The 72,089-nt window shown below is 33.4% G+C and overlaps 7 protein-coding genes and 1 pseudogene across 7 annotated transcripts in view; 6 read left to right on the top strand and 2 right to left on the bottom strand.

The window, feature by feature from the left end:
* Positions 1–7,555, top strand: part of LOC109802633 (uncharacterized) — an 8,172-nt gene extending 617 nt beyond the window's left edge. The window contains exons 1-2 of the mRNA XM_083070209.1: positions 1–1,198; positions 5,428–7,555. The exon at positions 1–1,198 is cut by the window's left edge and continues 617 nt beyond it. Coding sequence (XP_082926335.1) covers positions 582–1,198; positions 5,428–5,893 — 1,083 coding nt within the window. The 5' untranslated portion in view covers positions 1–581 and the 3' untranslated portion in view covers positions 5,894–7,555. The remainder of the gene's footprint in view (positions 1,199–5,427) is intronic.
* Positions 7,556–7,657: 102 nt separating this feature from the next.
* On the top strand, positions 7,658–8,566 carry LOC114916851 (FBD-associated F-box protein At2g26860). Its single transcript, XM_029274390.1, has one exon. It carries the CDS (start codon positions 7,658–7,660, stop codon positions 8,564–8,566), a length of 909 nt encoding a protein of 302 aa, XP_029130223.1.
* Positions 8,567–10,611: 2,045 nt separating this feature from the next.
* Positions 10,612–16,679, bottom strand: LOC109802549 (kiwellin-1). The gene is made up of 2 exons (XM_083070208.1): positions 16,187–16,679; positions 10,612–11,165 (listed from the first exon to the last, which is right to left on the bottom strand). Exons 1-2 carry the CDS (start codon positions 16,268–16,270, stop codon positions 10,683–10,685), a joined length of 567 nt encoding a protein of 188 aa, XP_082926334.1. The 5' UTR covers positions 16,271–16,679; the 3' UTR covers positions 10,612–10,682.
* Positions 16,680–19,037: 2,358 nt separating this feature from the next.
* On the bottom strand, positions 19,038–20,626 carry LOC145956495 (F-box/LRR-repeat protein At1g06630-like). The gene has a single exon (XM_083072099.1). It carries the CDS (start codon positions 20,547–20,549, stop codon positions 19,452–19,454), a length of 1,098 nt encoding a protein of 365 aa, XP_082928225.1. The 5' UTR covers positions 20,550–20,626; the 3' UTR covers positions 19,038–19,451.
* A 16,188-nt stretch (positions 20,627–36,814) lies between these two features.
* On the top strand, positions 36,815–43,653 carry LOC145955454 (kiwellin-1-like; annotated as a pseudogene).
* A 3,612-nt stretch (positions 43,654–47,265) lies between these two features.
* On the top strand, positions 47,266–48,912 carry LOC109813388 (uncharacterized). The gene is made up of 2 exons (XM_020377565.2): positions 47,266–47,982; positions 48,112–48,912. The coding sequence occupies exons 1-2, from the start codon at positions 47,266–47,268 to the stop codon at positions 48,910–48,912; spliced, it is 1,518 nt and encodes a 505-aa protein (XP_020233154.2).
* Positions 48,913–49,907: 995 nt separating this feature from the next.
* On the top strand, positions 49,908–51,750 carry LOC145955968 (uncharacterized). Its single transcript, XM_083071519.1, has 2 exons — positions 49,908–50,202; positions 50,303–51,750. Exons 1-2 carry the CDS (start codon positions 49,908–49,910, stop codon positions 51,748–51,750), a joined length of 1,743 nt encoding a protein of 580 aa, XP_082927645.1.
* Positions 51,751–62,991: 11,241 nt separating this feature from the next.
* On the top strand, positions 62,992–64,231 carry LOC145955967 (uncharacterized). Its single transcript, XM_083071518.1, has 4 exons — positions 62,992–63,438; positions 63,592–63,731; positions 63,816–64,101; positions 64,184–64,231. The coding sequence occupies exons 1-4, from the start codon at positions 62,992–62,994 to the stop codon at positions 64,229–64,231; spliced, it is 921 nt and encodes a 306-aa protein (XP_082927644.1).
* Positions 64,232–72,089: the final 7,858 nt, after the last annotated feature.

The raw sequence follows: 72,089 nt of genomic DNA, 5'->3' as shown, positions 1-72,089 counted from the left end.
GTTGAACTAGAACGTACTATACTGAATTTTCATGTAACAGCATATAGTCATTATTATTCCTTAATAGCCAAAATTAAATTAGATAATTAAGTATCAATTAAAAACTTAAAACCAATTATCTCATAAAAGTAGTTTGTGTTCAAAATCAAACATAAACTTTTCATTTTGTAATTGGAATATCTGTTTCCATTTAAGGGCATTGACCATGGTGTCGATCGTCCCTATTGTTTGACTAGTACCCTGTACATGAATTATTTATAATAAAAATAATGTAATCTAAAACAAAAGGAACTGATAAGTATGATGTAGTTGTCATAATATAATATTGAAATCTGCAATTCACGAAACCAATTCATACTCTGTCCTCAACAGTTCAACAACGTACCTTAGAAAAATCAATTACTATATTTTGTACATGTCATTTTTGGTTTTACATGCACGCTGGTGTGTTAAACTTATTCTTTGACCACCAAATAGTCCTGTAGTATAGGAGAACAACTACAATATGCATGTTAATTATCTCAGCTGAATGATTTACTTGATGAGGAAATTTCTATATATACCCTTTAAAATCCTCATTCATGCATCAACAAAGCGCTCAAAATTGTAGAAGGCACAAACCTAGGAGTATTGACAAAATGAAGAGTATGTGCACAAAAGCATTCTCTTTTGTAGTACTTTTTTTCCTATTAACAAATTGTATGCATTCTGAAGCACAACAATGTCGTCCAAGTGGAAGAATCAGAGGAAAGAAGGCCCCTCCAGGACAATGCAACAAAGAGAATGATTCTGATTGTTGTGAAACAGGCAAAATGTACCCAATATACAAATGTTCTCCAAAAGTGAGTAGTCACACAAAGGCATATTTGACCCTTAACAGCTTTGAAAAGGGTGGAGATGGAGGTGGGCCTTCAGCATGTGACAACCAGTATCATTCTGATGACAAACCAATAGTTGCACTCTCTACTGGATGGTTCAACCACAAGAGTAGGTGCCACAAGAAGATCACCATAAACGGCAATGGTAGGAGTGTGGAGGCCATGGTGGTTGATGAGTGTGACTCAACAATGGGTTGTGATGCAGACCATGACTATCAACCTCCTTGTGCTAACAATATTGTTGATGCATCCAAGGCTGTGTGGGAAGCCTTGGGTGTGCCTCAAGACCAGTGGGGTGGATTACAAATTACTTGGTCTGAATCCTCTGATGCTTAATACAACTATTACTATTTACTACTCTATCTATGTATGTATATCTTCCTCTTGTTTTATGTATCTTGTGTGTATGGAAAATTATAATTCAGAGTAATATTATATTTTTACAAGTAAATACATGTTTTTGTAACTCAATCTTTGGATATTTTATTGGGAAAGATAACAAATAATAGTAATTAAATGGAAGCAAAGTTGGATCTCCTTTTCTCTTATATAATAACAATAGACTTTAGAAAGCAACAAGATAATTTCAACCATATAACAAGATGTATAAAACAAAAAAATAAAAATCAATAGACACTAAATTTTAACATGAAAAAATCCTCGATGTAAGATAAAAACTCAAAATCTTGTTTAATAAAAACTTTACAAATAATAATTAATGGTTACACAAAAAATCTTTTTAAAACTACCCGCCATCACTAGAAATAGTTCTTCATCAATATGATAGATAATAATATAAGAAAACCTCTAAATGTGTATCGAAACAAACAATAGAAAGAGTCAAAATACATTAAAATTAGTACTAAACACTTTTTCATGCATTAGCATAACAATTAGTCCCTTCCCTCCTTCTTATAATAATTGTAATTTAAAGTTTTTATATATAAATTAAGAATAATAATTAATATACTAAGATTAAGAAAAGATAGTTTTAATGATTAATTAAGGTCAATTAATTTGTCTTAATTTTTCTTTATTTTCTAAAACTACCCCTAAATTTATAATACACCTAATATATGTTTTCAAAATTTGTGTTTAAGAAACACGACTTATCCATTTTTCAATTTTTTTTTTAAATTATCCATTATGAGAATTTTGAAATAAAATTACACCATCAATATAAAAAAGTTTATATTAGCACTATTTATCATAAATATATAATAAAATATATGTTAATTGTAGCATTATAATTCTTTAGATCTATAACTGGCTAGTATGTGTACGGTACATCTCACGGGACACACAAAATTTATTAATAATAATAAAGTTGATATACCATGTATAATTCATTTCTTAAATAATTTTTATTTTATTTTGTTGTGATTCTTTTAAAGATTACACCTAGTTAAAAACTTTCTTCTTGACTGAACTCCAATTGTATATAATCAATAGATTTAACTATATAATGAAAAAAATGAAATATATTATAATAAAAAAATCAAATAAACCTAATTTTATCTTATATACACTAAAATAAAATTTAGTATTACCGACAATTATTTAATGACAATAAATTAATTGCCTCTATTTTATTATTTAATAAAAATATTAATAACTATTATATAATGGCCACTAAAAATGTATTTACATCACATCAAAATTTACTATTAGCGACAATTATTTGTTAGAAAAAACTTAAGTCCCACATCGACTAGAAATAAAATAATTAAAGAGTATATAAGTGAATGATAACTCTTACCTTACAAGTATGTTTTATAAGGTTGAGTTAGGCCTATAACTTACTATTCTAAGTTGGTATTTAGGAGATAAGGTAATTAAAAAATTAAAAAATATATACTTAGAAGATAACCTTCATCTTCTAAGTCCCACATCAATTAGAAATAAGGTAACGAAAGAGTATTTGTACTCATCTTACAAGTCCTACATCGACTAGATAATTAAAGAGTATTATAAATCTTTTCTTAAACTTTTAGCGACAATTTTAAATGCCAATAACAAATGACACAAAAGTTATACACTTTTCCCGACCATTATGAGGGTCTTTACCAGCATTTAGAATAATTGCCGGTAAATATTTTAGCAACACCGCATACAATGACTAATGTGTGAAATGCCGGTAAAAGAATTTGTAACAATTTTTATTGCCACTAAAAGTCATATTAAATGCCATTAAAAATTCATTTTATTGTAGTGATAGTATATATCATGTCTTACCTAAGTTACATTTAAGTTTAAATGAACGGTCTTACAAAATTTTCGATATGATTAAGACACGTAATTAAACTTGTCGCACAAACACCCCCGCCTTATTTAATTACGTGCAGAATGAACATATTAGCTCTTCTAACATTGCTCAACATAACCCTTTCAAAAAAGAAAAAAAAAAAAAAGCCAAACCATGGCGATTTTCATGTTTCGTTCGTTTATAAAGTTAACTAAGATGTACAATACTACAATACCATTAGTAGCATGACATTTAATATAAAAATAAATATCACCTTAAATTTGAATCATATTAGACTTGATTTTTTAAAATATGGTGTCGATTCTAATCTTATAAATGAAAATAAAAATGTAGTTGAAACATAATGAGAATGAAATAAAAGTGATATTAATAAAATTCGGAGATTATATATCAACAAAGCCATCACATGTTTTATATCAACAATATCATTATTAAAAGAAAATTGATCTCAATGCAAACTTTGATTTGAAAATTAAATTAAATTGTTCATGTTGAAGCTTAATCCGATAATAAACATTACCTAGCTACGGGTTTGCCTTGTATTGTTCGCACAGCTATAGTGCTAAATCCTGTTTCGTTAACTTCCACTGATGATGCCATTAACACATTCTTTCACACCATACGAGAGAAAGAATTATTGTTATTGGTTTCGAGGAGGATCTCTCAACTAATGTTTGGAATTTCTGATTGGATGCCTGTTTAATAAAAGAATCATTGACCGGAATATACATATTTGTCTTCCAGCAAATAAAGCAATTATCAGCTTTGGAATTCTACGGAATGGAAACAACCATTGGCATGCATTTACACAAATCATTTATATATATAAGATTCTCTTATACAAAATCGGCTAAGAGAAGAGACAAATTCTGTCTAAGGAATCATCTTTTATAGACAAAATCGACTAAGATTCTCTTATAAATAAAATCAACTTGTAAGATGAGGATTACTCTTCATTTATTATGATTTTGCCCAATACACCTCCCTTACATTCAGTAAATTGTTTGATTCCTATATTATAGGCATATAATTGGTTAACATATTAGAGTTAACCTAATGATTAACGGGAAAGAGGTTAGGGGACCAAAATTCGATCTTTATACATATATACATAGAAGAGATTTATTTATTCTAAGAATAAGTCTATTTAAACTTATTATGTTTAATAACTTCTGTTCTATATTAAATTTTAATAATTCAACCGTTAAATTTAAAGTTCTTAATGCATAAATCAAGTTTGTAATTTTTAAAAAAAATTAAAAATCATTTAATACTTCGTTTCATTAATTCAAATTAACATATAAAATGATTTTATGATTATTCAAGTAAATCCCTCCTCAATTGGTCAACATGTTTCTATTATCACAACACTTTTTTCTTTAACCATTAGGCTAATCCTAATTTTTTTTAAGGCTTTCAAGCCAATAAAAGTGGTGAATTTTATGTTGCTGACTACCATGTCGACAAAATGCCAATTACAACATTCCAACCGTATTCCGAATCTTAAGTACCTGTATGTAATTCTGCATTTAATTTGTAGAAGAAAAACATCTTAAAATATTTTGTATTATGAACATCGGTGGCATGTGTTATTAACGTTGAGAACAAAAAAAAAAAATCGACTTATGTGATACTAATTATAATCTGAACACAATAATATTTGTTCTCATTATGGGAATCAATAAATAGATCATGACTCATGGTTCCATTATATTTGTCAGTGATTGTCAGTAGATAACTAACACTATCGATGTTTACTAATACATGAAAACAGGAATAACATGTTCTAGCAAGTTGATCACACAATCTTGGAACTTATTTGCTGCAACTCCAATTATAATTTATATTAAAGTTGATGAGAATAATTTACCCGAACATGTGTCAAGGTCAAGATAATTAACGTACGCTTAATTAATTTATAAACTTTCATTTAATATTAAAAGAAATCGTTGCATTTTACTAAGGTTAGCAGCGGGCGATAAAAACAAGATTGTAACATATATGCTAAGTAAAACTATGTTTTATTTTATTGTTGGCGACATAATCATAAGCAATAAATACGTGGTGACAGTTTAACAATGTTCAATGGATTGTAAAAAGAGAAATGAACTAATTAGGAATGTCTTATTTGAGCTTGGTATCTCTATAAATACCCCCCTGCTAATTATACTTTAACTACACAACATCCAGAGATAGAGGAAGAAAGGGAACTGATGAAGTTCAAAATGTGTAGAACTTTGTTCTTATTGTTGTAGCAAGCTTAGGGTTGAGCATTGAAGGTGGTAGTTGCAGGGCTAGTGGAAGGATAAGTGGGAAAAAGGCACCAGCAGGAAAATGCAATAGAGAGAATGAGTCGGAATGTTGCAAAAAGGGAAAGATTTATCCCACATTCAAGTGTTCCCCACCTGTGTCTCACCACACAAAGGCAGTCCTAACCCTAAATAGCTTTGAGAAAGGTGGGGATGGAGGTGGCCCTTCAGAATGTGACCAAAAGTTTCACTCAGACAACACTCCAGTTGCGGCATTATCAACTGGATGGTTCAACAATAAAAAGAGGTGTCATCATAACATCACCATCTTTTCAAATGGAAGAAGGGTCCATGCCTTGGTTGTTGATGAGTGTGATTCTACAACAGGCTGTGATGCTCAACATGATTTCCAGCCTCCATGCCCTAACAATGTTGTTGATGCCTCTAAAGCTGTTTGGAAGGCTTTGGGTATTCCAAAATGTGTGACTGGGGTCAATTAAACATTCACTGGTCTGATGCATGATACCCACAAAATAAATTAAAAGAGAAAAATGAAATAAATTTCTCTATAACTAAAAGTAACTCATGTATAAGTTTTAAAAAATAAGTTTTTGCATAAATTATATAAAAAAAACTTATACAAATTAGAGAAATTTATTTTATAGATGGTTTCTTTCTTTACTTTTCTTGTACCTTAATAAGGATGGGATTACGAGTCACGTATGAGATGATTACTATGTAAAAGGTAGAATGCAAATCCTTGTCGGAGAAGTATTGAATCTTATTTAGATTCGATCAACTGGTTGTGTTAACTTGCCTTGGCTCTCCTTTGTATTGCACATATGCTTCATGTCTAAATAAATAAACAGTTTATATGAAATAAAGCAAAAACTTATTTTATAGCTAGTCGATTAGGAATTAATACATAGTGCAATTATATGAGTTAAAATACTAATTATAGATAAAAATTGAATAAGATAAGAAATTAAAATAATTCATAAAAAAAAACTATTTTATCAAAGAAAAAAAATCCTAAAAACAATCTTGTTAAAGGAAAACTTTTATAAACCTTTCTAGCAAAGTTGTTTGTGTTCAGAAGACTAGATTTATTTAAAGTTATTAAATTTAATTTAAAAATACATACGATAAATCTAAATTAAAATAGATAAGAAGTTAAAAAAATCTATAAAATCCTTCCTATTAAAGAAAAATGTCTATAAAGGCTCTCCTTATTGAGAAACCCTTAAACATTATGTAAGATAATCATTCATGTATAATATATAGAGGTGGATTTTAATTTAAAAAGAAATATCAATAATTAAAAATATCCTTATATATTACAATATATAAATTATTTATTATAAATCTATAATATAATTTTTATGTTCAAAAAATATTTATTTATGATGAATATTAATTATAATAAAATTTATATTAAAAATACTTATCAACGTGGAGTACAAGTGGTTAAGAATCTGGATCAAACTTTCATTTTCTCCATGGGTTTGGATTCAAATTCTCCTAAATTATAACTATATAAAATAAGTATTTGTATAATATATACAAACAATTAATATATGTTTACTTATTTAATACCTGTTAAACTCGTAAGAAAGATTAATACTTTTTAGTAAATAAAAAAAGCTAAAATATTAATTTGTATTATCAATTAATTTGAATAAGAATATATTTGTATAATCAATTTCAATGTTCAAATTATATATTAAAATCAGATTGATTATAATTACCTTAATTATGTATTCTTTATGATAATTAAATAGTTAAGATAAAATATTGTTACATATACATGATTTTTTAATCTAAAGCAGAATAATCATATCTTGTCTCAAAAAGTAATTATATCATTATGGATTAAAAAAATCAATTATATCTTTAATTTTAAAATCAAATTTAAACATGAATAAAATCAGGTATCATAATTTTAAATTTTGAAGTTATGTCAATACATGTATATATAGCATTGTAAATTCATGATCATTCTGCTCGATCAGTAGGGATATACAATATTCAAATTAATTTTACCTCAACACTGCGTTCTATTATTATTCAGGTATTAGCAATTGATTTTCCCTAAGCCCTACTGTTAGTTGTGAGAGTGATGAGGAAAAAGAGAAAAACTGTAAAGGAGGGATAGACTTAGCGAGTTATCAGATGATGTTCTATGTCACATCCTTTCCTTCCTTCCAACCAAGGAAGCCATTGCCACATCTTTGTTGTCCACAAGATGGAGATTTGTGTGGACCATGGTTCCATCTCTTCACATTGAGTGCCCCTTACCAATCATGAATCACTACAAGACACTCAATGCGTTCTTGGCTCTACGCAGAACACAAAAGATCACAAGCTTTCATCTCAAATGCAATAGTTATGATGATTGTTGCCCACGTTACGTGGAACAATGGATTTCTGAAGTAGTAGCTAAAAAAGTTGAACAAGTGAATATCTCCATGAGCCTTAGAAGTGCGTTGGACGTGACTGCTGCCTTGTTCACTTGCGCCACAATTGTCAACATGAAGCTCGAGGGTTCCTTTAGTATCATTATTCCTTCTTCTGTTCATCTCCCTAATCTCAAGACTTTGCACCTAAATATACTCGCATGTTTCGGCATCCTAAATGTTAACAAGCTTTTCTCTGGATCTCCAACTCTTCAACGGTTTTACCTGAAACGACTCAAGTATTTCTTTTATTTCAAAGAACTGATGATTGTGCGTAACTCTCGCTATATCCAACTCCTCTATTGCAACTCGCTTTACGACATTCTCATACAATATGATAGGGATTATGATTTTATCCCAGACTCCATGCAGATTCATCGTTGGCCAAACATTGACAAAGCCAAGGTTTATTTGACATTGTCTTGTGATATGGAAGAGACAGCTTGCAACATTCTTCGTGGACTATGTAATGTTGAGTTTCTGTCTTTGAAATGTTTTAGAGATCACATTAATCCTTCTACTCTTGATCTTCCACTATTTAAGAATCTAGTTGAGTTACGACTTTTTCTTAAAAAAGATGACTCCTTGATTAAGGAACTTCCGGCCAAGTGTCCTAAGCTTCAAGTTACTCAACTCAATATCTTGGATGATCGTCCGAGGCGTTCACATAATATCAGTGGAAGAACAATGGTGCACGATCTATCAATTTTGATCTAAAACAACCATAGTTAGAAATAGCCTTAGTACTTCGGTTAACAATCGGTCAAGAGACGAAGCCATTATCTTGTTGTCCATTAATGCATTCGTATGCATATATCTAGTATCTACATACATTTTTACTGCACTCTGTTCATGTTGTTTGAATTCAATTTAATCTAGTATTCCGATGAAAAGAAAAACCTGATATTAACCGACAGTTCTCGGCTATTCTAGTTTCATATATTGCTAACCAGAAATATCTACATATTATCACCGGCCTTCCTTGTTCTTAGATATTAGAAATAGGAACTTTCTAAATTAAATATTTAACTTTGTTCGAGTTAATCGATATATATTACAATATATATAACTATTATTAATTTGAAGCATTATACACTAGAAAAAAGAACACAACACGAACAGGTTGATATAGTAGAAGACATGAACTATAACATTATATTAAGCATCAGACCAAGTAATTTGTAATCCACCCCATTGACTGTGAGGCACACCTAAGGCTTTCCAGACAGCCTTGGAGGCATCAACAATGTTGTTGGAACAAGGAGGTTGATAATCATGGTCTTGATCACATCCCATGGTGGAGTCACACTCGTCCACCACCATGGCCAGCACACTCTTAAGTGTTTATTTCGATACTAGTATCAACCATCAACATCACTGGTGGTCACAACTCAAAAGTTGTTAAAATTTAATTATGATTCTGAAAACTTGCAATTTTTGAGGTTAAGTTAATGACCATTTGGCTCGTGTTGTTTTACTCGCAATTTAATTTTGTCACAATGTGGTTGTTTTGTTCGTAGATTTCCACAAGCTGAGGTCATGCTCAATAATGCAGTCTTTACAAGTGTTCTAGAATATTGGATTTTCACAGATCGAAATCAACCTCAAAGATAATACTCTAAGTGTTTCATGAGAGTCGAAGTAGATGTTGATTTCAAGTGTCTATGAATCCATCTTTCAAATGAAGTGAACTTAATGAAACTTACTTGTAGGGTTCCTTGTTGGAAGAGCAGTAGTAGTCCCCTTTATGTTGCTTCGATAATATGCATGTCTCAGTGTAGGCATAACATTTGAGTAATTTATAATATTGAAATAAGAAAAAAAAATCACATCTTAAGAGAAACTTGACATATATTTACTCTTATGTGTAAACATTTATATTGAAAACATGGTTTTTTAAAATTATTCAAAAATCATTGGAATCTTCTAAATTATTTTATCACGATCTTAAATTTAAAGATTTTTTTTTGGGTGAAATTCTAAATTTTAATATTGATATAATATTTACTACGGTTGATATAATATTTAAGCATGATAACTAAATTGTACATGTCCGACTCAATTTGATGGGAAAAATACAAATTCTCATTGCTGTACCTGTACTGCTAATTTTTTTTATATGTTTTTAACAACAATATATATCCTTCCAACCGAAGAAGTCATTGCTACATCTTTGTCTTCTAAAAGGTGGAGAATTATGTAGACTATTGTTCCATCTCTTCACATTGAGTGCTTCAAATCAATCATGAAGCAATACAACAGACTTAATGTATTCTTGGCCTTATGCAGAACACAAAATATAATAGGATTATGATTTTATTTCAGATTCTATGCAGATTTATCGTTGGCCAAACGTTGACAAAGCCAAGGTTTATTTGACACTATTTTGATATGAAAGAAACAACTTCCAACATTCTTCATGGATATACGTAATGTTGAATTTCTGTCTTGAAATATTTTAGTGATCACATTAGTTCTTATACTCTTAATCTTCCATTATTTAATAATTTTGTTGAGTTACAAATTTTTCTTAAAGAATATGACTCCTTAATTATGGAATTTCCCGGCAAGTGTCCTAATAAGCTTAAGTTACTGAAATTAATATAACATCAGTGGACGAACAATGATGCAAGACCTATCATTTTTACCTAAACCAACCATAGTTAGAAATAGCCTTAACTAGTACTTCGGTTAACAATTGGTAGATATAGAAAAAAAGAACACTAGAAAAAAATATAACTACTTTAAATTTGAATGCATGATACACTAGAAAAAAGAACACAAGCAGAACAGGTAGAGAGTAGAAGGCATGTACTAGTATTGTAGCATTACATTAAGCATCAGACCAAGTAATTTGTAATCCACCCCATTGACTTTGAGGCACACCTAAGGCTTTCCAGACAGCTTTGGAGGCATCAACGATGTTGTTGGAACAAGGAGGTTGATAATCATGGTCTTGATCACATCCCATGGTGGAGTCACACTCATCCACCACCATGGCCAGCACACTCTTCCCATTTGCAGTGATGGTGATGTTGTGGAGACACCTACTCATGTTGTTGAACCATCCAGTGGAGAGTGCAACTACTGGTGTGTCATCAGAATGGTACTGGTTGTCACATGCTGAAGGGCCACCTCCATCTCCACCCTTTTCAAAACTATTGAGTGTGAGTTGAGCCTTGGTGTGGCTTGACACTGCTGGAGAACATTTGTATGTTGTGTACATCTTGCCTTGTACACAACAATCTGAATCATTCTCTTGGTTGCATTCTCCTGGAGGAGGCTTCTTTCCTATGATTCTGCCACTTGGACGACACTGTTGTGTTAGGTCCAGAGTAGGCTTAATAGTTACTCACAGCTAAAATAAGAGATGAGTAAAAAAGAGACAAGGGAGAAAATAACCACAGTAAAAATATTATTTACTGAAAGGGAGGAAATTACAACACTTCTCTCTCTATAACTTACTCCTTTCTATTAGGAGACTACTACTACCGAGAACAGATCTCAAGGTGTATAAGAGAGGAAGAGAGAAGAGAAGAAGATTTGGGATGAAAATTATGATTTTCAGCTTCCCTATTTATAGGAAAGTCCCAATGGCATTTTCGTAATTTCTCCTAAACTTTTAATATTATTTTATTATCATGTGGGACCCGCCGCTAATTAAAAATTCAAAAAATCACCGAAAGTATTTCGGTGCTGGCCGCCTGCCACAGCTGCCCACAGCTGTCTAACATTTCTCCCACTTGAAGATTATGATTAAGTTCATCATATCTTCACACCATTGATACTTCATGTTGCTTATGTCTTCAATAGGCCAAATAAGGATCGACACCATGTAAACTTGTCAGTGTTGACAGGCTTTGTCATTACGTCTGCTATGTTGTCTTTTGTATGGATCTTCTGCATATCCACTTTTCCTTCTTCTACTACTTCACGAACAAAGTGATATTGAACTCCTATGTGCTTTGTCCTGGAATGAAAGGCTGGATTCCTTGCAATGTGCAAGGCACTCTGACTGTCACAATACACAGTAATTTTCTCCTGCTTGTGCCCGAGTTCTTCCAATAACCTTTGAATCCAAATTGCTTCCTTGCATGCTTGCGTAGCTGCCATGTATTCAGCTTCTGTAGTAGATAGAGCTACAACAGTCTGTAACTTAGACAACCAGCTCACTGCTCCTCCAGCAAGTGTAAACACATAACCAGTAGTAGATTTTCTTTTATCCAGATCTCCTGCAAAATCTGAATCAACATAGCCTTTGACAAAAAAACTCCGATCCTTCAAAACATAATGCAACATCTGAGGTTCCTTTGATATATCTAAGGATCCTCTTTACAATATTCCAATGCTCTCTACCAGGATCTGCCATAAACCTACTGACCGCTCCCACTGCTTGTGCAATGTCTGGTCTCGTACAAATCATGGCATACATAAGGCTTCCCACCGCTGATGCATATGGCACTCGAGACATTTCCATCCTCTCTGCTTCATTGCTAGGACTCATACTTGAGGATAATTTGTAATTGACAGGAAGTGGGGTAGAAATTGGCTTACAGTCTTGCATGTTGAAGCGCCGCAAGACTTTCAGTAAATAATTCCTCTGAGAAAGCCAAATCTTCCTATCCTTTTTATCTCGGTGAATTTGCATCCCTAAAATCTTGTTTGCCGGTCCCAAGTCCTTCATATCAAACTCCCTAGCCAATTGTGCCTTTAATTCTTGGATCTGATCTTTGTTGGGGCCTACCACCAACATGTCATCCACATACAACAGCAAGATGATGAAATCATTGTCATCAAACCTATTGTAGTACGTACAATGGTCTGAACTCAGTCTGTTGTAACCAAGGCTAATAATGAAGGAATCAAATCTCTTATACCAACACCTTGGCGCCTGCTTTAAACCGTACAGAGATTTGGTCAACCTACAAACCAAGTTTTCTTTTCCTTGTTCTTTAAAGCCTTCTGGTTGGAGCATATATATTTCTTCTTGGAGTTCCCCATGAAGAAAAGCAGTCTTTACATCAAGTTGCTCAAGATGTAAATTAAATGCAGCACACATAGCCAGAACAACTCTGATTGTGGTTAATCGAACAACTGGCGAGAATATCTCGTTAAAATCAATGCCCTCTTTCTGAGCATATCCCTTAACCACCAATCTTGCACGATATCTCTCCACTTGATCATTGCCATCACGTTTGATCTTATAGACCCATTTGCAACCAATGGCTTTTCGACCTTTTGGAAGATCAACAAGTTCCCATGTTTTATTTCTATGTAAGGCCTCTATTTCTTCATGCATTGCTGCCATCCACTGAGAAACATCAGAACTCCTCAACGCCTCTTGAAAAGTTGATGGTTCTCCTTCTTCAGTTAAGAGACAGTACGCATCATGACTTGCCATAACATAGTCTGAATGCCAAGATGGTCTCCTTCTCTCACGTCTTATTTGTTGAACTTCTTCATCATTGGCTTCATCTGGTTCTTGTTCCTCATGCTCTTGTTCTGCTTCAGAGGTGTCATCCTTTTTAGACTTTCCTCCTATCTCCACTATACTGGTGTCTTTGATAGTGCTGTCATTCTCCTGCTCCTTTTGCAGTTCAGTTTCTGCAAAGACTACATCCCTGCTAACAACAACCTTGCGGGCAGTGGGATCCCACAAGCGATACCCCTTAACATTGTCAGCATAACCCAAGAATATACATTTCCTGGATTTTGGGTCCAGCTTTGTTCTTTCTTGGGAGTTGTACATCACGTACACAGGACATCCAAACACATGTAATGAAGAATAATTAGATGGTTTTCCACTCCACATCTCCATTGGTGTCTTTAAACCAATTGCTGTTGATGGTGAGCGATTGATCAAATAACAAGCAGTTTTGACTGCTTCTGCCCAGAAAGACTTGGCTAATCCTGCAGTTCTCAACATAGCTCTTGTCCTTTCTAGAAGAGTTCGATTCATCCGCTCTGCTACCCCATTCTGCTGAGGTGTATGAGCAACTGTAAATTGCCTTTTAATACCCTCTTGCTTGCAGAATGCCAGAAAATCACCATCTATATATTCTCCTCCATTATCTGTCCTTAAACACTTAATCCTTTTTCCAGTATCAAGTTCTACTTGTGCTTTAAATTCCTTGAATACTGGGAACATATCTGACTTCTTCTTGATTGGGTACACCCACAATCTCCGGGAATAATCATCAATAAATGATACAAAATATTTTGCTCCTCCCATGGAAATTTCTGGTGATTCCCAAACATCAGAATGGATCAAGTCAAGTATGTGTTTGCTCCTTGTAGTTACTTTGGCAAATTGTAATCTATGTTGCTTGCTTGTCACACAGTGCTCACAAAATGGTAAGGTTACCATTTTAAGCCCTGACAAGAGATTACGTTCCGCAAGAATTTTCAGGCCTCGCTCTGACATATGTCCTAGTCTACGATGCCACATCATCGTTGCCTCTTCTTGACTTATTGCTGCAACTGATGCATCTGCTTCTTGCAACGTTTCTCCCAAAAGCAAGTATAGATTTGATGTGATCTTCTCAGCTTTCATCACCACCAAATTGCCTTTAACTACCTTCAAGATTCCACCTTCAACGTGGATCTTGCACTTGAGATCATCTAGTTGCCCAATGGACAATAGATTCTTTTTCAAGCCCTTCACATGTCGTACCCCTTGAATTGTACGAATAGTACCATCATACATTTTTAATTTGATAGTACCAACTCCAGCAATTTCCAAAGCATGATCATTTCCCATAAATACGGATCCTCCTGAGATTGATTCATAAGTGCAAAACCAATCTCTATTTGGAGTCATGTGCCAGGTTGCACCTGAATCCAATATCCAACATTCATGGAGTTGTTTTTCGCCTCTGGAACTTATTGCTTCACTGTACAAGATTTCTCCATCTTCTTGGGTACTAGCAACACAACCTTGAGAGGTTGACGCTTCAGAATTCTTCCCTCCTCCACTCTTCTTGTGCCAACAATCTTTCTTCATGTGCCCTCTCATGCCACAATTATAGCATTTGAGGTTCTTCCTTCCTCGAGATTTTGATCTACCATGATTTTGACTCCCACTGGAGCCACGTTCCATTGATCTTCCTCTCATCATCGTCAAAGCTTCTGCTTGCTTTGAACTTTCCAGTCTGTCTTCCTTATTCTTTCGCCTGGACTCTTCTTCAAGAATAGCTCCGGCAACATCCTCAAAGGATAGACGACCAACAACATTATTGTTTGTTATGTTGATGATGAGTTGATCATATGAATCTGGTAAACTCTGAAGTAGAAGCTCCGCACGTTCATTTTCCACTATGTTGAAATCAGCTGTTGAAAGCTGAGCAAATAGCGTATTCAGATTGTTGATGTGGTCCGTCACTGCTGTGGACTCACTCATTCGAAGAGTGTAGAGTTTCCTCTTTAAGAATATTCTGGTGTGAAGTGACTTGACCTCGTATAATTTTACGAGCGTGTCCCAAATCTCCTTTGCAGTTGTCTTCTCTGCTATGCTCGACAAAACTGAATCAGCCATTGCTAAGTGCAAATTGGCAACAACATTGTCATCCATTTCTCTCCACTTTTCATCAGTAATATCTGATGGCCTGCCTTCAATTGCTTTAAGACAGTTGTCTTTTCTCAAAATTGCTCTTATCTTCAATTTCCACAGGGAAAAATTGTTCCCGTTGAACTTCTCTATCTCAAACTTTGCTGCCATAATTTCTTCTATTAAACCGACTTAAGTAACTTCCACTAGAATAGTACCGCTTACTGGAACAATGATAAAATCCAGTAACAGGAATAATTCTTTTCTGATGTGACTGATCAGACAATACTGCAGCCACAGAGCATACTAAGAATTTTCTCCGATACTATACCAATGTACACCACAGCGGAATAATAAACAACCTAGTGGCTCTGATACCACTGTTAGGTCCAGAGTAGGCTTAATAGTTACTCACAGCTAAAATAAGAGATGAGTAAAAAAGAGACAAGGGAGAAAATAACCACAGTAAAAATATTATTTACTGAAAGGGAGGAAATTACAACACTTCTCTCTCTATAACTTACTCCTTTCTATTAGGAGACTACTACTACCGAGAACAGATCTCAAGGTGTATAAGAGAGGAAGAGAGAAGAGAAGAAGATTTGGGATGAAAATTATGATTTTCAGCTTCCCTATTTATAGGAAAGTCCCAATGGCATTTTCGTAATTTCTCCTAAACTTTTAATATTATTTTATTATCATGTGGGACCCGCCGCTAATTAAAAATTCAAAAAATCACCGAAAGTATTTCGGTGCTGGCCGCCTGCCACAGCTGCCCACAGCTGTCTAACATGTTGTGCTTCAGAACACAAACAATTTGTTGAAAGCACAATCAGCACCAGAACAAGGGATGCTATTGAAGTAGAAACCTTCATTTTGTATATGTTCTCTTTTTCTATGTTGTTTTGCTAGGAATACTTGATGAAAAGGTGGCGTTTAGATGGAAATTTATAGGTGTAAGATGTAACGTTCTTTCTCCATCTTGTCTTTTAATTGTTTTATATATTATTTTAAAAAGAGGAGTTTTATTGCTACTACCACTGCTAGCATCCAATGCTAGCTTCCATGCCTCAATACTAAAATGAATTGAGGCAACAAAAAACATATATTATATTTATTTATTTTCATTATTGGATATCCCTGTACGTGCCGTAAAGTAAATTTCCAATCGAGTTTTAGGCTTCTACTATGGCATGAAATATCCTTTGTAATTGTTGTCAGTAGTAATATTTGAAAGTTGAAGCTAAAGGCCTCTGTTTTGTCTATTGTCTTTCCATTATAATATGATATTTTGGTTACATTTCCGCTACCTTATGTTCTTAATAATTTAGTTTAAATTTTTTCATACTTAATTATTAAAGTTGATTATGTGCTAGTGAACTTACGTGCGGGTTGGAGGGCCGTGACTTTAATTTAAATAAAAATTTAAGGTAAAATAATTGGAATAAATTATGCAATTTTAATAATATTACACGTGTAACAAAGTTTCTTAACCCAGTGGATATATTATAAGACGTACCTGGATATATATGAAGTCAATTTAATTAGTGTTAAGGCATGCACCGCTAATAAATATTAGTTTCTAGTTGTCAATTTAGAAAAATTATACATATTAAATAATTATATTTTTCTTTAATTTTATAATAGTATGATTGATTACTAAATAGTTATGTTGTACCAACTATTTTTAATTTAATATAATTATTTATTGAATTGTAATATTTTTCATGTCATTCTCTTGTAATCAATGACAACAACATGCACATCATTTTCCATTTTTTTATCTCACACTTTAAATGCCTATCCACTTTGATTATATTAAAAAGAAGTTTTAAATACTTTTTTTCCCTAATAATTTTATTTACTTTTAATTTTAGTCTCTCTGGTTTATAATAATTTTTTTGTCCTTAATTATATATATTATTTAAATATCTTTTTTTTGATAAATTTTGAGATGATTTTGTTGAGGCATGTCAAGCGTTGTAATTATTACTCAAGTCTTTTTGCCTTCTAGGCTTAGGACTGGAGGACAAGTTTATCATCCAGATAAATTTTGAGATGGTTTTGTCAAGAGACCTTGTTCGAGATCTTTGGGAAAACACGCTGAAAGTTGAGCTGAGAGGAGATACCAAAAGATCGGGAGTAGGCCGACTGCTTCCTAATGCAAACTACCTCTCTAAAGGATATCAAAATAAATCCGTTATAGAAGATCGTATTTGAAATAAAATCTTATCATTAATAACAAAAAATTATAATATTAAAATTACCTTAAAAAATCCAATATTTTTGGGCCTAATTATCAAATCTATTTTTTGTCGAACACCAAAACTATTTTCATGAAGGTTTGAATTTAACTAATTTTTATACTAATTAAAAAATTAGTTAGCATTATTTAATTTTGCAAATCTCAACTAAAAAAAAAATACTTTTCTTATATTATCAATTATTGAAACTTGATATCAAGAATAAAAAAATAAAATTACAATTATATTAAGGATATTTCATAGATACTAACATTACATAGAATAAAAATAATTATCATTTATTATATTTAAGTCATATTTAGCTGTTATACAAAAAAAAGTCTAATAAACTTAAGTAAACTTAAGTATTCATATGTACATTTATATTAATAATTCTTTTATACTAATTTACCAAATTTATCTAATTAATTAATAAACTTCTTATTCTTAAGTATTTATAATTACTAATATTATCTAACAATAAATCGTAATTAAGTTTTCTAATTTTCAATCTATTTAATTTAATTAATTTCTCATTTTAATATTTTCTTCTATAGAGATTTCTGTTTAACTAGTATTTTAGTATATGCAATATATATCTATGTTTATTATATATAATTAAATTTTATAATAAATTATAGATAAATAAATATAATTTTTGTATATATATAAATTATATTTAAATAAATAAATATATAAATAGATATTTTAAACATTTAAATTATATTTAAAATTTATTTTAAATAATTTATATTGTAGCAAAAATTTATTTTTATTTATTGATAATTTATTTTAAAATATTAATATTTAATTTATGAATAATTATGATAAATAAATATTGAATTTGATAAGAAGTTAAAAGAATGTCTACAAACTCTCTCATTAAAGAAAATTTTCTAAAAATATTTTTGCACAAGATAACAATTCGTATTTAATATATAAGAATTGATATATATTTTAAATATTTAAATTTATGATAAAAAATTTATATTGTAACATAAAATCATTTATCAATAAGATATTTTATAATATTAATATTTAATCCATAAATAATAATAATAAATAAAAATGGAATTAAATTAAAAAAATTAAAAATTCTTCATAAACTCTTTCTTCGAAAAAAAAACCTAAAAAAACTCTAATAAAATAAGATTTTGTATTTAATATATTGGGATTCATTCCTTTTGAAATATAATTTTCCTCAAAAATTTAATCCCTAGCTCGTTTGAGTGGGAGTTTTTTTTTTTTTTTTTTTTTTTTTTTAATGGACGAATTCCTTTCCATCTAAAACTTTCAGCCACCTTAATTCCTTTCTTCTAGTTTAAAATTTTCTATTAATTCCCCCCCATTTAACTTTTGACTGAATTATAAAAAATTTAAAATATTTTTATTTTTTTCTGTGTCCCCCTCCATCCCCATTCTTAAGTCTCACTTATTCATCCCGTTTCACCCATTCCTAGAAGGAAAGACATAATCTATGAATTCAAAAATTGGGAACCAAATTGATTGTGAATTAGGATTGAAAGACAGGTTTCATGTATGATCCAAATTCGTGATTTTTAAAATTATTATTATTATTATTATTATTTTACCGAAAACAGGACGAAACGCTTTGTACTGCATTGCGTTGCAAAAAAACATGTGATTTTTAGGTATCAAGAACTCAAAAATCTAACTAGCTATACTTAGCCTAGCAATAGAACTGAGTGGAAACAATAGAAGAAAAAACCATATATATAGTTGTTATATATATATATAATGACAGAAATAATATGAAAACGAAACGTGGGTTGGCATAAAATAGATGGACAAATTAGTTAAATGGTAACAATTGATCCCTTAATCTACCATTAGTCTGATACTCATGACGTATGAAATTAAATTCGAGAACTTGAAGCTTGGGGCACTTGGCGAGAAGAACTTGAAGCTGGGGAGACCTTTGAGGAAGTTCCACATATAAAGACCGAGTCTTTTTAAGAAAAATTCGAAGTTCAACTAAATTTTTAAACAGTGGAAGTTCGAAAACAGTGAAGTCCATATTTACTCTCAAATATCTGAAAGACAGAAATTCAACATTACTTAATCCTTGCAAAGTTTTGATAACAGTTTTTTTCACATAAGAGTGTTTATTTCCCTTATACACTTTGATATAAACCTTGGCTTTGACAATGTTTAGCCATCGATCTTCCATATAGTCTGATATAAAGTTATGATGAGGATGACTTTGTATTTCCAAGTCATAAATTCGACGACCATAAAACCAGCTTCTTTTAAAGAGTCGGCAATGTCTCGAGTTTTGAGTGATGTTAAACTCCACGTTATGATGCTTATGCCGTTGCTGCTTGAGGTGAAATAGTTGAAGAGAAGGAGAGCCAGAGATAAGATTTTTGATACGAGAAAAAGGGATGCATTCGCTTACGGTTAGGTCCAAAATCTTGATACTAGGAAGATGGATTGATGAAGGAATCCCGAGATCAAATTTGCCATGAATTTTCAATGTGACAATTGTGGTGCATGTGGACAACGTGGAAGAAGAGAACCAAAGCTCGCTTCTATGGCACGTGCACAAGCAGATATAGAGTTGTTCAACTTTTCTGGCAACCACTGCACGAACACATTCTTCCAAGTAACGTGAGCAACATGCATGGCGGTTACATTTGAGGTGAAACCTTGTTATTTTTTCTGTTCTGCGTAGATCCAAGAATGTGTTGATTCTGTCGTAAAATTTCATGATTGGTTTCAAGCACTGAATTTGAAGAGATGGAACGAGAGTCCACACAAATCTCCACCTTGTGGACAACAATGATGTAGCGATGGCTTCCTTGGTTGGAAGGAAGGAAAGTATGTGACACAGAACATCATCGGATAACATGCTTATTCTATCTTCTCCTGGTTTTCTCCTGTTCATCATTAAATTCCCTGATGTGATGAGAGCGCCAAATTGAGAGGAGCCTCCAATTCTATTCGATTACAACAAACTGTTTTTAAAACCTACGACATTATGATCATTTATCTTATCATTTTACTATCAGTTGTTTTTGGTGCATAACGGTAAAAAATTTTTTTAAATCAGAAATGAAATTAGCAATACCAAGAATGTAGGAAATGAACACGTCTGCTAAAAGAACTTAATGACCTCCGGGGAAATGATGTACTTCTGGAAACTTAAACAAAATATTTGTCATTATAACTAGTATTTTAAGTGTAATGTATATGTTTAATGTTTATTATATATAATTAAAATTTATAATAAGTTATATATATATATAAATAATTATTATATTTAAATATATAAATTATATTAAAAATTTATATAAATAATTTTTAATATATATATTTATAATAAATAATTTATATTATAATACAATAAATTTTTTATTAAATAATTTATTTTTAAAATATCAAAATCTAATTTATAAATAATTATGATAAATAAAAATCAAATTAAAAGAATCTTTCAAAATATTTTCGCGTTAGATAATTTTTCGTGTTTAATATATAAGAGTTGAAGTATTATTTTCTTTTAATAATTTTTAAAAAAACAACTACTGCATAAATAAAAATAATATTGTAAAATTATAACTCTTTATAATTCGGGGGAATTTAATCAATTAAGTTAAAAGTTAAACGACAATTTTTTTTTTTTAGCATATAGTTTATATCATATTTTATTGGTTTATGTTAAATATAAGATATAAAATATAAAAAAAATTATTCAGTTTGTTATCTTAGTGAGCAATAAACATTAGATTAGATATGAGGTTAAAGTTTATCATATCTTAAATACTCTTATGTATCGTATTCTCATATTTTATCTTATCATATTATATAATATTATGAGAACTTATTGGTAAATTTTAATTGATAAACTAAGTGTAAATAATTTATATATAGATAAAAAGAAAAATTATCTAATATGTGTATAATAAATACATGTAGACTTTAATAAGAGTATTGTTATTTCAAAATAAACCTTTTTCCTTGAATTTCATAAAGTAATACTCTCCCTGGTCCATGCTTATCGAATAAATGAGAAAAAAAAGAAGAAGAAAAGAAATACATGGGAACTACTCTCAAATATAAAATAAAAAGTAACTGATTTATTTAATGTTATCATCTTAAAATATTTTTATTTAATTGATGTTTTATTTTTGACTAGTATTTTAATTTATATCTTGTATATTAAAAACGAATACATATTTCATAGGAGAACGTTTTTTAAATATTTTTTTAACGAGAGTGTTTCCAAAAAAAATTATTTTAAGACTTAAATTTTTAGTTTCTGTCAAATGAATCAATTTTAATTTTAATCTTTGTAATTTTATTTATTTATTTTTAATTTTTTTATTATTTAAAAATTTATAAACAAGTTTTTTGGTTATTGTGAAATGAGTAAGTTATTTATTTGATCCATGTAAAATATATTTTTTTTAAATTTTTATTTATCTAAAATTTAAAGTTATTTTTTTTCCTCTAATAGTCACCTTAAAATAGATAAATAATAATTATTTTAAAGATCCATATAAAGTTTTAGAAATATCAAACACATTTGATAAGCTATTGCTACAGTGCCCTTTATATGAGGGGGTTTTGGATTCTCATGTTAACAAATTGGGAGTTGCTACGGTACCCTCAAAGATTGAGGGGTTTCAATACATTTTTCTATATAAAAACTCATAAAAATTTAAAAAAGATTAATTTAATTATAAAATGAAGAATCTAAATTATACTTATAAAATAAAAAATAAGATAAAATTATAGAGATTAAAATTATAAGATTTCAATAATATTATAAAATATTAAAAAAAAGAAAAAATTAATAAATAGTAGAAATAAAAAATTATTAAAATTACAATATAGAAATTCAAAAATTTAAGACAAAAAGACAAAAAATATACTTAAAAAATTATTAAAATTAAAATATAAAAATTAAAAAATTTTAAATGAAAAGATAAAAATATACTTAAAAAATTATTAAAATTAAACTATTTAAATATATAATAATATTATTACAAATAAATTAGAATATATAAAATAAAAATAAAATGACTAAATAATTTAAAAATTAAAAAAATAAAATATCATAAATATTATTTAAATAAATTATTAAAAATATAAAATATAAAAAACTGTACCGGTACCCTCTCAAATAAGATGGGTACCGTAGAATTTCTCTAACAAATTATAAATTGACACAGGACTTTAATAAGTTGAGTCATAGTCAACCAAGGGGCAATTGAGAAATTTTACAAAGAGGAAGAACATCATCACAATGCAGCACGATAATTTGTGAAAATGGAGTGCGAATACGGAGTGTTGTTTCCGAAACCAAAACCTTAATCTTCTCCCACGATGAATCCATCATCTTCTCCGATGAAGCAAGGTTATTGTGAACCGTAAATCGTTATCTTCTCCAACGACGAATCCCTCATCTTCGACATCCTGTTCAGTAACTCGGGCATCGACGGCCCTTATGAACCTTCCATCATGGCCCTTGTATCAGAAGTAGGTCTGATATCATATTTTGAAACCTACATTTCAAAACACCTCTACGATCCTTTTTTTATTTTTTATTTTTTTTCCTTTCTCTCCTTTCTTGTATGAGAAAACATGATAGATCCTATAAACCCACCATCATCCATTATTGTCCATCAAGACAATTCTGCATTTCCAAAAGTATTACATTAGATGAGACCCATTATTCTTTACGTTCTCAACTCATGGAGATGCATATCAGTGGAGATGTAAAATTCTTGTACATGGAGATCCCAGTCTTGGAACATGGATTACTGAATATAACAGAGTCAAAAGTTGACTTATTGACTCAATGAATCCATCACGATGCAACGGTTTATTTGGCTTCCCATTGCATATGAAATTCGGGAGGCTGTATCAAAAACCTTTTATGATTGATCAGATGAAACTTGCCTCTTTGAATTGAATCAACGGTCTTTTTCAACCAAACAACATGGTTGACCATTGTCTACGTATTATAATGAACTTGTTTCCATTTTCCAAGAAATTGATCACAGAATTGTTTCTCAAGAAGTGACTCTTGAAGGGGTGGTCCAACTGCACTCTGCAATGGCTAGGCTTCGAATTCACATATTTTTGAGTGGCCTTGACTATGAATTTGATCAGGTTCGTGGGAAAATCTTGCGAAAAGACCCAAAACTTGATTCAGAAAGCACATATGCGTATGTGAGACGAGAATATCAGCATAAACAAATAATGGGAGGCTCTCATCGTCTCTGAGAACTCTTATGTAAGCCAATCAAACACGACAATTTGGCTCATCAAAGAATTGAAACATCAATCAACCAAAAAGTCCAATGGCCTAACCTGTGCTCACTGTGGTGAAACAGTTCACTCAAAGCAGCGATGTTAAGAAATTATTGGTTATCCTAAGTGGTGGGATTTCACAAAGAAACCAAGAAAGAAGATTGCAAGCAATGCTATAGTGACCTCTACATCAAAAAACCAATCACACCCACAACAAATGTTACCCATTCAGGTATATTATTGGTAAGGCATTTGTATTATCAACAACCTCTAAAAATTGATACAGGTGCATCAGATCATAGCTAGGGACACTTATGAGTTACAAACAATTCCCTATTCTTCCATTATCACTACCGCTAATCACTACACCAAAATTAAGTTTTTGTGGCAATTAATTTATTCTTTAGCGGTTATATAAATGATGATTATTTTTTTACCAGCATTTAAATAATGACTGGTGTATCCAGTGTTGCTAATACTATTACTGACATTTATATAAAATGCTGATAAAGACTTACTAAATTGTCGGAAAAACTTATTTTTTTAGTGGCAATTCTAGTAGGCATTGTAAAGGCTATTAAAAGTTATTTTTTCAATTGTCTCCTTTCCATCTATTTAGTGACTTTTATCTTTTGCTAGTAAAACTTTAAATAATTTATTCCTATAATTTTCTTTTCTAGATTCATAACTTATATATTTTTTTATCTCTAGTTGATGTGGAATTTGTAAGATGAGGGTTGTCTTCTATTTATATATATATTAATTTATTTTTTTAATTATTTTGTCTCTTAAGAGATGTGAGATTTATAAGGTGAAAATTGTTCTCTAATTATTTTATAGCACTATTGAACTTAGTAATAGTGGGTGATTTGATACCAATTTATTATAGTGAATTAGAAGTCAAACTCAACCCTATAAAATCAACTTATAAGGTGATAGTTATTACTCATTTATATACTATTTAATCATCTTATCTCTAATCGATGTGAGACTAGTTTTTTCTAATAAATAATTATCGCTAATAGTAAATTTTAGTGTAATATAAATATATTTTTAGTGGCTATTATATATTATCCATTAATATTTTTATTATATAATTAAATAGCGATAATTAAATTATTATCATTAAATAATTGTCGTTAATAACAAATTCTATTGTAGTGAATGATAATATATACCTCTCCCATTACTGGTACTAGGTCTGTGATTTTGTCTGAAAATCTCACATTAGATAATGTTCTTAATTAATATTGTCCCATCCCTCGAATATAATTTATTATTTGTTAGCCAAATTACCTCTACTCTTGCTTGCACTGTAACCTTTTGGTCATCATAGTGTTTTTTAAGACATTCTAACTTGGAAGATTCTTTGGTTATCGTGTTAGGCGGGGCAAACTCTACTACTTGGAGTTAACAAAAAAAATATAGGACAAGAATTTGGTCATGCGAACCAAGTTAGTAGCGAAGACAAAGCAAGAGCTAATATATGGTTATGGCATCAAATATTAGGACACCTTTCATTTGGTTATTTAAAAAAATTGCAGCCACATTTTTTTCAGTTTTGAATATTTCGTATTTTCATTGTGACATTTGTGAATTGGCTAAGAGCCATCGTGTTCTTTATTTACCAAGTTTGACTAAAAGTTTACAATAATTCGTTCGGACGTTTGGGGTCCTACAAAGATTTCCTCTCTTTCACAAGCTTGATATTTTGTTACATTCATTGATGAACTAGAATGACGGGTGTCTTTACTTCACCAAAAGAGTGATGTGTATGCTACATTTCAAAACTTTTATAATATGCTCAGAACTTAATACAAACAACAGATTCTGAATTTGTTAATACAACTTTCTCTAAGTTTCTAAGTCAACATGGGATTCATCATCAAACCTCTTGTAACTGTACTCCACTACAAAATGGGTTGACAGAGAGGAAAAATAGATAACTTTTATAAATTGTTTGTGCCTCTCATTTTGGCACAAATATGCTTCATTTCTATTAGGGAGAAGCTGTAAAATATGTTGCTTATCTTGTGAATCGAACTTCTTAAGTGTTAAACTTTGAGACTCCTCTACATAAGATGCAATCTTTATTATCGATTCCTCGTTTCCCAAATCTGGAGCCATGAGTCTTTGGTTGTATTCTTTATGTCCACATCCCTAAGACTCAGCGAAGTAAACTTGATCCATGTGCAAAACGATGTATTTTTTTTTTTTGGCTACTTTGACTTTCAAAAAGGATATAGGTGTGATGACCGTGTAACTCAAAAGTTACATGTGTGACACCCTCTACCCCAACGTTAATACACAATAAATGTAAACAATAATTTCTTTTTCTTTTTGAGTAAATAAAATCTTTCATAGTTTAATAACATCTTTCATGTATAAAACAACTGCTTCAAATCTCATAAGGTAGAAGATTCACATTCGTAACTCATCAATCATAAAAAAAGAGTCAAAGATAAGTATTAAACTCAAGAAATCATATAAAGGAGAATATATATTAATTCCAGTAAAGGTGGCAGTGCCTCCTAGTTAGGAATTAATATATCACTTTCAAATCATGTAATAAAATAGTATGACAAAGATATATATATTTTGGTCTTTTCTCAAGAACGTTCAAAATTACAAAGGAAGAGAAAATTAAAGCTTTTAAAATAATAACATCCCAAAAACAAGCCTAGCTATGCCCGATGTCACATCCTATCAGAGCATGCCCACTGAAGCCTTAAGCCTCATCACCAACATCCTCATGATGTTGTTCACCTGCAACATAATTTAACATATACAAAAATAACAAGGGAGTGAGAAATATCTCACTCAGTTTTAGGTGAAGAAATAAAGGTTAGATAACACCCACACACACACAATAAATATAAGTCACATATAAACAATACACATACATCATCAATATCACATATATACTCATTTATCATGCAATGATGTCATGAACTCGACTCATAAATGCATGCATGTGGCACCATAAGGAAGTTTCACATATCATTACTGGTGACCCAAAGGTACACCTGGTTACATCACTGGTGACCCTAAGGTACACCTTGTTAGCAAGTTACATCACCGGTGACCCTAAGGTACACCTTGTTAGCAAGTTACATCACCGGTGACCCTAAGGTACACCTCGTTAGCAAGTTACATCACCGGTGACCCTAAGGTACACCTCGTTAGCATCGTTGGTATGTGGCCTCAGCGGCACACCTGGAGTAATATATACATATGATGCATGACATATATTCATTATTTCATGAACTCAACATTTAACTTAGTACAAGGTTTCATCAAGTATATCATGTCATTATTTTTCATATTCTTATTATCACAGCTTGTCTCAATAGTCCATTTTTAGGTCTCATAGTCCATTCTTAGGTCTCATGTCATTTGTCCATATTTCCATGGTCATGTCATAAATACTCCTCATAAGGTACGCATAGGTATTCACAGAGATTCAGAGAGCATTCTTATTCATATTAAAACTCATTTATTATTAACATTAATTTCATATTCATTTATTACTTTCAACAAAGAACAAAGTAGAATAAATAGAAAATCGAACAGAATAACGACACCTTCAACAAAAAAAAAGTAGAGTAAATAGAAAATCAAACAGAACAACGGCAAGGGATTGAGATTACATAATCATTTATTATTTCCAACAAGAAATAAAGTAGAACAAACAGAAAATAAGACAGCACAACGGCAAGGGATTGGGGGCCAATCCGACAAACAATCCAACAATTATCCCCACACCCCTGAGCGAGGTTTCTCACTCCCCCCTTACCTGGATAAGCGGAGTTGAAACTTGGGCAGAGCCTCATCTTCTGGATTCTCTCTTTCTTTCCCTCTCTTTCTTTCTTTCTCTCTCTCTTTCTTTCTCTCTTTCTTTCTTTCTTTCTTTCTTTCTTTCTCTCTCTCTCTCTCTCTCTCTCTTCTCTTTCTCTTTGTAAAATTTTCACTTCTCACTTCAGTATAAAATTTTCACCCCCTGCCTCCTATTTATAGGCAACCTGGAGTACCCGGAACGACCCGTATTGAATTCGGAACGGCCCGTTCCGGATCCTTCGAACATGGGAAAATTTTTGAACTGGAACGGCCCGTACTAAATTCGGAACGGCCCGTTCCCAAAAAGCAAAACGACCCGTTCTAAAACCAGAACGGCCCGTTCTCAATCTCAGTAGAACAACCCGTTCTCCTTCCGGAACGGCCCGTTCCCAACCTAAAATTTTAGCTTATTTTTAATGCTCAGAACGGCCCGTTCCACTTTCGGAACAGCCCGTTCCGAGTTACTCAAATACCCCTAATACCTTTTATAAAATTACAAAAATGTCCTCAATAATTACAGAAATGCCATTACTAATAAAAATATCCTTTTAAAGAAATTGGGGTGTTACAACATGTAACTCTCACTATAATAAATGTTACATATAGTGACATACAAAAATGTCACTATAAGTATAATATATGTTGGTATATATCTATTTGGTATATAGCTACACATAATTTTAGTGTTGATTTTGAATGAGATTTAATAACATATTTTGTGTGTTACTATAGCTTATATCCACACTTTTTAACAATATACTAACATATATTATATTTATTGTGTAGGTAAAAGTAGTTTTTAATGACACATATTGTGTCACTATAAGATGTGTGTCACTATATGACAATTTTCTTGTAGTGTCTAGATGCATCTTTCTATGAATCTTAACCTAATTCAGAGGGAATTTCTAGACCTTCTCTTCAGGGGGAGAGTCCTAATGAAGAGGATGTACTACAGGAAAGAGGGGGAGATGAACTTAAAGAATTATAAGAAGAATGAATGTCTTGATCAAAGAATTGAAAGAGGTTATGATAGTGTGGCTGAAATTGAGAGTGACTCATTGATCCCTCTTAAAAATGAGTCAAGTGCACCTACCATATCAGAGCCTATGTCCTCGGAGTTGCCCATGCCCATGCCATTAACTATAGAATCAACCCTAAATAGTCTTCCACAAGTAATCTTAAATCTGTTTTTGGACAATTCCCATCAAACACATGTTCAGAAAACATAACTCCTAGGTATCCACAAAGGTCAAATAACAGAATCCCTAATAAATAGTATGAACTTGATCCTAAGGTCGAGATTAAATACCATACCACATTAGTAACCATGAGTTATCCCATAGGTTATCAAAATAATATGCACTTATTGTTAATCATTTATATTAGTAACTATGAGTTATCCCATAGGTTATCAGAATCATATGCACTTATTATTAATCATTTATCCATATATCTAATCCTAGTAATGTGCAGGATGCATTGACCAATCCAAAGTGAAAAAAAAAAGCAATGAATGAAGAAATGGAAGCCCTACAAAGGAATGCCACTTGGGAACTTGTTCCATTACCTGAAAAAAAAAAAAAAAGATAGTTGGGTGTAAATGGGTATTCACAATGAAACTAAAATTGATGGTAATATTGATAGATATAAAACAAGGCTAGTCGCTAAAAGATATATACAAAGGTACAGAGTGGATTACCAAGAGACTTTTGCACTGATTGCCAAGATCAATACAATTCGCAAGATTGACTTTTGCAACAATTTGATATTAAAAATGGATTCCTCAATGGAGACTTAGAGGAAGAGGTATATATGGACTTACCACTTGGAGTTAACTGTAGTACCTCATATAGAAGAGAAGTTTGTAAGTTGAAAAAGTCGTTGTATGAACTACAACAATCCTCGAGGGCTTGGTTTGGGAGATTCTCTTCAACAATGAGGATTTTTGGATAAAAGCAAAGTAATTTGGACCACACTTTGTTTATAAGATACAAAGAAGGGAAGGTAACAATTTTAATTATATATGTTGATGATATGATTTTAACCAAAGATGATCCTTGCGAAATGAAAGCATTGAAAGAATATTTAGCTGCTGAATTTGAGATGAAAGATTTGGGATAAGTTAAATATTTTTTTTATAAAATACAAAGAAGGGAAGGTAACGATTTTAATTATATATGTTGATGATATGATTTTAACCGACGATGATCCTTGCAAAATGAAAGCATTGAAAGAATATTTAGCTGCTAAATTTGAGACGAAGGACTTGGGATAAGTTAAATATTTTTTGGGAATTAAGGTGGCAAGATCAAGACAGGGGATTGTACTTTCGCAGCGAAAATGTGTTAAACTTTTTTAATGAAATTGGCATGCTTGCTTGTAAACTAGTAGAAACACCATAGAAATGAATTATAACCTTGGAATTTTTCCAAACCAAGTCTCCACAGACAAGTATCATTATCAACGGTTGTTTGGGAGACTAATCTATTTGTCCCACTCACAACCGGATATAGCTTATGTTGTAAGTGTTTTAAGTCAATTGATGCATTCACCAAGTGAAGAACATATGAATGTTGTTAATCAAATTTTATGGTACTTAAAGAATGTTCCAAGCAAAGGATTATTGTTCTCAAAAAATGATGTGTTTAACATTAAAGGATATACAGATTTTGATTGGGCAGGTGATCAAACAACCAGAAAATCTACATCCAAATATTTTGTAAGAGGTTACTTGGTCACTTGCAGGAGTAAGACACAAAAGGTTGTCGCAAGACCCAGTGCAGAAGCGAAACTTTGAGGAATGGCTCATAGTGTATGCGAATTATTGTGGATTAGAAGTGTTATAAAAGACTTGGGGATCGAATATGCAAAACCTATGAATCTTCATTGTGATAATGAGGCAGCCATTGAAATCACACAAAACCCAATACAACACGATCCCACCAAGCACGTTGATGTTGATCGTCATTTCATTAAGAAGAACACTGGCCAAAAGATTATACAATTTCCTTTTGTCAAATCAGAATGTCAACTAGATGAAATGTTCACAAAGGCTATTTTAGCAAAGGTGTTTCATGGTGCAATCAACAAGTTAAGCATGATAGATATCTATGCTCCAACTTTAGGGGAGTATTAGCATGTGCTGAATATACTATAATTATTAGGATATATTTGATTTAATTACTAGAATGATGTTGTAGTTAATTTGATTAGTTGACGGATTTTTTTTACATTTATGGTAGGAATTAATATTTGGTTTCCCTCACTATAGGACATTTCCTATTTTACAGAATGTAATCGTATTTATATAAAGCATGTGCAGATAAATGAAAATAAGACAATATATTTTTTAGATATTTCTATTTTACATTGTTTAATATATGCTAGGATGTTCATTTTTTTTTTCATTAGTAAGGAGTATCCTCCATCAATAATCTTCCTTGAATGTTTGACAAACACTAAATAGATAAATATTTACTCTCAATTTTTGACCTTTTAATAAATAAAAAGTAATTAAAAATGATCGCATATAAATAAAGATTAACAACAATTGTGTTAATTTTAGAAGGATGAAAAACAAAGAAAAAATTTGTACAAAAAGACCAAAATCAAAACTTGTTAATTTTGTAGAGATTGAAAACATATTTAAACAATATTTTAACTTCTTATCTATTTTAATTTAATTTTATCATATTTTAAAATAAATTATAAATAATTGTGCCACAATATAAATTATTTATCATAAAACTAAATGATAATTTTATATTTTTAAATATATATATATATATATATATATAAATATAATATATTTTATATATTCAAATATAGTATTGTATATATATATATATATATATATAATTTATTATAAATTTTATTTATATATAATAAATATTTAATTAGTTGGTGCAATTCTAGTGTTTAATGTGTATCATTAAAAAATAGTTTTTAAAAATATTTTTGTTCAAAATAATTATTCTAATTTATATATAAGGAGTGAGTTTTTTAATTTAAAATAAATGAATTTATATATAAAAGAAGGCTTATAGAGTACTTGCTCCAGGGTGTCGTACAATAGGGTTGATAACTGATAAGTACTTGCTAAGTATTGGCTTTAAAAGAAGTCAAATGAGTCAACTTTATATGTCAAATGCTTGAATTATGATATTTTAATTGTTTCTCTATACGTGGTTGATCTTTTGGTAACAAGAAGCAATATTGTATTTGTTGAAGAGTTTAATAGTGTGTTTGGATGAGAAATTTTACAAATTCAAGGAATTTAAAATTCTTGGTATTTGAATTACTTTGATTTCAATTTCTATCATTCTTAAAATATTTTGTTTGGATAAGTCAATTCAATTTTTTTAAACTTTTAAATTGTTAATTTGGATATGATAATTTGATTCTATCATGATAAAATTAATTTTAAAAATATATTTATATGTTAAGATTTTTAAATAAAATTTTATAAAAATAAATATTAACCAATTTTTAAATATTTAATAATTTTAAAATTTAATATTAAATAATATTTAATATTTTTTTAAAATATTTTTGAATATTCAATAATTAAAATATGAAGATATAAGATAAAATATATAAGTGAAATAAGGGGAAAAAATATGAAGAATTTCAAATTCTTACCTTTTTGGGAGAATTTGAAATTCTATTATTTCAAAGAATTTTACAAATGCTTGGATTTCAAATTCTTTGTAAATTCTCTATCCAAACAAAGTATTTCACCTCAAAGAATTTGAAATTCTTCAAACAAATGAATTACTCCATTAAAATTCTCCATCCAAACATACTCTAAGAAAGATTTGAAGAAGGTATTTGAAATGAGAGATTGTGGAGAAATGACTTTCTTTTTCCAAAATGGAAGTTGTTAGATTTATGAGATTTTTTGTATTTAAATTTTAAATTTTGAATAAATTTTAGATAGATTATTTGTTATTGTTATAGTTATATTTTTTATATTTTGTTTTTAGTTATTTAATATAATCTCAATAAGTAGAGTTGTTAGTAGATGAGATTTATTAGAATTTTTAAACTGATTGTAAGCTTATACATAAACATTTTCTTCTATGATTTTTTTATGATAATTTTAATGATAATTTTTCATCTTTAATTTTAATTTTAATTTGCTACAAGATTCAATTTTTTTTTTTTTTACATTTTTCACAAAATATTTTCAATAATGATATTAGAGCTTGCTTCCTACAGGCTGTGAGAAAAATTTTTATTTAGCGCTAAACATAGTGAGGTTGAGTATTAAATTGAGTGATTTATTGTTCAAACAATTTTTGGTGCAAGGATGTCTACTTCCACCAATTCACCTAAAATTCTAATGTTTAAAGGTGGAAATTATCATATTTGGACCGTTAAGATGAAATTTGTTTTAAGATCTCAAGGTTTATGAAATGTTATAATTTTTGAAGTTAATCCATCATCATTGAGAGAAAATTCAACCATTGTACAAATCAAAGCTTATGAGGAGGAGAAGCTGCAGGAAGATAAAGTCAACATGTAGGACTTGCAGATCATATTTTTACTAAAATCATGAACTTGAAAACACCTAAATCGGTGTGGGACAAGATTCAAGATGAATTTGAAGGCAATAGCAGATTCAAATCTGTTAGGCTTCTCACATTGAAGAGAGAATTTGAACTGATGAAGATGAAGGATAATGAATCTGTCAAAAATTATTCTAGTAAGTTAATGGATGTTGTGAATCAAATGTAACTTCTTGGTGAAACATCATTTACAAATTAAAAGGTTATAAAAAAATCATGGTTTTGGTGCCTGAAAGATTTGAAGCCAAGATTTTTGTAATTGAATAGTCTTGTGATTTGCAAACTCTCATAATTACTGAATAGACTAGCAAGCATCACACACAAGAGCAAAAAGTCTCCGTTAGAAGTGATGAAGTTGTTGAAGGCGCCTTTTGAGCAAAGCAAAGTAGAAAGAATTTTGGAAATTCACAAACTTTCAATAAGAACAAAGGAAAAGTTAAAGGTTCTTAGAGAAAAGGAATTTTTTTTTGTCTTGTTCTCATTGCCAAAGAACCAACCATGCTAAAAAAGATTATGGGTTTAAAGATAAACCTTTTTTTCACCATAATTTTAATAATAAAAATGGTCACAATGAAAAGTATTGCAGATTAAAGAAGAATAAGCTTGAACAACAACTAAAAGAATAGACAAATGTGACTGAAGAAAAAATGATGACAAAGATGAGTATTTATTTATGGCATCTCAAGAATTCATTTTACATGAATTGAATACTTGGCTCATTGATAGTGGTTGCACTAGTCACTTGACTAAATGATTATCACTTTTTTACCTCTATTGACAAATCAATTGATTCAAAAGTCAAGATGAAAAATGGTGAAATTGTGCAACCAAATGAAAAAGGAACAATTTCTATTTCAACTAACAAATGTATGATAATTGTCAAAGATGTTCTTTACATTATAGAATTGGATCAAAATCTTCTTAGTGCTTAGGGATGACAATGGGGCCCCATGGCGGGTAATAGTAAACCCGTCCCCACCCTACTAGATGAAAATTGGTCCCATATTCACCCCATACCCGCGCGGGTATCCGTTAAGCGGGTATCCATGAATTTCTTGAATATCCATGGATATTCATGGATATTTATAAATTTTTTAAGAAATTAATATTTATATTTAATGTTATTGAAATATTAAAAATAAAAATTTAATGTTAATTTTAAACATGTAATTAACGTTAATTTTGTTGAAATAATAATAAAAAAGAAAGATAATCAATAACTTAAAATACATCAATCTCACAAGTAAGTAAAAGTCTCATATCACAAAGTTACAATAATTCAATCTTATAATGTGTGATGACTAATGTGTGGGTTGTGCGGCTATGAAAAAAAAAAAGATGAGAGAGTGTACTTTTAGGATTATGTAATACAAGGATAATTATGATATTTAAGAAATGTTATTAAATGGGTACCCGCGGGTATGGATACCATCATACTTGCCCCCGCCCCGTTTATATACGGGTAAAAAATTATCCATTCCCATTATTCGCGGTTACTCTATTAGCTTATCCATTTATTACCCGTAGCGGATTTTATCCATTGATACTCGCGGGTGCGGGTATTTTTTCCATCCCTATTAGTACTTCGCAAATGCTAAGGAATGAATATGCAGTCTCTTTTAAAAAGAATTATTGTTTTATCATGGATGAACATGGTTCAGAGATTGCAAAGATTGAGATAACCAAAAATAGTTTTTATTTGACATTTGATTTAGTTTAAGATCATGATTTTATTGCTAAAATTGATGAAAGTAATGTTTGGCATGGAAGATTTGGTCACACTTTTATACAAAATATATTTGATATGACAAATCCCAACAAATGGTATTTAAAGACATAAGGAAGAGTTAAAGTAGATGACTAAGAAGACAATGATTTGGGTCAAGATATTGATGTGCAACAACTTGATGACATGACACTTCATAAATCAGGTTTTGGAGTTTCATGAAACTAAAATTTATGATGTTCATGACAAATCTCAAAGAAGAGTGTTAGATTTATGAGATATTTTTATTTTTATTTTGAATTTTGAATAAATTTTAGATAGATTATTTGTTATTGTTACAGTTTTATCTTTTATATTTTATTTTTAGTTATTCAATATAATATCAATAAGTAGAGTTGTTTGTAGATAATATTTGTTAATATTTTTAAATTAATTGTAAGTCTGTAATTAGAATTCTCTTCTATGAAATTTTTATGATATAATTTTAAAGATGATTTTCCATCTTCAATTTTAATTTCAATTTGCTGCAAGATCCAATTTTTCTACATTTTTCACAAAATATTTCCAACAGAAGTAAAAAAAAAACTAAACAAGGGAATTTTATCAACCAACAAAAATATGCAAAAGAGATTTTGAATTCCCGACAAAGAACAATAAAGTTGTAAGTACTCTCATGTTTCATAAGTTGAAGCTATGCAAGGAAGATGATGTAGAAAAAATTAATTAGATTGATTTCAAAATTCCTGTTGGTTGTCTCATTTATCTCACAGAAACAAGACCTACTTGATATTTTGCATGTTGTAAGTGTTCTCTCAAGGTTCTTACAATGTGCAAGTGAACTGCATCTTCAAGCCGTTAAACGTGTGCTTATATATATATATATATATATATATATATATATATATATATATATATATATATATATATCAAAGGAACTCTTTATTATGGAGTTTGATCAATAATTTAATCTCCATGGCTTCTCTGAGAATGATTGAGGAGGATTATTGGATGATATGAAAAAAACCTTCCTCTATTGTTTTACATTTGGTTATGGAGTATTTCTTGGAGTTCAAAGAAGCAAGATATTGTGGCACAATCAACTGCTGAAGTAAGGCTCATTAATGCTACTACGATTGTTAATCAAACATTATCAATGAGAAAAATTCTTGTGTTCACTTACAAATAGTTCAAACAGATTCAACCAAAGTGTTCATAGATAATCAAGCAGCAGTAATTACAATCTCAAATAATTCAATATTTCATGAAAAGACTAAGCATTTTAATGTTAAACTACACTTTCTTAAAGAAGTCTAAGAGCAAGAGGAAGTTGAGTTACAATAATGTAAGAGAGAAGACCAGTTGGTAGATATCATTACAAAGCCATTTTTGAAAGCAAGGTTTGAGAACTTGAAAAGAAACTTGGAGTTCATAGATGTCGAAGAAGGAGAGTGTTAAAAACATGAATTAATATCTATGCAAAATTTCAATTGCCATGACTATTATAAGTTATTATGAGAATTTGTGAGTTGTTACAAATTTATAGGTATTTTATTTGTCATTATTTTATTATTTGTTTCTTGAATTTAAAGATTGGCCTTTAATTTTATTGTGCCTTTTCTAAATCTCTAAAATCGTTTGCATTTAGATTAATTATTCTAATTTATATAAAGAAATATTTTTAAAATTTAAAAGAAATAAATTAATATATAAAATCCAAAGAGTATCAAAATAATTTCAAATATCAACTTTAATAAATACGTAAAATCTTAAACTTCCAACATATATAAATGTAGCATATATATATATATATCATATAAAAAGTTAAGTGACAAAATAGAGGCCCTTAGCTTCAACTTTCAAGCTTCTCTCAAAAAGAAAAAAAAGTTTCACTTTCAAGCTTCTTAACGCTAGCTAATTAATCCTTTAAATATTAGACTGGGCTAGGGATATTTCATGTCACAGCTAGAAAGCCTAGAACTCAGTAAGTGAGACTTTCATTTCGTGTTTCCAAACTTGGATCAAATAAATTTTCGCAAGAAAGCTAGAAAATGTACTTTCAACGGCACGCACAGGGATAGCCATTAATTAATGCAATACCACACTTTAATATAATATTGAGGCATGGAAGCTTGCATTGGATGCTAGCAGTGGCAGTAGCAATAAAACTCCTCTTTTTAAAATAATATATAAAACTATTAAAAGACAAGATATAGAGAAAGAACGTTACATCTTACACCTATAAATTTCCATCTAAACGCCACCTTTTTCAGCAAACACCCACCAAAACAACATATACAAAATGAAGGTTTCTACTTCAATAGGATCCCTTGTTCTGGTGCTCATTCTGCTTTCAACAAATTGTTTGTGTTCTGAAGCACAACAGTGTCGTCCAAGTGGCAGAATCATAGGAAAGAAGCCTCCTCCAGGAGAATTAATGCAACCAAGAGAATGATTCAGATTGTTGTGTAGAAGGCAAGATGTACACAACATACAACTGTTCTCCAGCAGTGTCAAGTCACACCAAGGCTCAACTCACACTCAATAGTTTTGAAAAGCGTGGAGATGGAGGTGGCCCTTCAGCATGTGACAACCAGTACCATTCTGATGACACACCAGTAGTTGCACTCTCCACTGGATGGTTCAACAACATGTGGCACAGAATGCAAAGGAAGAACTCTCTAAGAGAGAAAATACTCAATTGAGTAATAGAAATGATATTGATTGATCAGTGCCTTGAGAGCTTACATTGATAGCTATTTATAGGAATCAGAAACAAAGAAAATACAAATCATAGAAGCTGGCAATTTAGAAAAACAGAGGGGGTGGTGGTTGCTTTGTGGAAAAAGAAATTCGGTGGTTGTCATTGTTGACAATGGTGACTGGCATGTGCTGGCATGTGGCTCATGTGCTGGCATGTGGCTGGCATAGCTTTCCAGATCATTCTCCCGGGGTTGGAAAAGACTCGTCCTCGAGTCTAAGCGTCTTCCTCATCGAAGTAGGGTGAAAGGTCTGCGACATTAAATGTAGCAGAAACACCGTAAGAACCTGGTAGCTCGATCTTGTAGGCATTGTCATTAATCTTCTGGACTACGCGGAATGGACCATCAGCTCGTGGCGACAGCTTGGCATTGGACTGTTTTGGAAACCTTTCTTTCCGCAAATGAATCCACACTAGATCGCCTTCCTTGAATACCTGTTGCTTCCGGTGCTTGTCTCGTTGAGCTTTGTACTTTGCATTTTGCTTTTCAATCCTAATTCTGGCTTGCTCATGAAGCTGTTTAATTTCTTTAGCTCTCTGGTCAGCATCAGCGCTGAATTGACTCTTGTCTGAAGACGGAACCAAGTCTAAAGGGGTAAGAGGTCGTGCACCGTAGACGATTTCAAAAGGACATTTACCAGTAGCTTGATTAGTGGAATTGTTGTAGGCAAATTCCACTTGAGCTAGAATCTGATCCCAATGGCGAAGATTTTTACCTACAAAGCTGCGTAGTAAGTTACCTAGTAGCCTGTTGATAGCCTCTGTTTGACCATCTGTCTGTGGATGGCTAGCACTACTGAACTGCAACTTCGTACCCATCTTTTTCCATAGAGTTCTCCAAAAGTGACTCAGAAATTTAACATCTCTATCTGAAGTGATGGTTTTAGGAATTCCGTGTAGGCGAACAACTTCCCTGAAATATAAATCAGCAATATTAACGGCATCGTTAGTCTTTTGGCATGGAACGAAATGTGCCATCTTCGAAAATCTGTCCACAACCACCATAACAGAATCTTTTTGTCTTTGGGTTCGTGGAAGTCCTAGGACAAAATCCATGCTGATGTCTTCCCAGGGTGCAGCTGGTACCGGTAATGGTAAGTAAAGGCCAGTGTTTTGGCTTTTGGATTTAGCTAGGTGACAGATTCTGCAACGTTGAATGTGGCGAATGACATCTCTCTCCAGCTTAGGCCAGTGAAAATTCTCCTTGATGATAGATACAGTCTTATCTCTACCAAAATGTCCTGATAATCCTCCATCGTGTGCTTCCCAGATAATGGCTTCTCTTAAAGAGCAACGAGGAATGCATAAAACGTTGTCTTTAAATAGAAAACCTTCATGACGATGGTAATGTTGGAATGGCTGATCTTCGGTAGACTTCCAAACAATGTTGAAATCTGGATCGTCTTGGTATAATTCCTTGACGGTCTCGAAGCCAATGACTTTTGTTTGCAGAGTAGTGAGCAAGAAATGACGTCGGCTTAGGGCATCAGCAACAGAGTTCTGCTTTCCTGACTTGTGTTTGATCAGGAATGGATAGGCTTGAAGGAACTCAACCCATGAAGCATGCCTGCGGTTGATCTTTTGTTGTGAACTCAAATGCTTGAGAGCCTCGTGATCAGAGTAAAGAATGAATTCTTTGGGAAGCAGGTAATGACTCCAGTGCTGAAGTGCTCGTACAATGGCATAGAACTCCTTGTCGTAGGTCGAGTACTTTAGCTTTGCATCATTTAGCTTTTCACTGAAGAAAGCTATTGGTTGGCCTTCCTGGCTAAGAACTGCACCAACACCAATGTTAGAAGCATCACAATTTACTTCAAACACTTGATCAAAATTAGGAAGGGCCAATACTGGAGCATTGGTCAGGTGGTGCTTTAATTCATTGAAGCTTTCCTGAGCTTGTTCTGACCATTGGAATTTATCACCTTTGATACAGTTGGTGAGTGGAGCTGCAATTGTGCTGAAGTTCTTGATGAACCTGCGATAAAAAGAAGCCAATCCATGAAAACTTCGGACATCGTGAATGGATTGAGGAATTGGCCAACTGTTAATCGCCTCGACTTTGCTGGGGTCCACCTTGATACCGTCACTAGAAACAATATAACCAAGGAATATAATTTCATTGGTTAAAAATGAGCATTTCTCAAGGTTGGCATAGAGTTTCTGCTCCCGTAGAACTTCTAACACCTTCTGTAAGTGCTTCAAGTGCTCCTCCTTGCTTTTGCTATAAATCAGGATATCGTCGAAGTAAACGACTAAAAATTTTCCATTGAAAGGCCTTAGTACCTGATTCATCAGTCGCATGAAAGTACTGGGAGCATTGGACAATCCAAACGGCATGACTGTCCATTCGTATAGACCATCTCGGGTTTTGAAAGCAGTCTTCCATTCGTCACCTGGTCTAATTCTGATTTGATTGTAGCCACTGCGAAGATCAATCTTTGAAAAGATAGTGGCGCCATGAAGTTGATCCAACATGTCATCGAGCCGTGGTATTGGAAAGCGATATTTGATGGTGATCTTGTTCACAGCTCTACTGTCCATGCACATCCTCCAAGTTCCACCTTTCTTTGGAACTAGAATAACAGGGACAGCACAAGGACTGACACTCTCTTGAATCAAACCATTTTTCAATAATCCTTCAACCTGCTTTTGTACCTCTGCATGTTCCTGAGGGCTCATTCTGTATGCAGGCTTGTTAGGGATCACGGCTCCTGGTACAAAGTCTATGGCGTGTTGTATGTCACGCATAGGCGGTAGTCCTGGAGGAATTTCTTTGGGAACAACATCTGGAAATTTTGATAAGAGTTGAACAATCTCTGCAGAAGGTTTAGTTCCACAATTCTGTTCAAGTACTAATATAAATTCCAGATTACATACCTCATCTTTAGGCACCTTGGTGACTAAAGAAACTAAGGGAACTGTTTTCTTTTTATCCTGACTGGTTTCTTCGGGAGGCAGTGGAGCTAATTTGATCTTTTCTCCATCCTTGGTGAAGGAATATGTGTTGGCGTAGCCATCAAATTGAGCTCGTCTATCATATTGCCATGGCCTTCCTAAGAGGAGGTGACAAGCATCCATGGGGATGACGTCACACCAAACTTTGTCTTTGTATTTTGAACCAATGGAAAATGAAACAAGACATTGTTTGGAAACCTTGACTTCGCTTCCCTTATTGAGCCATTGAAGTTTATATGGGTGTGGATGGACTTGAGTTGGCAGCTTGAGTTTCTCCACCATGTAGTTGGATACTACATTTTCACAACTTCCACTGTCTATGATGACGTCACAGATTTTACCATTACTGGTGCAACGAGTGTGGAAGATGTTGTGCCTGAGCCAGTGATCGTCTTTTGTTGGCGCTGTGTGCAGACTTCGCCTTACCACTAATAGCTCTCCATGATCGGCAGGCGTACAGTCTTCGTCATACACAGGTTCAATGTCTGCTTCTGATTCTTCCTCTGATAATTCATGTGGTTCTTCTTCAATGATGGTGAAAGCCTTTCGATTGGGACAGTCGGAAGAAATATGTCCAAAGCCTTGACATTTGAAACATTTTATAGTTGATTTGGATTGTGGGGCAGGTTTGGAGTTGTTGTTTTTGGTATTTTGGGCTGGTAGTTTGGAGGTGTTGGACCGGGTGTTTTGGGCTTTACTGTTATAAAAAGGATTTTTGGATGAGGATGGTTGATAAGGGTTTTTAGAGTAGGAAGGGCGGAACGGGTATTTGGATGTGGAGGGTTGGTCTCGAAGAGTGGTGGAGAGTTGTTTTTCAATTTTGATGGCAAGTTGTACTACATCATCTAAGTCCTGGTACTGTTGTAATTGGACTTGGTTGGCTATTTCAATGTTTAGTCCACCAATAAAACGAACTATTTTTTGTTCCTCGTCATCTTTAAGGTCACATTTCATTACTAACAACTCAAATTCCTGGGAATATTTTTCTACTGTGCGTGACTGTTGAGACAGTTTGTGAAGCATCATATAGTTTTCTTGCTTATAGTGGAAAGGTAAGAACTTACTTGTGAGTTTCTTCTTCATCTTCTCCCAAGATTTGATCTTTTCCTTCCCTGCTCTTTCACGCTTCTTGTTGAGATTCTCCCACCAGATGGATGCATGCTTCTTCAATCGGATAGCCACCATTTTGACCTTGAGTTTATCTTGAACATCATGCAGGTCAAAAATTCTTTCCACCGTTCGGAGCCAATCCATAAATTCGTCAGGTTGTAATCTCCCTTCGAATTCAGGTATATCTACCTTGAAATTATGAAAACGATTGGTTTGTTGTGTCCTTGACACTTGGTGACTTCTAGAGGAATAAGAAGATGAGGAATCACTGTTGTCTGACTCATGATTTGGTTTATTCCTCAGCTGTTCAAGTTCAACTCGTTGACTTGCAACTGTTTCTTGAAGCTCTCGCAGTTGCCTTTTCATTTCCTCAAATTCGATATCTCGAATGGTCACATCGTTTTGCTTTCCACGAACCATGGTGAAGGTGGATAGGAATAAAGGGGTAATTTAAGAGGTTAAAGGGGTAATATGGGAATTTAGGTTAGGGTAAAATGGTTTTTGTAGAAAAGGGCAATTTTGGAATTTTGAAAATATAAGGGCTAAATTGTAATTTTAGAAAGTTTAGGGGCAAAAATATAAATTCAGAAAGTACAGGGGTAAAAGTGAAATTTCAAAACTTACAGGGGCTTTTTTGCAAATTATGAAACTTTGGTCAAAGTCAACACTGAAGACACGTGGCAGAATATGGTTGGTCAGAGGTGGCAAATGAGGGTTCTCAGTCAACGTTGACCACTTATACGTGGCGTCTCCTGAGTGGCTGATTAAAGATGACGTGGCGCTTATGTGGCGATGACGTCAGCTTGTCTTCAACCTCCAGAAATTCCGGTGACCGTCAAATTTTCCGGCGAACTTTTCCGACGAATTTTCCGGTGACTTTCCGGGTGGTTTCCGGCGATACAAACTATGTCCCAAGGTTTTGGGACCTTCCGGACGCTTCTACGGGGTCGGTTTTTCGAGAAAAGGCCTCTAAGGGTGGGTTTTCGGGGCTGGCCGAATTTCCAATGGATTTTTCGGCGACCGGAAAGTTCCAAATCTCTTTTCTAATAAACCCAAAGGCGTAGGAAGCTTCGGAACCTTGCTCTGGTACCAAAAATGGCACAGAATGCAAAGGAAGAACTCTCTAAGAGAGAAAATACTCAATTGAGTAATAGAAATGATATTGATTGATCAGTGCCTTGAGAGCTTACATTGATAGCTATTTATAGGAATCAGAAACAAAGAAAATACAAATCATAGAAGCTGGCAATTTAGAAAAACAGAGGGGGTGGTGGTTGCTTTGTGGAAAAAGAAATTCGGTGGTTGTCATTGTTGACAATGGTGACTGGCATGTGCTGGCATGTGGCTCATGTGCTGGCATGTGGCTGGCATAGCTTTCCAGATCAACATGAGTAGGTGTCTCCACAACATCACCATCACTGCAAATGGGAAGAGTGTGCAGGCCATGGTGGTGGACGAGTGTGACTCCACCATGGGATGTGATCAAGACCATGATTATCAACCTCCTTGTTCCAACAACATTGTCGATGCCTCCAAGGCTGTCTGGAAAGCCTTAGGTGTGCCTCACAGTCAATGGGGTGGATTACAAATTACTTGGTCTGATGCTTAATATAATGCTATAGTACATGCCTTCTACTATCTACCTGTTCTGTGTTGTGTTCTTTTTTCTAGTGTATCATGCATTCAAATTTAAAGTAGTTATATGTATTGTCACATATATATATACCTTTATATTGTATTGTTATACATTTTTCAATTATTTTTAAAATTCAAGCCAAATTGAAAGAGCCACACTGACAATAGAACTAGGAAAAAAAAAACTGAGGGCAAACAAAAGCTTTAAGAACTTAAGTTTTATAATATATGATTGTTATATGCAAGGAATAAAGAAGATTAATAAGACGGAACGATAAATTGGAAGGCAAAAATAAAAATACAAGTGCAATGTATTTAACAATCACCTCATCAATTTTAAGTTGGTTGTTGCTCTTTGTATATTTGAAAACTCACTGATATAGATATTTCTTAGAGATTTGGCCAGGTGACTCTGTTTAGGTAAATTATGATTCAACAATGTCTAATTAAAGTAGCAATTCCATCTACGAATTTATAGGAACAATTTATATAAGTGGATCTGCCATGCCCCACTAACATGACATCCTGATATTAACTTCAAACTTAGTACACTTAGCAGAAAGTTTGATAAATAAGGAGTCGCCTTTTTTAGCAAAATCTTAACTCAACTAAATTGTTAAATAGGTCAAGAGAATGGTTAATCTATATCATAAAATAACGTAAAGAAAGAAATTCTACTTTTCCTAGTTCTTAAAGAATCTTAAGAACATTTTTGTTTCTGATAAAAACACATATACACTGTTATATAAACTTTGGTTTTCAAATAAAACGATTTGTTACAAGACGTAAATACTCGGGGAGTTTACATGTAGGTGCAAACTCGTGACTTAAGGGAGGGAATGGACGAAGGATTAAAGAGATCAAAGCAGTTCTCAAGTTTGAAGCATTTATGGCCAATATTATTTGTCCAACAAAGTTAAGGGTTTCCAAATCTGTGAACATTGTCGGGAGACAGAAAAAACAAGCTTAAAGCAACCAGAACAGAGTCATGAGTTCCATAAACATCATTAATTTTAACTTCTCTATGAATAGAATAGAATTCTTAAGCCAAGTCATTCTCCCAAAATAACAAGAAAATATTTGTAACTAATCAATCATGGTATCTACATACAGTATTGTCATTTGATTAAGTGTATGCCTTACGCAAGAACTATACACATCTATATCTGAAAGTAAATGTACAGGAATATCATTTCTTCCCTTTCTCCGGTGTTATCAATGTTGTCCATAGATGTTGGGAATTCAAACTGATGTGAACTTCTGAGTATTAATACAACAAGATCTTCTCCGACATACGAGATATAATAAAATATTTCTAGTATTAAAGAAAAGAGAGAATAGAGAAGAGTAGTGTTCATTATATATATTTGACTTTTACTAATTTCCAGTATTTATAAAAGGGATATTGATAGTTAGTTATAATTAATTATGATAATTAAAATTAATTAATTTTAAAATATTTGATCATTAAAATTAATTAAAACTATACCGGTCAAATTATATATTATTAAAATTAATATTAATTAAGTTTTAATACTAATGATTAATATAATTATTTTAAATTTAAATTCAAAATTATTTCACGATTTAATTAAACTTTTGTAATATCTCAAAATATACAATAATCTCTCACATATTTCAAAAGATTTAGAAAGAAATTTTGGATTCTTATATAGGATGTAATGCATCGGATATGGTATAGCAAACTATTAAACCAAATCTAGATTGAGAAAACGTAACAAAGTATAGTGAGTATAACAAGTTACTGAACCCAAAACACTTTATATATATTAGAGGTTAATCAATCACAATATATCCCCACAATTCTTGACGTTATCATTGTATTGTACTTTTAGGCCATGCGTATGTCCGATATTTATGAGTGTTTTAGAGATCTTGCCAAAATTTTACGCAAATGACTCTAATTGAAACTAGGTTATTTTGTCAAGTATATGTTGTAAACTATACACCACCTAAGAGATATGAAAATCATTAAAATTTATATAAGAGGTCAAACTTTCTCATAATCACATAAAACTCAACTATAAAGATTATCCTCTAATTAATGTAGCTTTAGTACTTTCTCACACCATATGAAGAAATTAAAAAATTAAAATTTCTTCAAATCAATTTTATTTCTAATAGAACTAATGAGTGACTTAATTTTCCCATTGAACCTTCATCAAATTTTCAATCACAAAGGTTAATATACTTATTATATATTATTATATTTTTATAACAGTTCGGACACACCAGAATGAGAGGGATCCATAGATTGTACAAGTATGAGATTATATAATTGAGGATGACTTAAATGAATTAATTTGTACAATCTATATTGACAACATGCATATACTTTTTGGTAGCTTATCTCATTAGAATTCTACAGTTAAGTGTGATTGATTTGAAGTAAATAGGGATGAGTGACTTTCTAAGAAGTTTCTTAGAAATTATGCAAGTAAGGATAAAATACGTTGAAATATGAGAATTGTTATATTAATAAATTTATTAAAATTAAACAGAAATTTTTTAACGGATTTATCCATTAAAATCACATAAAGATTTTCAAATAATTTCTCACGGATATATCCATCGGTAATTTTCGACGGATATATATGTCAAAAATTTTAACGTCCATCAAAATTTTTTGACAAATTAAATTGTTTTTGACGGATTTTTTTCTAACGTCCTTTTTTGCAACGAATTTGTATCCGATGAATATTCCTTTTTACCAACAAATTATATTCGTAAAAGATTTACATTTTTCCCGTAATAATATTAATAATTAATAAAATAATTATTTTAAATTTAAATTTAAATTTAATTTAAATTTAAAATAATTTTATGAATTAATTAATCTTTTAAAATATCTCAAAAATATAAACATCATATTAGTTGTGAAACTCTGAATTTTCTTTCACTTTTTCTGCAATTAAAAATTTAAGATTGGTGATGCCCACTTAGAGTTTCCTAAATCCAATTTATTGGAATCTCCTCACGAGACTCTCATCAATGGTTTGCAGAGTTAGAAGAGGATAAAAAAAGAGATACAACACTAAGATAAATCTCTCCTATATTCGTCGTACTGCCTGGACATGATATTTGAATACTTATTAATTAATGAGTTATTATGCTTCCATGAACATGGATTGCATTTACTTCCAGCAACAACTTATTGCACACACTATTACACAAAACATATTTTATATTAATTTTTAAAAATATTTTTGTACCGTCTCGGCTTATTTCCGACTGAGTCTCTCGGCCGAGCTCCGATGAGTATACTGTCTCGGCTATTTTCCGAATTCTTTCCCTCAACGGGTTGTGATCCTGATCGGGATCCGACCTTACCCTCTCCATAGTGATAGGCCGACCACGACCTCGGCCAACCCCCTCTCTCTAGATCACTCGGTCTACCCATTCGGCCAAAGCCCGATCAGTCCCTCGGAATGGAGAATCTTGACCAAGATCTTATCTATAATCCTCGCGTCCACCAAATATTTTCAAAATGATAACGGTTAAGGAAATCCCTACATTCACGGGGCCCATGAGGCCCGTAAACGAGAAACTATAAGACTAAAAACCCTAGAGTTGAGAGGGCAGATTACACTTTTGAATGCTCTGGCTTTGAGGCTTGACCTAGGAAAAAAACCTAGTGCACTCCTTGGCCGGAACATTTTGGCGCCCACCGTGGGGCTACGGTGAAACTTTTCCTACGCCCCAAGTCATACAGAAGAACTAGCACTTTATCATGGCGCAAGGCGGCAATAACAACAACGACTCACATCACCCTACCATGGAGGAGATGATGGCCATGATCAATGGCCTACGAGAGGAGAATGCACGCTCCAGGGAGAGAGAGGAGGTCATTCAACGCGAAAAAGAGGAGATCAGGAGACGAGCGGATGAGATGCAGGCCAGAATAGAAGCCACTACCAGGACGGTGGAGGAGGATTTCATGTTAGAAGTCCCTAGGGATTTTCGGCCTTTCTTGGAAGCCATAGAGGCCGAGGCCATCCCCAGGGATCATCGGATACCCCAAGTCGAGCCCTTTGATGGAACGCAAGATCCCAGTCAGCATTTGACGGATTTCCGAGCCCAAATGTTGATCTGTGGTGGAGGCATGGAAGTCCGCTGCAAACTTTTCATGGGAACACTCAAAAAGGCAGCACTTGATTGGTTTAGTGGTCTCCCTGACCGATCAATCACCGACTTCGACGTCTTCAGTAGGCTTTTCATGGCGCAATTCGCCGCCAACAAGAAGAAGCCACCGATTACATCGGACTTATTCGATCTCAAGCAGCAGCGGGAGGAGTCGTTGAAGGACTTTATGCAAAGGTTCAATGAGGTCGCGTTGAGGATAGCATCTTTGGACGAAAGGATGGCTGTCATCGCATTCCAGAAGGGCCTGAGGTCTGGAGCTTTCGACATTGCTCTGGAAAGAGCAAATTGCCAGACGATGTCGGAGGTGAGAGACTTCGCACTGAGTCATATTAAGACGGAGGAAGGACAAATTAGCAAAAGAGCCGCGGAAAGCCGAGAGGCGGGGGGCAGCAATAAGGAGGGAAATAAGCATCTTTGACCGCGATCAGACTAGAGTAAACGACGTGACCGTTACAGCTTGAAGGAGGGCAATTACAGGCAGGCCGATCATGGTGGTCGGGCAAGGGGCGAGTGGGCACGCAATAATGACGAAGAGAAGTTTACGCCACTCAATGTTCCCAGGCGACAGATACTTCACGATGTCAACAACGCATCGTTGTTCGAGTTTCTGGTGGCGACGGAACGCCAATTAGGACCCTTTAAAACTGATTGGTGTGAGTTCCATAGAGCCCATGGACACTCCACTGAAAATTGCTTCGTCCTAGGGAGGCAGATCGAGCGTTTGATCAAGGAGGGGCGACTGAAAGAGTTTGTGGCAAGGAAACAGGAAGGAAGTTCATCGAATAGGCGACACAGGCGCGCACAGGATGACACCAGGAGGGATAGGCGTAGAGAGAGAACTCCTCCCAGAGACACGCCAACGAAGGCGTCAGAAACCCACCAGCAACCCATCCACGGGGACTTCAACACCATCGCAGGGGGCTTCACCGGCGGAGGAGCTACCTCAGCCGCCCGAAAGAGGTACACTCGGTCGGTGCTGACAGTATCGAAATTCAGGCGACCATCTCAGCCTGAGATTTCGTTCTCAGACTCGGATTTTGATGGAGTAGCCCCTCAAGAGGACGACCCCGTCGTCATATCAGCGATTGTTATGGGGTACAATGTGATGCGTGTGTTGATTGATCAGGGAAGTTTCGCGGACATCTTATTCTGGGAAGCTTTTAAGGGGATGAAAATACCTAACGATCGACTTATTCCTTATGCAGGGACTTTAGTGGGTTTTGCAGGAGACTAGGTCATCGCGAGGGGATATGCCGATATGGAGACGACCTTTGGCCAAGGAAAACGGTGGTCGTTCGGTATTTGGTAGTCAACGCCTAGTCATCCTACAACATCCTGATCGGAAGGCCGACCCTGAACAAGCTAGGAGCTGTGGTGTCCACTTCCCATCTGAAGGAAAAATATCTGTTGCCAAACGGCACAGTGGGAGTCCTTAGAGTAGACCAGGAGGTTTCCCGGAAGTGCTACGGGGATAGCTTAAAGGCGCGAAGGCGACTGTACTCTGCACAGGTGGAGCAGGGGGTCCACTCCGTCGAGTTAGACCCCAGAATAAGCCATTTCGATCGCCGACCAGCCCCTACCGAGGACGTTAAAGAAGTGACCGTAATGGAAGGGAAGAAGGTAAAGATTGGTACATCCTTAAGCCCGGAGGACGTAGAGAAACTGATAGAGGTATTGAAGGTGAACATATCGGCATTCGCGTGGCACGCCAAAGACATTCCAGGAGTCGACCCCGACTTCATGTGCCACAGGCTAGCCATAGACCCAGGCGCGAAACCGGTGATCCAGAAAAGGAGGAAATTCGGGGAGGAAAAACGAAAAGCCATCGCTGAAGAAACAAACAAGTTATTAATGGCAGGACACGTACGAGAGATACAATACCCAACCTGGCTTGCAAACGTAGTGATGGTACGTAAAAGCAGTGGAAAGTGGAGAATGTGCACAAATTTTACTGATTTAAATAAATCCTGCCCAAAGGATTCGTACCCTTTTCCGAATATAGATTGCCTAGTCGATGGCGCTTCGGGGTATGAACTGTTAAGTTTCATGGATGCGTACTCGGGTTACAATCAGATCCGAATGCATCCGGCAGACGAGGACAAAACCGCGTTCATCGCAGATCAAGCTAATTATTGCTACAAGAAGAATGCGGGCGCAACGTATCAGTGTTTGATGGACAAAGTGTTGGTGAACTAGCTAGGTAGGAACGTGGAAGCCTATGTGGATGACATGGTGGTGAAGTCAATGAGCCTAAATCGGCATTTAGATGATCTGCAGGAACTATTTGAGACCATAGGCAAGTTTCAGCTCAAGTTGAACCCCGAAAAGTGTTCCTTCGGGGTCCAAGCAGGAAAGTTCCTTGGTTTCCTCCTAACTCATCGTGGAATTGAAGCAAATCCCGATAAGTGCTCGGCGATCATTAATATGAGAAGTCCAGCAACGGTGAAGGAGGTGCAACAACTCGCAGGACGAATGGCATCTTCCGCCGATCTTGATGAAACCGTGGCCGAATATCCCTTTGTTGGTTTATATATCGGCTTCCGACCGAGCTGTCAGTGCGGTTCTAGTCCAAGAGCAGGAAGGCTCTCAAGTTCCTGTGTATTTCGTGAGTTGGGTCCTACAAGGAGCAGAAACGAGGTATCAGAAGATTGAGAAATTGGCTCTTGCGATACTGGTTATAGCACAAAAGTTGAGACACTATTTCCAGAGCTATGAGGTGGTAGTCCGAACTGATCATCCGATTAGGCAAGTGCTACAGAAGCCCGACCTAGCAGGAAGGATGATGAAGTGGTCGGTGGAGCTATCGGAGTATTCCATCAAGTATGAGCCGAGAGGAGCAATAAAAGCTCAAGCGCTAGCTGATTTCGTAATGGAGCTGACCTCACCTGCTGACGAGGGCAGCGTCGGGGAGACGCAATGGATCCTATCTGTGGAAGGAGCCTCAAATCTTGGAGGAAGTGGAGCAGGGATCGTTTTGGAAGGTCCGGGAGGAATTTTGTTGGAACAATCACTACGCTTCGAATTCCGAGCAAGCAACAACCAGGCCAAATACGAAGCGTTGCTAGCTGGCATGGCATTGGCAAAAGAAATGGGGGCGACGAGTTTGTCAGCGCGAAGTGACTCTCAACTGATCACGGGGCAGGTAGCTGGCACGTTCCAGGCGAAGGACCCTCAACTGGCTAAGTACTTGGAAAAAGTCAAGCTCTTGTCGAAAAATTTCCGAGAGTTTACGCTTAACCATGTTTCGCGAGAGCAGAATTCGAGAGCAGATCTCCTCTCAAAGTTGGCAAGCACAAAGAAGCCAGGAGCCACTCGGTCGGTCATCCAAGAAACCTTAGCTCAGTCGAGTATTAATGAGCCACAGGAGAGTATCTTTTTCATCCAAGAAGAGCTCGAGTTGTGGATGGGACCCTACATTGCATACCTGACTCGGGGGGAGTTGCCAGAGGACAAAAAGGAAGCGTCGCTGATACAGAGAGAGTCAGCCAGATTTGTGGTCATCAATGAAAGGTTGTATCGAAGAGGTTTCAGCTCTCCTCTTTTAAGATGTTTGACCATGTCACAAGCGCAAAGAGTGATGGATGAAGTGCATAGCGGAATGTGTGGAAGTCACATCGGAGGCCGAGCTTTGGTATATAAGGTTGCCCGGGCAGGGTACTTTTGGCCATCCTTGAGAAACGACTGCGTCAATTGGGTCCAAAAGTGTGATGGATGCCAAAGACACGCAACCCAGCACCATTCCCCAGCTGAACGACTACATTCAATCCTATCTCCCTGGCCTTTCCACAAGTTGGGTATTGATATTCTCAGTCCATTTCCTATCACGGTAAGGCAACTGAAATTCTTGATAGTGGTTGTAGACTACTTCGGCAAATGGATCGAGGCGGAGCCAGTTGCAACCATCTCAGCAGAGAAGGTTAGGGCGTTTCTTTGGAAGAATGTGGTGTGCAGGTATGGTGTTCCTCAAGTGCTCGTTTCTGATAATGGGACACAGTTTGCAAGTGCGAGGGTCCGTAATTTTTGTCAAGAGGTCGGCATCCGAATGACTTTCACTTCCGTTGAACATCCCTAGTCTAACGGCCAGGCGGAGTCGGCCAACAAGGTAATTCTTTCAGGACTGAAGAAGCGTGTCCAAGACTCAGGCGCCTCATGGGTGGAGGAGCTTCCCCGAGTGTTATGGTCATACCACACAACTGTTCATTCGTCGACCCAGGACACCCCTTTCAACCTAGTGTACGGAACAGACGCCATGATCCCGATTGAAATTGTTGAACCCTCAGTACGTACTACAGCTTTTTCCGAGGAGGAATCCGACCAGGGGAGACGAGTTGACTTGGACCTGATCACAGAAACAAGGGAGAAAGCAAGGATAAATCAAGTAGCAGCCCAGAGAAGAGGGGCTTTCAAGTACAATACAAAGGTCGTCCCGAGAGACTTTGTGGTAGGAGACCTCGTTTTGAAGCGCGCTCAGTTAACTCAGATGAGGAACAAGTTGTCTCCTAAATGGGTCGGCCCCTATAAAGTTAATGATGTCGTCGGCAAAGGAGCTTACCGACTGAGGACCTTGGATGGAGGGATGATACCAAGAACGTGGAACGCTGCAAATTTACGTTTTTACTATAGCTAGTCCATTTTTCCATTTGTATTAGGTGCACTCTTTTCCTAACTCATTATTTTTTCCCCGTAAAAATAAGAGGGGTTTTTGCTGAGAAGGCTTTTAACGAGGCACCACTTTTTCAATAAATATCATCACATGTTTTTCTTTATGGCTTCTAACGTGTGTTATCTTAAAAGGAACAAACTCGTGATTGATTGGCAAAAATCCGACTGAGCGAGTATAAATAACTCGAAGACAAAACTCGTGATTGATCGGCAAAAATCCGACTGGGCGAGTATAAATAACTCGTAGACAAAACTCGTGATTGATCGGTAAAAATTCGACTAGGCGAGTATACTAACTCGAAGACAAAACTCGTGATTGATCGGTAAAAATCTGACTGGGCGAGTATAAATAACTCGAAGACCAAACTCGTAATTGATCGGTAAAAATCCGACTGGGCGAGTATAAATAACTCGAAGACACAAAAGCTCGTGATTGATCGGAAAAATCCGACTGGGCGAGTATAAATAACTCGAAGACAAAACTCGTGATTGATCGGCAAAAATCCGACTGGGCGAGTATAAATAACTCGAAGACACAAAAACTCGTGATTGATCGGCAAAAATTCGACTGGGCGAGTATAAATAACTCGAAGACAAAACTCGTGATTGATCGGCAAAAATCCGACTAGGCGAGTATAAATAACTCGGAACACAAAAACTCGTGGTAATTAACCAGAATTTTGGCGATTCGAGATAGACGAATTGGAATTTGCACGACCCGTTCATATAAGTGCGGGTCAATGCTAATTTGATAAATTTAATTCATCCTTCTCGTCGGAATTGCGGTGATTCCCCTCTTTTGAATGTTCACTATTTGATCCGGGATTGGGACGATTATTAAAACCAAAGTCCCATTCTTCAACCATGTCGGAATGGAAATTTTTCCACAATTACCTTCGAGTCGGCATTGGGCCGATCACATGGTTAAGTTGCACATGAATTAAAAAAAATCTTCCAAATTATTTCGAGTCGGCGTTGGGCCGACCACCTGAGCAAGCTCCATTTTTAACGGGAATTTTCCGTAAATAATTTTGCGTCGGCATTGGGCCGATCACGCCATTTAATTTAAAAGAAAAGTTTTCCAAGTATTTTGAGTCGGCATTGGACCGATCACATGGTTAAGTTGCACTGGAACTTAGAAAATTTTCCAAATTATTTCGAGTCGGCGTTGGGCCGATCACTTGAGTAAGCTCCACTTTTAACGGGAAATTTCCGTATATAATTTTGAGTCGGCATTGGGCCGATCACGTGTTTAAGTTTCATTTAAAATTAGGAAATTGTCCAATTATTTTAAGTCGGTTAATTGCCGATCACTTAATTTTCAATTATTCCGAGTTGGCAAGGCTACGTAAGTCCAATCGATCTTATATCGATCCCCTAGCCTATAGGAATCCACTCGGCCTGTATCCAATTCGTTTTCCCTCGGTACGAACCCGGTCGGCCAACGGCCGACCTAGCCTCTCCGCGATCATCAAGTGTTTTCCGTATAAAAAACAGCTACGAAAATCCCTAGCCTCTTCGCGATCATCAAATACCACTTTTAACTTAGAAAAAATTTATATTGTTGCACGAATCAGAATTTGAAGCGATTGGGTTCACAAAATATCACTTATTACTTTGAAAAATTTTATATGTTGTACAAGTCAGAATTTGAACGATTGGTTTCGCAAAATGTCCTTTTTAACTTAGAAAATCTCCCACTCTCTTGGAGTCGGAATTTGGGCGAGTTGATCCTTTTAACTTAGAAAAACTCCTCGTTTAAGCGACAGCTTGGCAAACGCTCACTCTAAACTTAGAAAATTTTAGACATTATCCAAGTTCTTTTGATCAATTTAAAAGCTCAAAAATAAATAATGCGACAGGGAACATAATCAAGACTTAAGAAACATCAAATTTTAGAGATACCAAAGTCAACCAATTACACACTTTAAACCTAGAAAATTAAGACTGGAACACAAAACATATGTAGAAACTTATACAAAAGGCAAGGAGATTGCAAAGTAGACTCAGTCGTCCTCGGGGGGATATACGAGCTGCCCATCTATGATCTCTTTGAAATATCCAATGCCCTCAAGGTCTAGATTGGCGTGCAAAAAATTCACTTGAGCAGCAGCAGCATCAAAGCCTTGCGTGAACTTCTTCAGTGAGTCCATTTTGGCGGCATGAAGGTCAGATTGCAACTTCTCAATCTCCACCTTCATCGTGGCCACATCATTCTCGAAGACTTGAACCGCGTCGGCACTTTTGTCTCGTGCTAGGCGAGCCTCCTCAAGATCCTTCTCCATCACTGATTTCTTGGTCGCCCAAGCTTTCCGATCATCCTCGAAGACACGTCGGCCCTCTAACAGTTTAGCCCGCTCAGTGGCAACCCATCTTAAATCAGCCTTACCCTTGTTGACACTCTCCTCAAGGGTACTGATTTTCTTCCCTTGCAGCTTGATCTCCCTTTCCATCCCACGAATCTTGTCTTCGTTAATAAGAGACAAGGTTGACAGACGATTCGTCAGAGACTCCACGCCCTTGGCAATGGAGAAGGAACTCATCTTCTCCAGGTCGTCCTTGTCCCCTTCGAGCAGATCCGTATGGCGGATGTGGGAGGAATGGTTGAACTTTTCATCCCAGAAAGAGGGGACTCTCCCCTGCTCATTTCCATGGTCCACGGGCTCCCAATTTTCACCTATGCACATGCTTATGGTTTGCTCGGCCGATTGAACCTCTAGGTCCTTCTCGGCCTCATCCCCTCCGATCTCGGTCTCCAAGTTCACGAGGGTAATAGGCTCCTCGGTCTCCAGGCGACGCTTTTTAGAGGTCTCACCGACCACACCCTTTGGGAGGGAGCCACCAGTGTCTCTCGCCTTTTCACCGACCACCACGGCCCCAACATCCTTAGAGGCCTCTTGCAGTTTTCATAACTTCCTCGATTGCTCATACTGGCCATATTCGCCGCATCAACAAACAATAAACATTAGTCAAAAAACTCAAGAATTACAAAAAGAAAATAACTCACGAGGCGATCAGCGAGAGACCGATTACCTATGTAGACTTTCAGTTCATTAGGCCTATTTTCTAAATCTAAGAGTTTGGCAGTGTTGAAAATGGTTTTCAGATCCTCGAGTTTCCTAATATCTGCTCGGTCGTCCTCCGACATTGTCTCGACATCTAGGCCTCCGAAAGACTCAGGTTTCTCGTTCCAGTATAACGGGTACCCCTCGAATAGATCCTCGCTCCCCGGCGTACACCGAATCCAAAAGTACGATTTTTTGAAATCCTTATAAGACGATTGGAACAACGACAGTATTCCCCTCCCTATAACACTACTAACCGAAACCCAGCTGCTACGTTTGGACACTCGACCCTCAAAGAAATAAAAGAATTTATCAGAAGTCGGTTTTATGCCGAGTCCCTCACATAAAATCTCGAATCCTCGAACAAAAGCCCAACTATTGGGATGAAATTGGGTGGCGGCTACGTTCAGCGATTTAAGCACTCCCTTCTCACACTCGGTCAAGGGCCACCTCATCTGATCTTAGAAATGAGTGTTGTATAACAAAAAGTAAATCGCTCAACTGACGAGGACCTAATGCACACAGGCTCTCTGTCTACACATGGTTCACAAACAACCATTTCATCACCCTCACGACATACTACGTGCTCTCTACGAAAGTTGTCCATGGCAGCCCATGAGTTTATCAAAGACTCACCTTTTAACACATCGTCCCTGACCCATTTGTATAAATCCCCATTGTTTATGGCAGCCATTTGATTAAATAAAACCTAACCTAAACTACAACTCGAGGGTGTGCAAGAAAAAACTGCTAAAGGATTAGAATAGATACGCGTACCTAAGGACTCACTCTCCAACTTCACCCATCCTAAACACAGTCCAGAACCACCGCGAACCACCATGGATTATGACGGAGAGCGCAACCACCAGAGGTAAAGAACCGCGGATAAAAGCGTAAGAAAGAAATGTAAGGTTAGGAAGGCAACCCATATTTATAGGCAGGAGGGGCCGCGCGTGAAGAGTTAAAACCCAAGGGACACTATGCGCGTAGGAGCCGCAACCCCTGGCCATGGGGGGCCCCACCTTTTCAGCTTCACCAAAAGACACTGCCACGTGGCTACATCATCATTTATTACCCTGTAAACCACTGCGGCGCAATAAATGTGTGTCTCTCCATGGGTAAGTGGAAAAGACGTCCCATACCAGAGCCCGAGGAGCCATGAATTGAGATAGCGCTCCTGTGAATTCTCGCGGCCCAAGAATCCAGCATTAAGTCCCTACATGGAACGGTTCGGCCAAAGATAAGCCTTCTCGCCTCGCGTCCTTAAGGCTGGAGGGCTGGTGTACGGTCCGGATCGGATTCCGATCAGGGGCTCTACGAGGGATAGGTCAGCAATGGCTAAACCGACCTTCCAACTGTACGGTCTTGGCATATTTCTGACTCAACCTCTCGACCTATTTCCGATGTGACTCAGAGACAGCTACTTTAGCTTTTTCGCCTCATAGGCTCAAGGCTGGAAGGCAAGTGTACCGTCTCGGCTTATTTCCGACTAAGTCTCTCGGTCGAGTTTCGATGTGACTCAGAGATAGCTACTTTAGCCTTTTCGCCTCATAGGCTCAAGGCTGGAAGGCAAGTGTACCGTCTCGACTTATTTCCGACTGAGTCTCTCGGCCGAGCTCCGATGAGTATACTGTCTCGGCTATTTTCCGAATTCTTTCCCTCAACGGGTTGTGATCCTGATCGGGATCCGACCTTACCCTCTCCATAGTGATAGGCCGACCACGACCTCGGCTGACCCCCTCTCTCCAGATCACTCGGTCTACGCCCGAGTGATGTTTTCGGCGGGAACCAGCTTGGTCCCATATCCAGAATTCCCCAGTTTAGAGGACCCATTCGGCCAAAGCCCGATCAGTCCCTCGGAATGGAGAATCTTGACCAAGATCTTATCTATAATCCTCGCGTCCACCAAATATTTTCAAAATGATAACGGTTAAGGAAATCTCTACATTCTCGGGGCCCATGAGGCCCGTAAACGAGAAACTATAAGACTAAAAACCCTAGAGTTGAGAAGGCAGATTACACTTTTGAATGCTCTAGCTTTGAGGCTTGACCTAGGAAAAAACCCTAGTGCATTCCTTGACCGGAACAATTTTATATCAATTTTAGAAACGATATAGATTAGGGTAACATAAAAAATGTAAGACATTGTACATCAGTTTAAAAATTGATGTAGGTTCTTGATAGTACTGAACCTACCAATGAAGAATGGAAATATGAAAGGGAAGAAGTGATGAAGGGGTAAGGGGAAGAAAATATCATACGCACAAGTTGGCCAGAGAAGACATGAGAGAAAACACAACGAGAATGCAAAGCGTGTCCTAGGGAAAGGTCAAAGAAGAGAGTGAGTGGGAAATGAATAGGTAGCAATTCTACATCAACTATAATTAACATTGACATAGTATACACTTACTTTCATATTTTAAGTCGGTTATAATGTCAACCGATGTAAAACTTTTCCATTTTATTACAAAATTACCACCAGTTCAAGTTCTACGTCGATTATTAATGAGTTGATGTAAAAATCTCGATATAAAATAGTATTTTTATTATAATGACAGAATGGATCACATGTTTTATTGGGCAAGTTTTATATATGTTTTAGATAAATTATAATTACATGTGAAATTCAATCCAAATCAAATATAAATTACTAGGCGAAAACAAAAGCATTAACTCATTATGATAATATATGACTATTGCTATATGCAATGAAATAAGACAGAAAAATAACATAAATGTTATATATTGTCAGGAAAAAAAATAGAAGGACAATGTAGGAAACATAACCGGAAATAACACCGAAACTCCTAAAATTATTGCTCTTAAAACATAAAAGTTCACATAAAACTCCTCAATAATATCTCTAAAAACTTGGTCTCTTGACCAATTATTCAGAAATATGCTAACTGAATACAAAGGCAAACTCTAAACCCTAAATGGTAACAATTGATAGGTCTTGCTCTCTTACTCCACCACTAACATGATATCGACATCTATAATTAATATCATTCCGATCATCCATGATATTAATTTCAAGTACTTCAAGCTTAGGACACTTGGCAGGAAGTTCCATAAATGAGGAATCAGGATTTGTTAGAAAAAGCTGCATCTCAACTAAATTCGGAAAATGTGGAAGAGGAAGAGTGTAAGGGTTCACCTCTAGGCGAAAATAACCCAAAGACAGAAATTCAACTTTACATAGGTTTTGGAGAATCTTAGTAACAACTAATTTCACATAAGAATTTGCAGCAATCTTGTACACCATTAAAAAAACCTTGGCTTTCGCTATGTTATGCCATAATCAAAAATCCACACGATCTATGATAAAATCATAAGCACTATCACTTTGTAAAATAAGGTTACACTACAACACAAAGAGCTTTTAGTAAAATTTAAAAAATATTACCAAATTGTGTATAAATGTTACTGAATTTTTTTTAGCAACATATTATTCAATATTGTATATAGTCTATGTTGCTAAAGACTTTTAATAACATTTTTACACAATTAGGCAACATTTATCAAATGTTATCAAAGTAATATTTTTGTAACATTTTAATGATGTTGCTAAATTTTTGTTAACTTTATAAAATGATAATTAATTTTAATTTAGATATTATTATCAATTATTATATTTTTATGCCTCCTAAATCTGTAGGAGTTCTTCACGAGAAGATTAAAGACATTTTTAATTAATAACTACTAGTTACATATCAAACATCAAAGTTCATTTATCTTAAGTATAACTATATGATTATATATACTCTTTATGAGTCATTCATTTATTTGATGTGAGACTTTAATTATAGGTAGCAATTAGAGATAAGGGAAATATACTTTTTTTTACTTTTGGTGTGAGACTTTGATTTTGAAAACAATTGAAAAGAATAATATTAAAAAAAATGTTAATCTATCTATAATGATATTTTCAAAAAAATGTTACATAATAACCTATTTATTTAATATATAGTAACATTTTAACAAATGTAATAAAGAAAATGTTACTAAAGAGTTAAAATGTAGTAGTGTTATAAAGCTGATTGCTTTTGATGACTTGGATAATTCGATAGTTACCTACAATCTTAAACTCATGCACCTTGAGATAAAATAGTTCAAGAGAAGCACATCCAAAGATAAGTTTCCTAATAGGGGCGAGGATGTGTGTGTTTAGGTTTAGGTGCAAACTCTTAGCATTAGGGAGTTGAAGAGAAGAAATAAAGAGTTTAGAGAGACCCTCGAGTTTCAAGGTGACAATTGTAGTGTATGTGAACAAGGGAGCCTAGTTAAGCACGCTGCTATCCCAAGTTTAAGGAGATATTCACTTGTTCAACATTTCTTGCTACCACTTCAGAAACCCATTCTTCCACGTAACATGAGCAAGAATGATGTTTGTTATTGCATTTTGAGATGAAACATTGGACATTGAGCATCTTCAACAGAAAATCAAATATACAACATGATTTGGCTAAAAATGGACAAGGCTTTCACCTTCAGCTATGCACAAGGAGGTCGACCCTGGCACGTGCCTAACTTCATTTGGGTGACAAAGGATGTGATCCTAGGGATAAGACAAGCAACAAGCAGGAAACACAATGTGCTAGATGCCGAGGGAGATTCGACAAGGGAAAAGGGAGAAGGGCTTAAATTAACGTAGTCACATGGCCACAAATGCAATTAGTCTTTTGTTTTGTAATGGGTTGTGTTCCGCAGAACACTTATGGGCTTAAATCATCTTTATTCTTCTCTTTTTGGTTATCAGTAGTGTAGTCATCTGGGCTATATTACTTCTAACCAAGTATCTTGTACATAGGGTTTTGGCACCCTTAAAGCCATATAATTAAAACTTTATTTTGCTGTTTCAAAAAAAAAAAGAGCTTCATGTGGTGTTTCATGATTGGTTTGAAGAAATGGAACGATGGTCCACACAAATCTCCACCTTGTGGACAACAAAGATGTAACAATGGCTTCCTTGGTTGGGAGGAAAGAATGTGACACAAAACATCGGATAACTTGCTAAGTCTATCCTCCATTACTGGTTTTTTCCTAGTCCTCGTCACTCCCACAAAAGAAGCCATGGTTTCTTGCTTTTCTGTTTTGTTTTCTTTCTTTATGTACCAAAACAGAATTTGAATACTGTATATCAATAATATACGAAAGTTATTCTAACTTATATATAAAGAAGGATATATTCTTATTAAAATTTATAGCATAATTAAATTAAAAAATAATTAATAATACAAATGTATATTTTTATTAAATTTTGTGATATGATTTATTTTAGGTAAATACATCACACAAAAAAATTTCTATGAAATATAAATAATTTTCAATTTTAATTTATAAAAAGTACTTAATTATATTATTAAGGTAACTAGTATTTTAGTCATTGCATTTTACATGCTAAACATTTATTGTATATAATCAAAAATCATAATAAATTGAATATAAAAATATTATATTTGAATATATAAATTATATTTAAAATTTGTGCAAATAATTTATTAAAACATATAAATTATATTCTAGATGTAAGATAAATAATTCGTAATGCATCATAAAATTATGGCTTAAATATATTTAAACTACCTCGAATTAGGTCAGTTTTCGGAATACTACTTTTAAAAAAAATTTGTTTAAATTATCTGACAAATATTTTTTTCTTCAATTTAGTACCTGACGTTAGTCTCCGTCTGTTAAATGACGACGTGGCTAACGGGCTGTCACATCATCACCCAACAGTGTATGCCATGTCAGCACACATCTAAACCTCATTCTCCACGTTTTTTGTCATGTCAGATTTGAAATTTAAAAAAAAAAATTGTTTCGTGCATATGTTTGAAATTTACGGGCTCAAAAATTCATTCTCTTATTCATCTTCAATATGAGGAACTTAGAAATTTATGGTTGAAAATTGTTCCTTTTTGTATTTCAAAATATTGAAGTTGTAATTCCGCATCATTTTCTTTTTCATTCTCCTTTTTCGTCAATCTTCTCCGTTTTTGATTTTTTCAATTTGGAAACGTGCATTATGCGTGGTTCTTTGTTCTTTGCATTTGAAGTTTGAAACACCGTTCTTCATTGACCATTTGTGGAGGAGAAGTATTAAAGAGGTGAGATTTTGTAGCCATAAATAGAGGTAGTTGTTATCGTTGTTGAAGCACTGCCAAAGTTATTCTGGACGAAGCCCTTGTCATTCTTCGTCTGTGTTGAAGGTAAGTCGTTGCTTAGGTTATTAGGGTTTACAATTTAATAGGCTTTAACGGTTCTGTTGATGAGATTTTTTTTACTCTAAGATTTGGTTCCTTTGCAGTTGTGTTAATAGGTTTCAATTTGAACTTCATCATGGGGCCCGTTTTGAGTTAGACCCCGTGATGCATTACGTTGGGGGCAGCGAGCCAGTGTATGTGAAGAATATGGATATGGATAGGTGGTCCTATTTTGAAGCCATGGGAATTGTAAAAGAAGACTTGGCATATAGAGAGCATTCTGTTAGACTATGGTGGAAATTTGGTGCTTCTAATTTCAAAGAGATAAATTGTGATAGTGTTGCATTAGACATGGAAAACTTTGCAATTACTAACAATGTTGAAATGGAAATGTTTGCAGTTTGTGATGGTGGCAATGAAGGTGTTGTTGGGGACAAATTCTCTAACAGTGATGATGACTCTGTGAGGGATGTTCTATTCAATGATTCAGAGGAGGAGAGGCCTACTGGATTAGATGATGAATTTGATATAGAAGTTCCTTAATTTGGTCGAGTCAAATGTACTCGAAAGAAGACAATTGCAAGGAAATAACATGATGATATTAAAAGGAGGAGTAGGAAGATGTTGCTCATAGTGTTCACAACCCTGACTTAGAAGATGTCAAAGTTGAAGTGGTTTGGGTTTCTGAGGATGAAGAGCCTGTTGGAATGACCAGCCTTGAACGTGACTTACCAACGTGTTATGCAAAGTGATGCACATAAAAAGCCTATTGGTGCTGCTGGGAATGATGATACTGGTATTGTAGGAAATGCTAGAAATGATGTTGGTGATTGGGATGATGTTGGTGCCAATGTTGTTGGAAAAAAAAAGAAAGAAAGGAAAAGGTGGTAGAAAAAAGTATCCAAATAGAAATACAGAGAATTTTGGACTGCATCACAAAGGTTTTGTAAATTCTAGTGAATTTTGTAATACACAAAGAGTAGAAGAAGATATTGAGCATGGGTATGCTAGTGAGACTTTGAAAAGTGATGACTTTGAGGAGGATGGCCTACATATGAAATATGAGAGGTTTAACATGGATTGTTGAACAAAGACTTCAAATGAAAGTTGGGATTGGAATTTTGTTCTATTAAGGAGTTTAAAGAAGCAATCTTAGAGTACAATGTGTTTAATGAAAAGGAGATAAGGTTTGACTTTAACAACAAGCAGAGAGCCAGGGGAAGGTGTAGACATTGTGTTGAGTACTCTGTCTATGTGAGCAAGGGGAGCAATTATGAGACTTACAGGCTGAATACTTTGCATGATAAACACATATGTGGAAGGGTTTTTTATAACAGATGTGCAAAGTCTTCTTGAGTTGCCAAGGTTTTGATAAACAAAATGAAAGTTACAACTAGTGACATGCCATTGAAAGATATAGTTGGTGAAATTCAAGCCAATTATTCGACTGAAATATCAATGTCAAGGGCATGGTGGGATAAACAAATAGCAAAGGGTTTCATTGATGCTGACTTTGTAATGCAATATAAACAACTTTGGAGGTATGCTGTTGAAATTAAACAAAGAAACCCTGCAAATACGTGTGTTATCAACATTCAAAGGCCAAGTTTGGAGATATTACCAACGTTCAGAAGTTTCTACATGTGCCTCGAAGGTTGTAAATTGACATTTAAAAAGGCATGTCAACCTTTGATAAGTGTTGATGGATGCCACCTAAAGACACAATATGGAAGTCAACTATTGATTACTATTGGTAGAGACCCAAACAATCAATATTTGCCCCTGGCATTTGTTGTTGTGGAAACTAAGATGAAAGTCATGGAGATGGTTTCTGAATTTGCTTTTAGAGGATATTGGTGATGTATAGACCAACAAATGGGTTTTCATGAGTGACCAATAAAAGGTAAATTGATGCATACTTGTTGACTATAATTGTCTAAGTTGCTGGCAAAGTTTTTTTCTAACTGTCATTTTGTACAGGGTTTGCTACAAGCCTTTGAAGAATTTCCTGTCCCAGTTGAACACAGGTTTTGTTTAAGACATTTGTACAATAATTTCAAAAAGAAATTTGGAGGAGGTGTGCAACTAAGAGACTTAATGATGGGTGCTGCCAAAGCAACGTATGAACAACTGTGGAAGTCTAAGATGTAGCAGATTATAGATCTAAATGAGGCTGCATACTGGTGGTTATATAACCTTGACAGAAAAGCATGGTGTAAGCATAAATTCTCCTCTCATACAAAGTGTGATTTGTTGATGAATAATTTAAGTGAGGCCTTTAATAGTACCATGCTTGTTGCTAGGGATAAGCCATTCATAACCATGTTTAAGTGGATTAGGATTTACCTCATGAATAGGTTTTCAAACCTTAGAGATAAGTGTAAAAATTACATAGGTCAGATTATGCCTAAACCTTTGAAGAGGCTAGATTGGGAGGTTGAAAAATCTGGGAATTGGGTTACATTTTGGGGTGAGGATGGAGATTTTGAGGTGAGCCACTTACACAGTGGCAAAAAGTTTATTGTTGACATAAACTGAAATTATTATAACTGTAATTTTTGGAATTTGGTAGGTATTCCATGCAGGCATGCAGTGGCTACGCTGCAGTTCAGAAAGTTGAACTTCATGAAATTATGTTGACAATTGTTATTCTAGGGATACATATATTATGTGTTATGAAAACAAGATTTCAGCCACACACTACAAGAAAAAGTTAAATTTCCGACGGATAATTTCCCACGGACAAAAATTCGTCAAAAATTTCCCACGGATTTAGATCCGTCGGAAATTTCCGACGGAATTTTAACTGATGAAATTTCTGACGGAATTTCCGACAGATTTAAATCCGTCTGAAATTTCTGACAGAATTTCTGACGGATTTAAATCCGTCTGAAATTTCTGACGGAATTTCCCACGGATTTAAATCCGTCTGAAATTTTCGACGAAATTTCCCACGGATTTAAATCCGTCTGAAATTATTAAATAAAATATAAGTCAATTATTTTTCAAATGCAAACAATCCTGATCCCATCAATACACACAACAATGCACTATAAAATGTTTTCATTATTATATGGGTGTTTTCAAAATATAAATATATTGTAATGAATAAGATAAATATAAATCAGAGTGAGTGAGGTATGACTTACCTATATATAATTATATGTTTAATTAGGTTATTATAAATTATAAACTAATTAGCGTAAATGTGTTTTTTTTTACTTATCTTGAAAAATACCAACACATGACGTCCAAATTTAAGAATAACATATCTTTTCTTTAATTTTTAAAAATCACTCATCTCTTGGAAAATAACGTTCTTAATTAAATAAGGGAGAAAAAAAAATTATGTTCTGCAAATCATATATATGTATCTATCATTCATTTCTAAATTACATCCAATACTATGTTATTTTCAAGAAAACTTTCATTGATCTTCAATTTTGAAAATAAGATTTTTTTCAATTTATTTTTAAAATTATTACTTAAATTTAATATATTTTTTAAATCACAGTGTGCATGATATTTAAAATAAATTTCAAAAAAGTTGAAATAATGAAATAAGATATCAAATCTCATTTAATTATTGATATTTGTATTAATAAATTATTTTCTCTTAATAGTATATAAATAGTATTATCTTATATAAGTAGTTGTATGTGCCACTTAAATAAATAAATAAGAAAATCAATACTCACTTAAAAATTTGAGAAGAGATATACGTATGACGTTATTGAGAAAAACTTCGAGTAGAGGTTAATGGAATTTTTTCTAGATTAAATCTTCTTTATTTAAAACTTAAAACATTAAAGTTAAAATAATTACACTAAATAATTATTTTTTTTCCTAATAACTGATTGATTTACAAATATCTCTTTAAGTTGTAGTAATTTCTTAAATTTACATTTTATTGATTTCTGAATTTTATATTTAAGTAAATCAGTATAATACAAAGTAACAAGTATATATATGAGTATTTAAAATTTCAATGAATCTATATATAGAAAGTAGAGATAAAGACAGAGAAAATGAATGGAAGAAAAATAGTTAAATATATAGTTGTTTGATTATCTATAGTAAAAGATAAAGGAAAATATACGTCATCTTGTAACTGATTTTGTCTAAAAAATAATAGATAATCATACCCTTAACTGATTTTTATTTTATATATTCTAATTTTATTTGTAATAATATGATTATATATTTAAATAGTTTAATTTTAATAATTTTTTAAGTATATTTTTGTCTTTTCACTTAAAATATTTGAATTTCTATATTTTAATTTGAATTATTTTTTAAGTATATTTTTGTCTTTTTGTCTTAAATTTTTGAATTTCTATATTTTAATTTTAATAATTTTTTATTTCTATTATTTATTAATTCTTTTCTTTTTTAATGTTTTATAACATTATTAAAATTTTATAATTTTAACCTCTATAATTTTATCTTACTTTTTATTTTATAAATATAATTTGGATTATTCATTTTATAATTAAATTAATTTTTTAAAATTTTTTATGAGTTTACATTCTTAGAATGTATTGAAACCCCTCAATCTTTGATTATTAGATAGCAACAACATGGATATTCTGATTATTAGACATTATGTTATAATTTTACTGACCGTACTATATGTTATTTTTAAATTTGAACTCCTAAACTTTATTTGTTATGTATGACATTTTATTTTGTATGAATGAACTTGTTTTGATTTACATAATTATGATTGATTTAATATCTTTAAATAGGATAATTATTTAATACAAATTTGATTTAAAAAAAAAAAGATAATTTTTCACAGAATTTCCCACGGATTTATCCGTGGGAAATTACCCACGGACAAATCCGTGGGAAATTACCCACGGATGTCCGTGGGTAAGATTTGTCCGTGGGAAATTACCCACGGATAAATCCATGGGAAGTCCGTGGAAAATTCTGTGAAAAATTATTTTTTTAAATTCAAAACTGTATTAAATAATTATCCTATTTAAAGATATTAAATCAATCATAATTATATAAATCAAAACAAGTTCATTTATACAAAATAAAATGTCATACATAACAAATAAAGTTTAGGAGTTCAAATTTAAAAATAACATATAGTACGATCAGTAAAATTAAAGATTGAGGGATTTCAATACATTCTTAGAATGTAAACTCATAAAAAAATTTAAAAAAATTAATTTAATTATAAAATGAATAATCCAAATTATATTTATAAAATAAAAAGTAAGATAAAATTATAGAGATTAAAATTATAAAATTTTAATAATGTTATAAAACATTAAAAAAGAAAAGAATTAATAAATAATAGAAATAAAAAATTATTAAAATTACAATATAGAAATTCAAAAATTTAAGACAAAAAGACAAAATATACTTAAAAAATAATTCAAATTAAAATATAGAAATTCAAATATTTTAAGTGAAAAGACAAAAATATACTTAAAAAATTATTAAAATTAAACTATTTAAATATATAATCATATTATTACAAATAAAATTAGAATATATAAAATAAAAATCAGTTAAGGGTATGATTATCTATTTCTTTTTAGACAAAATCTGTTGCAAGATTACGTATAACTTTATATTAAATGTGAATTTTGTAAATTCAACCGTTAAATTAAAAATCTTTTACTCTTAAATCAAATATATAAAATGTTATATTAATCGAAGATGATTTCTTATAAAACAAAATTAAATCTGTCGAAAGATTTATATTTTCGATGAGAAAATTTTTGTAGGAAAAACTATATTATTGATGAAATATTTCAGATAAATTTATATTTGTCGAAAATGTAAGAACTAGTTTTAAATTTGATATGAAAATATTATGATATTATTAGATAAGATTTTAATTTAGTATTTTATTAATGGTTGATAATTAAAAAATAAAACAAGGATAAATAAATTTTTTGAATTTTATATGTTTGATTAAAGATAACTTACAAAATAACTCTTGGTAAAGTTATTCCGCTCAATAACTCATGGCGTGTGTTGAATTTTATCGATCCAATTAATTGTTAAATTAAAAGTTATTAAATTTTACTAATAATTAATATAAAAAATTAATTAGTTTTTGAATAAATTATTTGCTAATTAACAATATAATTGAAACATTAATTATTTTAAATTATTTAACTAAAATCTTATTGACAATTTACTATATGATCTTAATATTTTTGTATAACTAATATATGGTTTTAAATTTGATATGAGAATATTATATATAATTAGATAAGATTTTAAGTTAGTATTTTATTAATAGTTGATAATTAGAAGAAAAAAAACAAGGATAAATACATTTTTTGAATTTTATATGTTTGATTTAAGGTAAATAAATATATTAAATTAATTAATAATTTATTTAAAATATTAAAATTTAATTTATAAGTATGTAATAAATAAATATTTATAATTTTATAAATTATATTATCATTATAAATTATAAAATTAAATAATTTAAATTATAATTTTAAATAAAAATAAGTAGATGTTAATTATAAAAGTAAGTACATATAAATAAATAATAATTAAATATATTATTATTATTATTAATTATTATTATTTGTAATATAAAATTATTATATATTAATATTACAGTACAAATATGAGATTGTATATTTGAGGATGACTTAAATGAATTAATTTGTACAAGTTATACTGACAACATATATATACATTTCGGTAGCCTACTCATCAAAACTTCACAGTTAAGCGTGCTTGACCTGGAGTAGTACAAGGATGGGTGACCTTCTGGGAAATTTCCCAGAAATTGCACAAATAAGGATAAAATACGCTAAACAATGAAATATCGTGAAATAGAACCCTTGAGAGGCCAAATATGAGGGTTGTTACATTAATAAATTTATTAAAATTAAAAAAAAATTATAATTTTCACAAAAAATTCCTTCAGGGTAATTTCCCACGGATATATCTGTGGGTAAATCCATGGGTAATTACCCACGGATAAATCCGTGGGAAAATCCGTCGGAAAGTTACCCACGGATAAAAATCAGTCGGTAAATATTTCAGACGAGCAATTTACCGACGGATTATTGTCCGTCGGTAATCCGTCGAAAATGCACTATTACCCACGGATTTTTGGCATTTCCCACGGATTCTGGCCCTCTGTAATAGCAAATTTTCTTGTAGTGACAACACATATTCAAAACATACTCATTTACAGTGTAGAGAAACCTTCATTGTTATTGCAAATCAATTCAATTAAATATAGTTCACAATTGCATTCAAACCATCAAATTGCATTCAATTACAAACTGTTAAGAGTGTACATCTTTCTACCAACATTGATTGCTATTACAATGCTTACAACTGTAATAAAAACCCAAAACATTATCACTACAAATCCTAACATCTTAACTCTATTTCTCTCAACTAAAATCCTCTTCTTCTTGCGTGAAATTTTCAACTTAACGCAAGTTGTTCAAGAAGAACAGAACATTCTTCCTAAAGCCTTGTAATTTCTTTTTTTCTTTTTGCAATTTTCTCTTCATTTGCTTTTTCTACATCCATTAAAGCATTAATTCTTAACTTCAACTCTTCAATTTCATGCATGTGACTCCCTAAAATAGAAACACCCACAGATGTCTTGTCACCATCTTTAATCCAAAGAAAAAATTTACAACACTCAGGTTCCTGGAACCAAAATTTAAACAACATTGTTATAAATAAAGGAAAACCCTAAACCCTAACCCCATAGATGTCATTTGCAAAGCACAAAATTAATTCCAACTTATGTTCCAATTAGGGCATCTCCAAAACCTTTTACCAGGATTTTCTTTGCTATGGAATGACAAAATGATAGCGGGTTCCATACATTTGCAACTGACTTGTTGTCTTGTAGAATATGAGCACGATGAACCATGGAAAGAACTCATTTGATGAAGACAAACCCAACTTCGATCAAAGACGAAGACAAACGAACAAGAACCCTAACCCCTTCTCTCATTCTTCTCTTTCAGGGTTTTTCTTTTTCTCTCACGAGAGTCTTCTTCTTCTTCTTTTAGGGTGTTTTCAATTTGTTCTCAGAGAGCCCCCTTTCAATTTCTTATTAACCGCCAAACGTGGACAATGAGATGGAAACGTGTGATGACATGGCATACATTGTTGGGTGATGACGTAGCAGTCCTTTAGCCACATCATCATTTAACATACGAAGACTAATAATGTTAGGTACTAAGTTGAAAAAAAATATTAGTCAAGTAATTCAAATAAAAAAAATTAAAAAGTAGTAACCCAAAAACTAACCTAATTCAAGGTAGTTTAAACATATGTTTAAGCCTAAAATTATTTTTAAATATTGTTAATTTATTTTAAAACATTAAAATTTAATTCATAAATAAATATGATAAACAAAGAATTAAATTAGATAAAAGTTATAACAATTTTTAAAAACATTTTTTTTAAATAATAGTCCTTTTTTGTATATTGGTGAATAGAAACAAACAAAATGAACTACATGAAATCAAAACCATTTTCATACAAAGTGAAATTTGAAGGATGTAAAATGAAATTTGGAGGATTCCTTCATTCAACAAACGTTGAATTAAATCTAGCTCCCCATCTAACCAACCCATGTGTCACAACATTACTCTCTAGAAATATTTTTGTTATACGCCTGTCAATTATAAACCAAAAACTCTCTAACATTAGCAATAATATGTGCATGCTTATGCCGAAAAAAATCATATTGTGAATACTCACAAATGGTATAGATAACAATTACACAATCCAACTCACAAAGAAGAAATTTATGTGGAAGAACATATGCACAAAGTTTTGATGATACCAAAGCAATGTAGAAAATAAAAGGTCAAGTTAAAGTAAGTTGATCAAGAAACAAGATCTTAAGAATTAACTAGATAAGTCTTGTCAACTTAGCTAAATATTTAAAAGGAAATTTTAGAAATTGCAAATTTTACCTGGCCATTAAAACTATGATTTCAAGAAAACCTCAATTTAATCTTTTTGAATAATAAGAGTAAGTTTTTATATCTTTTTGAAAAGAATGTAAAAAGAGTTTTACAAAACTATTTTTGATTGAAAATTAGAAGTTTCCTATATCCAAAGTTTGTATAGTAAATGTTTTAATATTTGTCTGGTAATCGATTACCAGTTTAAGTAATCGATTACCAGAGCAAGGAAACTTCAAAATTCAAATTTCAAATACAAAAATAAGTTCTGGTAATCGATTACCAGAAGAGGAAACTTCAACATTTAAATTTGAAGATACAACATATTTAAATTATTTTGAACTTATAACCGTTGTAATCGATTACCAAACCCTTGTAATCGATTACCAGTGTATCTTTTCTGAAAAAATTATTAAGAGTTACAACTTTTCATGAGAAGACACAACCAGAGGGATACTTGTCTATAAACACCTATAATTTTTCAGGAAAAGCTTACAAACTCTATTGTGAAAAACCAATTACAAAAGCTTCTTGGCCAAAGTCATTTGCAACATCTCCAAAGAGTTCTTTTAAATCATCAAAGTGTAATATCTACTCTTCAAAGGGAGTTACTCTGTTATACCCACTCTATCATTTAATCTAAAAAAGAGAAAGTGTTGTTCTCCTTGGTGGTTTTTGAATATCAACACAAGGAAAGGAAATTTCAAGGTGTTCGAGGATTTAAGTCTTGTAAGATCTACAAGAATAGTGAAATCTCAAGTTGGAGACTTGAGAACTGGACATAGGCAGGATTGGCCAAACTAGTATAAAACGAGTTTGCAATTCTTATTTTCCTACACTTTGAATTATTTGATTTTAATTGTGTTTGAGTAGGATTCATCATCATTCATTACATTCAAATTTGTTTAAGGTATTAAATTTAATTATAAGAAAGTTTTCTAAAAACTCATAACGAAAAAAATTGGTAAACTTAATTCACCCCTCTTTTAAGTTATACGAGGCTACTTAACTAACAATTTAAACTCCTCTTCTCAACATAAATGCAATCCCGCGCCCAAAGCAATAAGTTTTGCATGTAAGGAGTCTCCTTCGAACAAGTTCGCAAATTCCCCTTTTCATTTATCAATAGCATCCCTCAATACTCCATCAATTCTCATCATTTGAGAATATTCTAGCCAACTCCCATCAATATTCAACTTGACAATAAGGGATAATCTAGTGGGCTCTATTTGTCACATTGCCACCAAAGAGACTTAGACCTTAAATATAATGTATTATGTGATATATCTAATATTATCTGTCTCACAACTTAGTTCAATAATCCTTTAAAAATATTATTGTGTAAGATAAATGTTTACATTTTTAATATACAAAGGTTGATTGTAATCGATGAAATTTTAATGATTTCAAGAATGAAATTGATAATCAATGGCATGGTAAAATTTACGATTTGTTAAAGAAAATCAAGATTTAAATATATTTTTAGTCATTTAAATATAAGATAAATTTCATTTTCTTTAAATTTAAAATAACAATAAA

Source organism: Cajanus cajan, chromosome 3 (genome assembly GCF_000230855.2).
Source record: "Cajanus cajan strain Asha chromosome 3, NIPB_CcT2T_4, whole genome shotgun sequence".
In the NCBI taxonomy this organism is placed as follows: Eukaryota; Viridiplantae; Streptophyta; class Magnoliopsida; order Fabales; family Fabaceae; genus Cajanus; species Cajanus cajan.
This window is presented reverse-complemented; position numbering and strand designations above follow the sequence as displayed.

Coding starts and splice junctions, on each gene's coding strand:
- LOC114916851 (XM_029274390.1), top strand. CDS start 7,658: ATGGTTCCATCTCTTCACATTGAGTGCCCCTTACCAATCATGAATCAC.
- LOC109802549 (XM_083070208.1), bottom strand. CDS start 16,270: ATGAAGGTTTCTACTTCAATAGCATCCCTTGTTCTGGTGCTGATTGTG. Junction 11,166..16,186: donor TGTGTTCTGAAGCACAACAT/GTTAGACAGCTG, acceptor CTAACACAACAG/TGTCGTCCAAGTGGCAGAAT.
- LOC145956495 (XM_083072099.1), bottom strand. CDS start 20,549: ATGATGAACAGGAGAAAACCAGGAGAAGATAGAATAAGCATGTTATCC.
- LOC109813388 (XM_020377565.2), top strand. CDS start 47,266: ATGGCGCAAGGCGGCAATAACAACAACGACTCACATCACCCTACCATG. Junction 47,983..48,111: donor ATTGCCAGACGATGTCGGAG/GTGAGAGACTTC, acceptor CGATCAGACTAG/AGTAAACGACGTGACCGTTA.
- LOC145955968 (XM_083071519.1), top strand. CDS start 49,908: ATGGTGGTGAAGTCAATGAGCCTAAATCGGCATTTAGATGATCTGCAG. Junction 50,203..50,302: donor GGCCGAATATCCCTTTGTTG/GTTTATATATCG, acceptor GGGTCCTACAAG/GAGCAGAAACGAGGTATCAG.
- LOC145955967 (XM_083071518.1), top strand. CDS start 62,992: ATGAAAGTTACAACTAGTGACATGCCATTGAAAGATATAGTTGGTGAA. Junction 63,439..63,591: donor AGATGAAAGTCATGGAGATG/GTTTCTGAATTT, acceptor CATTTTGTACAG/GGTTTGCTACAAGCCTTTGA. Junction 64,102..64,183: donor GTGAGGATGGAGATTTTGAG/GTGAGCCACTTA, acceptor GGAATTTGGTAG/GTATTCCATGCAGGCATGCA.